The following is a 72,089-nucleotide window of genomic DNA, read 5'->3' as shown; positions in this document are numbered from 1 at the left end:
TTTTTCTGGAGCCTTTTTACTTTCAACCTGGGGTTTAGTCTGCTTGGGCTCTACTTTTGGCTTGATTGGACAAGAATTTGCCCAGTGACCTACTTTTTTGAAATGGAAGCAAGCAAAGGGGATAGATTCATATTCAATTTGCTGTTTCCATGTACCTAGCTTTGACACTAGATCTATCTGTTCTGGCATATCTGCATCCTGGGCTATCCCTACACAAAACCTAACATGAGTGAGTCTCCTTTTTGAAGCTGTGACTGGGTCTATAGAGAGGAGTTCACCAAAGGAGCTTGCAATTCTTGAGAAGATGCTTTTTGCCCAATATTCAAGAGGCAAACCTGGTAACTTAACCCATACAGGGACTTGTGCCAAGAGAGAGTCATTCATGTTCAGATTCAGATGCCATTTCCGAAGAACCAAAGCTGTCTTTCCTACCATCCAGGGACTTCCACAAAGAATCATTAATTTATCTTCTTCACATGAAAAAGTAAAATATAGGAGGCCTTAAGGCAAAGCCGAGATTTCAACATTACCCTTTAGAGCCCATTTTCGTTTGACATAAGCCCTAACAACTTCGATGTTTGGACGCGAACCCATAAATTTGCCTACCAGGGAGTTCGACATACTGTTTATATTATGATCCAGAACTAGATTAGGAATAGAGATAGTGAACTTTCCACCAGAAGGATCAGAAATATTCTTGATAGGAGGTAAAGAGGATTTACCAGATGGTTTTGTTCCAAAAAGGGATGATCATTTTCTAGGTTCTTTTCCGATCTCCAAGGTCTCTTCACGTGGGCTGGGCCCCCCGTTGGACCCCTCCCCCCAAAACTCGGAACCCTCTTTCTTCTCTGGCAGAGTACCACAAGTCTACGGAGTGTCAACAACCTTCAGAATGTCTGGAGGCTTGTCCTTCTCTCCCATGGGGCCAACTCCTTCGTTTTGGCTGCTCCCACCGTTGGAACCAGAGTTCCCGCCTTGTAGAGAATTTGAATTTTGAATTCTCCCATTGCCGCTTCCTACTCCTCCAAGCTATTCCATATTCATTGGTAGCCTGAGCTTGTTGTCGGGTTACCATTCTGGAATACTTTCTACAAATTTGATTTTTGAATGAGTAGATGTTAATTCTGCTTATGCATTGTATTTTATAAATGATGAAATTCTAATTTTATTTATGTGTTACTAACGATGGACTAACACATTTACTTCATGTGCAATTTGTACTATATATACGTCGTCATGTATGTGTGGAAAGTGTATGGGGCATGAGGAGATGATTTCGTGTCACTCACTTCAGTGAGACACATAAAGTCATGATTCTCCTTCATTGGTGTGTTTACTGTGTTTGAATATATATGTATGTGTAGTTTGGTGATACAAGAATTGTAGGTACAAGGTACTAACTTCACCTGGCTCCACAGGCCTGAGCGTACCTAATTAGCTCGATGAAAGTGGAGGAGATGGTTTTAAAGCCCTAAATGTCATCTCTAGCCTTGCTCGATTGTGAGCGTTGTCAGTTATTTGTCAATCCCGTCGGATCGTCAAGTAGGCCACCTTTCCAATGTTGGTATGTGGGTCATGTCTTTATTTTGTTTAAGTTGAGTTTTGCATGTTATGCATTTTGTGAATTTAATTATTCTCTTCTTATGTTATTTAATGAGTAATTAATTATTAATACCTTATGGTTATTAATAATTATTGTGTGTTGTGGTTATTAAATTGAATTAAGAATAAATTATTAAGAGCACTTTTGTGGTTAATTAGATAATTGATTATTCTTAATTGTTTGGTTAAGGAGATTGTTGATTTATTAGTGGAATTTATATCATGTCTTGAGTATTTGTTTTAAAGAAAAAAAAGAGAGAAAGAAAGTTAATTTTTACTTTTTAGTAATTAAAATATCTAATGGCTTTTGGTGTTTTAAAAAAATAATAGAGTTTTTAAATATAAGTCATGTAAATGTTTTAAATAAAATTAGATTTTCAATTTGTTAGTCCCAACCGGTGCCGAGAGGGGAGGGGTGAATCAACACTTTACTAATTTTACACAATTAAGACTTTTAACTCAAGTTTGCACAAACTTAATATTCATCAATACAAATAATTACTGTAGGAGAATATGCATGCATGAAAAGATACACAGTGACACCAAGATTTATCTCGTGGAAACCCAAATGGGAGAAAACCACGGTGTGAGTAGGAACTCACAAGATTTGTACTCTTATGGAGTATGCCTGGTGAAGAGCCATCCCTGTTAGGAGATTACAAAGACACTGTTAGGTGCCACCCGGTTAAGGGATTTTATTTAAGGCCCATCAGTGCCTTTACCTTGTTAAAGGACTTAGAAACATCAACTAAGATGTCACGCAGTTAAGGGATTTTACAAAGGGACATGTTAAAGTCCATCTGGTTAAGGGATTTGAGTTGCAATGGTTAGAAAGCAACAAAAGGATGATCTGCTGGAGTAGCTACTGATAGCTTGATTAGATCACAATGAAAATCATACCCTATCCAGACCGGTTGTGTCTGCTCTGCACAACACCGATTTTCTGCTTATACCTTCGGCTCTCCACTCTGCCGGTTCTCTGATCCTCGGCTCTGCACTCTGCTAGTCCTCTGACCCTTGACTTTACACTCTGCCGGTCCTCTGACCCTTAGCTCTGCACTCTGCCGGTCTACCTCATACACTCTTTGCTCTGCTAAATCTTTTAGAACTTCCTTTCACTCTACTCGTGCGCCCTGCAACAATTCCGCCAACTACTCAACTAATTCTACCACCACATCCCCCCAAAATAGTGACTTCTAGGTCGAGATCAGTCTTTTAAATGTGAACTAGAAAATCCACAAGTAATCATGGCTTAACTGCATGATGACTAAAGTTGACTTCACCAACCTTTAGTTTGGCATAGAAACAAGATCACCAACTCACCTTTTGCCACCGCAACTGTGTAACCAATCACCGCTCTGAGATTTATGGTGACCACCTATCTTCCTTCTGCTTCACTGGTGTACCGGTATACCACTTCACTCTTCATTACCGATTCATCCTTTGATGCTGGTTTGCAGTGCTTCCATTAAGCCTCTTCTCCTGTTTACCAATGAGGTTCTGGTTTGCATACAACCTCAAGCCTTCTTGCCTAAATCACCTTTTGTGACTTCATCATCATCATAATGACCGGTTTGAAGATCTAATCTCAACATCGATCTTCTTGAGTGACAGACCGGTTAGCTTAGTCTGTCTTCCCTTGAGTTGATTGAACCTTGATCATCTGTCTCTTATGCTGCTTCCATGTTGTTTATAAGTCATTACCTTTGCTACTGAGATACACATCTCCATTGGTACCACTCCATTGGTCAGTGTTAGACATCAATGAAAAATCTCAGTAAATATACCGGTTCTCCGGATTAACCGATTTTGTCAATGCCAACACAATTTTCATGAAAAAGTGAATTTGTGCCCTAAAAGAGATTTTTGGGTGGAAATTCCTTTATAATTAGAATTTTTTTCCAAAAGTGGGACTCTCTCTCTCTCTCTCTATTTGAAAAAATATTCTTTCCTCTCTGATGGTTGTGGGGTTTTTGCTAGAAGCTTTGGTGTTTTGGGAGGATTGGGTGCTCTTCTCAAAATTTTCCTCCAAGAAAGCAATGGAATGTTGGAATTTTAAAAACCTTGTTTGTTTATTTCCTTGTCAGCTATTTTTTTTGTTTTTCTCTCTATTTGGGAAGAAAGAATGGATGGAGAAATCTGGTTATCATTTCATAAGCTGTTCTTCCCTATTTGTTTGTTTTGTGTTTTGTGAAATTTGGAAATGGGGGTTTTAGCTTTCCCAATTTTGGGAGCAGAGGAAATGGGGGTTTGTTTTTATATCTAGCTTGTGTTGTGAGTCTATTTAAAAAAAAATTGATTTGAAAGGCCAGATAGAAAACAAGATTTTAAATTTTAATAATATCTAGGAAGACAATTTAAGTTTATGAAATTGTTGTTGTGGTTTTTATCCTGATATTTTATTTTAGCTGGATAGAGGATTTATCAGAAGAATTTGATGATTTTGATATTCTAATTAAGTTCTTTGTCTAATTTTATTAATGTCTGTGTTTGAAATCACAAAGAAAAGTTTTTAAATTTTTTTTTATTAAAAAATTAAATAAAATTAAAAAAAATTGTTTTGGTGAAGGGGGCTGTGGAGCCAAATCCCATGACGTGGGGAGAGGCCACCCATAGTAGTGGGCGCCCCTCTTCCCAAAGTCGTGGGGAAAGGCGACCATGTTGTGGGCGCCCCTTCCTCCCACAACCATGGGGAAGGCAACCCACATGGTGGGCGCCTCTCACCCCACGTTGTGGGTTGGGAGGTAAACACTGCCCCCCCCCCCCAACATGGGATATGGTTGCAGGCCGCCAACAAACATTCAGTTTCATTTTTTTTATATTTGATGTTCAGTTTATTTTCTGGCAATCTGTGGGTTATGTGGTATGTATGTATGTATATGTATATATAAATTTGTAATTTTAAATTGAATATGGTGTTTAGTGGGATTATGATGATTATCAGATTTTGAATTATATATATATATATATATATATATATATATATATATATATATATATATATATATATATATATATATATATATATGTATGTATGTATGTATGTATGTATGTATGTATGTATTTCTATATGTGTGTGTGTATAATATGTATTTTGGAATTAGCAATACAAATTAAATGTTAAAGATTGATTGGATATAACTGTAATTTATTTTGTGAAAATAAAAGCTATATTGATAGTCATCAATTAAATTTAGTCAATATGATTTTAATTGAAAAGATCTATTTTGACTTAAATAATGATTTTAGTTTTCAAATATATTTTATTATTATTTTCATTAATTAGAAATTTGAATGCAAATGAAAATTGCTTTTAGTCAAATTGGCTTTAATTGAAAGGATCTATATTTGTTTTAAATGATGGCCTATTTAGTCTACGAATTGCTTTTATTATTTTAAAGGGTATATGGTATTTAAATGAAAGTGAATCCTTTGTTGATCATTTTTTGGTTTGGAGATTTAATGGCTCAATTTTATTTAAAGGGAAAATTTTCTTGTGTGTGGGTATGGATTTTAAATCAAGCATTGTGCAAGTCTATTTGGGTGTATGTTGACGTAGACCCTTTTTATGCATTTATCCCTATTGTGGATTTTCTTATCATGAAGGAGTTAGTTTATTGAAAGAGCTACAATTAGATAACATTAGCTTTTAATTATATTTTGAATGATCATTATGATTCCTTAAGATGGATGTGTTTAGTGCGTAAATGTACTCTGATTGGAGGATTTTGGTGTTTGATTTGAAGAGTCATTATCGTATTCATGTTGGTGTGTTGTTGAATGCGAGTCTGTCATGCAAGATAATTGATTTAGTGTTGATTGTGGCTGCACTTAATTTTTTTTTTTTTTTGGGTTGTGGTCTTGTCTTGTGAATAGAACAGTTGCCCGTTTCACACCTCCAGTTGGTTTAACCTTGGTAGAAAGTTTGTATAACCAAGTTGTTTCTTTAGTTTTGTGTTGAACTCCTTGTGTTGGTTGGCTTTTTTGTTTGCCTTGAATTTCTTGGAGGTTGTGTATTGTCATAAGGAAGAGTGGCTTCTGAGTGGGGGTCGGGGCCCAAAGTGGCTGCCAGGATAACCTCTTGGAAGTTTGAGTAATAAGTGATAACTTAATTAATAAATTGGGGTTGGGTTCTAAAATATATAAAGATTAATTGTGCCCCGCTCATGGTTGAGTTCTAGTAGAGACCCAGGATGCAGTGGGAAGGCCTAGAATGGAAAACCAACTACCATGTCTTCATGAAAGGTTTGTTGGGTCTACATGAGTCATGGATGGGGGACGAGGGTCTAAGAGAGGCTACCAGGATAACTCAGGATGGGGGCTAGGGCCTATGGAGGCCTACCAAGATAACCCATACCGGTTATGCAATGACACTCTTCCCTTATGCTCACTAGTGTGTAGTCTTGTGTTGGCTTTACTTGGAGCACTCTTGTGGGAGTTATATTTGTATGCTTATGCCTTATGTGAGTACACGATGTACATGTTGATGGTATGATGAAAGAATAAGTATCCGGTAGAATACTAAGAGGGGGGGGGGGTGGTGAATCAGTATACTTAAAAACTGATACAAACTCCCAAACTCAAATTCAAACTCACAAAGTAAAATTTCACTTATCAAGATCAATACTCAACATCAACCAACATCAACCGGTTTGACTGTTATGATAACTTAATAGTAAACAACTTCAATCTTGTAAACATAAAAAATTCTTAATCATATGTCAACATATTCATTTCTCAACGCTTCCAATTATCATGCCTTATCATAATAGTTAAGTAGTTAATCAAATCAACAAATAAGATCATAACCACAAAAGAATTCACCACTTGACACAAATATTTATACATGGAAAACCCAAATAGGTAAAAACCACGGTGAGATGAGACTTACAAGGATAGCTATCTGAACTCTTCTGAAGTTCTCCCTGTTAGGAGCCAAGTCTGTTAAAGCCTTTACAATAAGTCTTGTTAAGAACTAATTCCAGTTAGGAATCACCCAGTTAAGGGATTTACAAATATGCCTTGATGAAAAGCACAATACCCTGTTAGGAGTAACCTCACTAGAGTATTTGAGAATCCAAACTAATGGACCACCTTGTTAGAGGATTTAGAAAGTAACCAAGCTTGTTAGAGCTTACCCAGTTAGGGGATTTCAATTTCTACTGTAATTGTTAGAAAACAACAGGTTTTCTTGATTTGTCTGAATATCACTATATCTACTTGATCAGATCCTTCTTAAGCTTCAATCTGACTTTACTCAAACTGTAGATCCATCCACCGGTTAGGCAACCACACACTCAACTGGTTTCTGCCAATCTTGTCAACTTTGCCAACACTTAACAAAACAATATCATCGACCTTAAATACAAATCAACTAGATCAGTAACACAACAAAAACCTAATTCTCATCATCGATATTACAAACAAGTCGATACAATCTTGACTATTAGAAATAATAACTATCTCTTCACATTCTTAAATAAAATTCCAAGTGCTCCATGATCACTGCTTCATCGGACTTTGTAACTCATCACGCACTATGCATTAGATGAAATCCACTTTGCTCCTTTCCAAGATAACAAGTGCGCCAAATCATTCTGAACTAATCCTCATTCAATGATCATACATGTCTCCATCATTACCGCTCAACATTAGATCTTAAACCAACAAACTTGATCAGTTAGGGTTTAACATAAAACAAATGGTAGGGTTTACCGCTTACATAACATAGAAAGGTTTAATCCTTTATACTAGTTCAACTTACAAACTACCATATACCGGTTTACAACATCTTCCTCAAGGTTTATCATACCGGTTACAAGACAATAGCAATAACAACAATAACATCAACAATATCATGAATATCATTCACCGGTTCAATTGACATCAATGACAACATATCATTAATGCAATCTATATGCAAAATGCCAACAATCTAAAAATGCCAACACATGTTAGACCATGTGATGCTTTGTTGTGGTTTGCTTGAGGGCCTTATTACTATCTCCTATCATGGAGGGGTGGTTCCTTTTTGGGCCACATGGTCGGGTGGTAGTGCCACTTTCCATCGGGTATTTTGTTTGTGCTTTCTCACGAGGGATTAGCTTCACAAGTGCTCCAGATGTTTCTCTTGTATTCATTTCATTCCATTGTACTGGTTAGATCCTATTTTCTCTTCTTGGATCTTATATGTATCTCTTGGGCCTTTTGTGGTCGGTTGTATCATATATTTATATGTATGCCTTCATGACAGTTGTATTTGATGTAATCATTATGTATTTTTATGAGACTTTGTGTATTAAGTGCAATTGTAATATTATGTTATCCTTGCAATGTAAAAACATTGTATTATGTTGAGATTTAGATGATAGGCTTTATATCTTTAATTAAATAATTGTTGTAATGTAATTGAATGTATTATCATGAGTGAAGCATAGAAATGTTAGTGTTATCTCATGCAAAGTATGAAACAGTCATTGTTTAGTGTAATTAAGTTCCTAATGGATAAATATATATCTTAAGTGGATTAATTGACCTTAAGTAAGAATTAGTTTAATTAAGTAATCCATGTTGGGAAACCTTTTAGGAGTTTGAGTTAAGTCTTCTGCTTGTGCAATTTCTATTGCAATGTTCATCTTTTACGTTATGCGTTCGGAATCGTTTAGAAAAAAAATATTTTACACTCTTTTCGAGTGTTTGTAGTTGAATCCTTTAGGGTTTCTTGGGGGGGCATTACACTTGGCCTATATTGAGATGTAGTGTCCCTCCTAGACTTACATTTTGATTCATGATTCAATAGACTTATCTAGACTTATGATCAATGGTTATGACTTTATTTTAATGCAGTGGACATTTATGATGCTATATGGACACGTGTTATATTGATGACTTTTGATGATCTATGTGATGGATGATATGTTATGATTATTAGATGGATGGTATTTCTTGATGAACTTATATGTATAAAGATTCTTATGTGATTTATATGATTTCATTCAATATACGATGATGATACTAACCCTACTTCATGATGATGATTTTATAGGATGTGTTTGTATTGGGTGATTGTCTTCGTGAAAGGGACGATGCCTTATCACTCATCGCGAGCATGATAAGGTGTTGCAATTCTCTTTCACTTGTCTGCTACTATGATGTTGTATATATATGTTCTTTTGTGTTTATCGGTGGATGCAGGATTGCAGGTACCAGACATCGACTCCACCTAGTGTCACAGGTCTGGGCATGTCCTAATCCCAATGGCAGTTGTTGGAGATGACTTGGTTTTCTCTCACCTACTCATGGTCTAGTATGTTCACCTTGTCAGTTGTGTTGGGTGTAAGTGTTGTCGAGTCTTGAGTCAATATCTCATCCTATCTTTGTGCGGTTGGTTATGTGTGTGTGTGTATAATTTATCATGGATTGGATTAATTATCCTATGGCTGGGTAATGTTTAATTAATTAATTAATTAATTAATGTTAGGTAATAGTTATTATAATTAATTAATTAATTAATGGATATTTGATTTATTGTTATTGAATTTATTAATTGGTTTTATTTTGGATTTAATTGATTGTTATTTATTTAACTAATTTATTAACTATTGTTTTATTTAATTAATTTTATCCTTTGATTTTATTTATTGATGATTGATTTATTTTAGATATAGTTGTTAAGTTAATTTTGATTAATTAATAATTATAAAAGTATAAAGCCTATTTCTATTTCTATACTCATAAAAAGTAATAATATTATTATATTGCTTTTACTATGCATGGGAGGTGTAAAAATAAAATAAAGTTGATTTTACCTACCCACCTAATTGATTGGGTGAATTTGGAATAATAGGTTAGAAATATAATAAAATTTTCTTACCTTGGAACTATACAAGATAGGTAAGAAATATTGATTTTTGGATTATTTTGATTGGTTGGGATTTTTGCATAGTTTGTTGTGTATTTTCTATTTATTTGAAATTTAAGGATGGCTGCCAGGTTACCAGTTGGCAAGATTTTTGATTAAAGCTTTGAGATTTTGGCTTGGATCTTGGTTTGCATTTGGATTTTGGAAGCTTGGATTGTGGAAGCTCTTCTTCAGTTTTCATCCTTGGATTTGCGATATCCAGGTTGGACTTCTTCAATTTTTAGATTTTCTAAATTTTGTCTTCTCTGTGTCTTCCCGTGAAAATTATTTGTTTGTGATTGTTGAATGGATGGGGAAAAGCAAGACATTATAGTTTAAATCATTTGGAATTAATTGAATGAAATGGGGAAATTGCAGATTTATTCTTATGTTTGAGTAAGATTCTTGAGTTGTTTTGTCTGTGTAAGTGAATGGTGGATAAATGCATATATGTATTTACTTTTTCTGTGTGTTTTTAGAATGTTCTTATTGTTATTGAATGTTCATTTGGGTATTGTACTCCTTGTGAACTCCTGGTTGTAATAAGGGTTGTTTTTCTATGTCTTGAGTGCTTCTGTGACCTTGTAAGAGCTCCCGAAGATCACAGAGAGTGTCCATGTCATGTTTCAGATATTTGCAGTCTTGTTGTTAGAGTATTGGAGTATTTGGTAATGTTTTGGTTCAACTCTTTTGGCCTATGCAGAGATAGGATTCTCTCCCTTGCTCTTTAGATCCAAAATGCAGTCTTAGCCAAAACGCCTATCCACTGAGTTACAAACTCATTCCCATGAGTTTCATTTGATGTGTAAACCATGTGTACCCCCTTTCTGATGCTCATCCTACGTCCTAGTCATTCCCTTGAGGTTATTTTTGTCTCCTGAGTCAACCTGGGCAGTTATCTTACCTTAAGGATCCTTCGAATTTGAGATATGGCACACTTTACCAGAAATGCCACCAAAACTACCGGAAATGCCACCATACTAACCAAAAACACCACCCTATCTACCAGTAACGCTGCTATGCATACCAAAAATGCCATTGTTTAGACCCAAAGAGATGACAAACTGACCAGGAGAGCTAACCTAAAGACTGAGAAAGCTGACATTTAAACCAAAACGTTGACCAATGGACCAAAAATGCTATGCAATGAACCAGAAATGCTAGGCAATATCCCAAAAATGCCACCCTATAAACCAGGAATCCCACTGTGCATACCAAGAGAGCTAAACTACTCAGAAAGTCCCATAAAGGTCAATTTTAGTGTTGTAAAGTCCTAGTATGGATTGTGTGAGTTCCCAAAGGCATGTGAAGTCTGTGTTGAGAAATTTTAATTGGTTCATGATGTTATATGATATTTCATGATGTATTTTGTTCTCCGGTAAGTGGGATCATGCCCTATCATTGAGGAGTTTCCTTATGCAGAAGTTGCTCCAACAAGAGGTTGTTGCCTTGTTGTTTGAGGATTGCTTCTATGGATCCAGTGGGACGTTTTGTACCTCACTGTTGAGGATTTACAATAGTTTAAGATGTTCTTATGTTTCATGTTCTTTCTTTGGTACTATGCCTATGAGGCATTGGTGAAGGCCCTATGCTTGTAATGATTCATATGTATGCTCTATGTGCAGTATGTGGTCAGTGATGTTATGTGTTCTTGAAGGCCTTTTTGTGAACATTCTTTCATGTGTTGTGATGTCATTTTATGTGTTACCCTATGGCTTGGAATATGATTAGGGGGAGTGGGCTTCCTTGTGATGACTGGGGTCACATGAGTTAGGTTGCTTGGCACCTAGATCGCCAGGGCACACTGGGAGTTTTCCTCTTTGTAATTCAATGATAACATGTAATAATTGATTGGGTTTGGGTTTCACCTAATAAGATAATTCTATTTGGCTGGACCATATGAGATGGCAAGTCAATCTCCCTTGCACTCGCATAGGTTGAGATGACTCCACATGTCTGTTAAGGGATTGTTTTCACCCTTCTTTTGTGTGTGTATCTTGTATGACTATTAGGAGTATGGATTGCTCTTATTTGTGAGGATAGCATACATGTCTACTATGGGTGCATATTTACCTTCTTTGTGAGGCTATCACGTAGGAGCGTGAATAGTAAGGATGGCCATATTCCCTTCTATATGAGGAAATCATGTGATGATACTCCATTCTTACATGTGACCATGTCCATATGCCACGATTTTATTGTACGCCTCTAGGAGAGTCTATTGTTGATGTCATCCTTGTGTTGTCATGTGATTATTGTTATGTTGAGTTCATTATGTGCTATGATGAGTCCCATGGTTGTAGGTGTCAACCTAGGTCTTGAGTGAGTGTTTGAACCCCATGTCATCTCCTAGCATGAGGGATGGTTCCTATTTGGTTCCACATGGTCGGGTGATTTGATGCCTTCTTCCATTGGGATGTTCTTCTTTGGATGATTCATGTGTGGGCTTGGATTTCTATTATCTCTTCATGTGGATGTATATTGAAACATAATCTATGTATTATGATTGTTATCATGCGGTATGTAACTCAAAAGGATGTAATTGTAAATGAATCCATGTAATCAATATCTTGGAATAGGTGTAATGAGACTTGTAGGAGATTGATTTCAAAATGAGATATATAAATAAGATTATTGTAAATGGATATTCATGATGAATGTAATTTCCAGCTAGTAGGAATTAAATGACTGCAATGATTGTGTATATCTTGTGGATGGTATTGAATATAATAATGATCAAGTATGCCTTGATTTGAAGGATGTTAATCCTTGGTGTTAGTTACTCTTGGGATATGCAAAGGAATGAGTAGTTGTAGATTTGCATGGATTCAATGATTATTATGTGTTTGAGTTATGGAGCTGATTTATATCCATTAGGGTTAATATTGTATCATGATGATTTGCTAAATGTGGATACAAAATATGTGCTCTTATGATTCGTAATATCTTGTAATATGATGTTGAAAGATTATGACTTTGGAATATATTAAGATAATGTTATTCCATGTGATCTATATCGTGGAAGTGTTCATTAGGAATGGGTTTGAGTTAGAATATTAATGTGTGAATCTTGGTGGTATTATGTGTTGAGGAGGGTTATTACTTGCTGTTATGATTTGTGTATGAGCATGTGGTTAGTAATCTTGATGTGATGACACGTGCCTTTAAGAAATGATCTAGTTTCACTTATAGAGTTGGATATGTGGTTTCACTACAAGTTATATTATTCTTGTAAGAATGTGAATGAGAAGCATTGTTATTGTCATAAATAATCTTAGAGATTGAAGTAGAATGGAAATTGTAAAAGTTTGTTGTTCACATTTCATATGGTATGTGTTAAGAGATGCTATTATGTATGGATTAGATGGAAATTATATAGGTATCTTAGGTGGCATCATGCACTTAAAATAGTTAAGCATTGATGTTATACTTCATGTACTTGTGTATGCTAGTAATCCTATTGTTAGGCATTGTGAATCTTAGATTATGATCTAGTACTATTTTATGAAGGGATATGCGTTTAGATTCATAATGAATATAATGGATGTGTAATGACGGGGATTTGAAATATTTGAATTGGTGCTCTATAATGAACTTAGTTTATAGGATGTTATTCTTAAAAGTAGTGACGTTGAGATACCCTAGGGGAAATAATGATATGATGTGTTATTACGCTTGTGTAGTTGTGTTATGATGTTCTATGCTTTGTTGTAATTATTAAACAATGTTATTTGTAATGATGACTTTAGTAGTTGATGTAATTGATATGCATCAGATGGATGTTATAAATGTATGTGTTGTTTAGTATATGAGCTTAATTTTTTTTTTTAATCTCTATTTGTAGTTAGATTAGGTGTATTTCTCTAGGGCATTTTGGCGGGCATTACATGAGACCTGTATTACACCCCAACAAGAACAACAACCATATGGTAATGTTTGGTGACCCTGACCTTATGTGGATACCTCGTAAAGAGTGTCTGTATGTTAATGTTCATTTTGTATGAATTTCATTACTAATATGAGTTTGTGGTTTAAATAGTGATTTATGTGATTTAGTGGCTATTTAGGTTTATTGAGTTTTAATAAAATATTTATTTTTTTATATAATAAAATGGAATTTTAGAAAGTGTTTTGGGTTTTGGGTTGAATTGGGGGTGAAAAGGAAGTGTTTGTTCATTTAATTACAATTTAATATGAAATTGGGAGTTTATAGTGTAAATTATTATTTAATATTTAAAAGATTTTGTTAGGACGTATTTGTAGTCATTTTAATATGCATTCCATAATTAGGATAAATTGGGTCATTTGGGAATTAAATAATCTATTTTTAATGATATATTTATTTTAATTATTTTCATAAAGTGAATAATAATGACAATTTAAAAGAGGAAAAAAGAGTTGCATTTGATACTTAGCCAATTTTTGGAGGAGAAAACCCTCTCTATGCTTGATTTTTGGAGTTTGAAGTTTCTGTAGGAAAATAAACCCGTTCAATACAAAAGATTGTGAAAATTAATCTCTATCCAGTAAACTAATGAAAAGATGATTTTCAAGGCTTGGATAACAATAACATGAAAATATGAAATTCATATGAAAAATATGAAAATTAAGTTTTCTTAATTGTGGAAAACCCATGATTAGATCCTTCTTCTTTATGATACCAAAAATCAGCCTATTAACCATGCTTAATAAATCTCTTATGTGAAATTATTGTTGAATAGTACCAAATTGTTGACAGGAAGGTGGGGGAGGGGGGGGGGGGGGGGGCGGGTTTCATCGGCATATATTAAAAACTTGATCAGATTTAACTTCTTACTTTATCATTCATTTCATCAACTTTATGTATGAAAAGAATTAACTAAAATTGCTAAACCAAGTAGACATGAACACCAAGATTTTTAAGTGGAAAACCTGAATCGGGAAAAACCATGGCGAGAATTAACCTCACTATATATATATATATATATATATATATATATATATATATATATATATAATGATTATAGTGTTTAGGCCAAACGCCAGGGAGCTCACTACTCTAAATGATGACTTGTAGGATAAGATGCACAACCTTAGGGCAAGATATAGTAATTACTTGCACATAATGAAGATCACTTCTAATACAATAATATCAATAAGATTGAATTGTAGAAAAAGAATCTATCGTAATGCTGATAATAGTCCACAATTTAGTACACATCTGAATTAGTCTTCATCTTTGCTCTGCTACACATTCAAACCTTTGAACTTTATCATAATGACTTTGCACACAATATACACATGCATAATCAAATTAATACAATAATTCTATTATTTAAATATCAACCACAACCTCAATAACATCCACTAGGCTAGCCTAATAAGGTGTAACGTGTCCATACAAAACCATCGGCCCAAAATAGTCTCCAAGAAATATGCGCAAGGCAAATGAAACATGCAAAGGAACCATAGCCTATTGCATGGAATAAAAAACACATGAGTTGGCCAAAAAGATGAAACAATTAACTTATGCCAATAAAACAAACTCAAATTTCAATCCAGACCACCAACAAGACTTGCAGATGACCAAAGAAGTAACATAATACATCAAGGAACCTTAAACAACCATTTGCAATATTTACCCAACTGCAAGTTGAGGAACAAAACACATTCATCAATGCCACTATTCTGCAACTATATCAACTAGAGATTAGACACAATTATCTTTGACTCTAGATCACTTATCCTCCTAAAAATTGAGATATAATGAGAGTGTACATCAATAAGCACTTCCCTTATACCACAAAACTATCTAATACATCTGCCATGTACCGAATCAAACTGTATGATAGACTATTCACTAGAATAGTCAGACATGACTAAAACATCATACCAATATACATAGAATACCAATAGAGATCTAGAAACATCATAAGAGAATATGTTATTCTATTTAGAAAGTTTTCAAGTGAGTTCCTTATATTCACACACTTTCAACTTCAACCAATTGTCACTAAACTATATCAGATTGTGCAAGTTATACACTCAGACTAACATGATGACATTACCGAACCACAAGAATTATCACCATAGTTTTGTAACTTTCACCAAAAATCATACTATGCATTCTAGATATTGCTTCAGTGGGTTGGATGAGCACATAGTTACAGTTAACCTTTCATCACTCTGTAGCACTGCACTATATCAAACCACATTTAGACCAACCATAATACATTCAAACCAACAATTTTGACATCAATGACAACACAAACTTATATTTGCAACAATCTCCCCCTTTTTCATCGATGGCAACACTTGTGCAGATACACAACACTTATCTCTCAAAAACACTTATCCCCCATTGACATCAAGGACAAAGGGCAAGTCTTCTCTCCTTATTATCTATATCTATAAGCTTCCCGTATCAACTACAATTTTTCAAAACTAAAATCCCAAAATAAAGAAGTCAACATGTTTAGCTAATATATCTTCATCCTTTCACGATATTACTTACCAAAAATAGTCCATCCCAATTTTTTTTGCATGTCTTAAGACATTTTAATTAGCCAAATGTTCTTATACTATCCCCTAAGATCCACAAGGGATGGATCCCATGAACATATTTTGGAGAAGAAGATTTGAATTTGACATTCTCACTAAAGATACAACTCTATTGTAGTATCAAAGCCGTCTAGATTCTTTACTTTCTTCTCTTCCTTTTTAGCAACCTCCAAAAGCTTGATAAGAGAAGACATTTGTAACTCAAATGCATATTTAAGAGAATAAAACCGTCTCTTGTATTTATCTTTTGGCTATTGCAATATGGATAGATGTGAATGGAGGTGACATATCTTAGTTCTTACAACACCATCCTTGTCCTTGTATATATATCAAATGAATTGGCTAAGTTACTAATACGTGACTCAATTGAGTCAATTTGTTACTTGAATTTATTGGTGGCATCAAGCGATCTTAAATAATAACAATACAACCAAACAACATCATCAATGCACGTCCTAAGATTATTCAAGTAGGATTTTAATATGTGAGATGCCTTTGCATATTTTGCAAGCATCTTAACATGAAAATTCTTCATTTCCTTACATTCTATAGTAAGTTCCTTTTCTTCACTCTTCTCTATATCTCCACATCTAGTATCTTTCAAAGCTGTATTCTTAGCTAGAATTTCTACCAATACTTTATGAAGCATATCAACAACATCATTAGGAATCAATTGTTTCCAGATTAGATAAGCAACGAACATTTGTTTAATGATAATCAGATCATAGGTTGGTACCACAAGGTACAAACCACCTATATCTTTAAGTCCGTTAGGGTACTCAATCATATTCAATACTTTGTGTACCTCAAGAGGATCTCCCCCAGAAGATGTAGGGGAAGACATCACAACTTATTTTTATTTATCATCTTTCTTCGGTTCATCATCTTCACTTTCCACAATTATAGCTTCTACTCTTTTCTTCCTGACAGAAGGTACTCATTCAGATTTCATCATTTCATAAGAGGAGAAAGCCTTCGTGGATGTACTAGATACCCTTCTAGTTCTCTTGATAGTTGAAATATGTCCTTTTGAGGATATTGCAAAATCACCTTCTATTCCTGTCTCTCCAAGACTTGCATAAGTTCTCATTATTTCATCAAAAGTCCCAAACCTTTCTTGACTTGGATCCTTAGGCAACTTGAGAAGAATTTCTGCAAGTGCCATGCATTTGTGTTCAAAGTCTTCATAGGGAAGTTTGGAAACCCATTAAGTGTAAGGATTTATTGCTTCCATGAAACAATTGTCCTTATCAACCATAAAAGTTATCTCACTTCTGTACATTTCTACAATCTTTGGTGGAACTCTACTTCTAATGATCACCTTCGTCTAGAGATCCTTAAAAAACTTACAATAGGCTACATTATTGTTCTTCATATTGTCTAAATGGTCTTTGATCTAAGCATCAATAGTTATATTTTTTCTCAATGCAATATTATTCTTACCAAGCAGTGCATTTAGGAAATAGAACATTGGGCAAACAATAAGAGATCCATACTAGAAGGGGTATATGGTCATGGAGGAGAAAGATTCCTACTTGTTTCTGAAGTAAATTTTCTATGATATTCCCATTGTTGCATACCTTACACTGAGATTGATAATTTTGTCAATCTAAAGGGCTCTTTTGTTAGATATTACTCTAGTCAGCATTGTGACCACTTAATTCTTTACAGATTTTAGAACTAAAACCTCTCTGGTGGACCATAGACTCGTCACATCACTTAGGGCATTCTTAGTAATCAGGTTTAGCTGATCTATCCTTATGGAATCTTCATGAATTATTCTTAGTGCAACCCTTACCACTTCATCTTTGAGAAACATAGGAAAAACGTTCGATGTATCTAACATCATATGCCCTAGACTAGAAAATTTGGATTTGAGCATTTGCATATTATCAACAAGATGGGTTCTTATGAAATTACTGATCTTTCCATGATCATATTCATTCAAAGGAATATGAATGTAACAGTGAATATCCTCCTTATGAATGATATTGGTAGGAACAAGAGAGAAATTTCCAACCATGTCTTCTTTCAAGGGTTTGAACGATCACATCTTGTAAATAGGTCATGGTTCATCCATAATATTAACAATTTTAAAATTTGTGTTAAAAACTAAATCATAAAAATACCTCTATTTGTATGCAAACAAGTTGATTAAATTTTGCACCCAAAAGCTCCGCAAATTTGTAAATGATCTCTCAAAATGTAATATATATTCGTTGCACCTACCTGCTCATGGTTTTACCAACTTAAATGCACTTTATGGCTATAACATAAAAGTTGATACTCTGCTTCGCCATTATTTACAAATAACACTTTGGACCAATGGAACCATCCGACAACCTCCAAAAATATACTCCTAACCTCTACAATACTGAAAGAAACTCAACATCCTAACTACAAGGGGGCACACAAGATTTACATTAAGTTCTCCCCCTCAACCAATGCATATCTGTTTAATTTATGGAAGAGGAATGAACACCAATAGTAGGTGCAGACCCATCCTCAGTCTTTCCTCCATATTTCCATCATATTTATTTACCCACATGTTTTTTATCTTTTCCTTTTCCACATTAACATCAATCTTCTTTATCGAACCATTCTTCCCGTTCCTTGCTCTACAAAATTTGGCAATATGTCCAAATCTGTTATAGTTGTATCATACAAAACCTTGCTATCAACCATTTCCATCTATATTCCCATTCCTTCTGAAATTAGCTCTAAACATAATAGTATCGTGCCCATACAAGTTGCAAGTATATCAGTATCCATTGAAAGATTGAGCTTTTCTACCATAATTGGCATTTCCATATTCATTCCAATTCATCCTACTTTTTCATTCATTTGCCTTATGTCCAAACTTATTGCAATTGTAACATTGACCATTAATTGATTGACATCTGATTTGACTTCTATATTCACTAGCTCTATGTCCAAACTTATTACATGAGAAATAGTTACCATTGAAACTTGATCATTACTTGGTTTGAGTAGGAGTACATTAAAAATTCTTCACGTTTTGAACTTAATTGAAACCTTATTGATTATAAAAATTATTCATCAATTGATCCCTCGAACTTTTCCTTTCCTTTTACTCCTTTTCTTGGAACTTTATAACTTTCTCCTTCATCAAAGCCAATTCTTCCTTTGTCTTTGTTCCATTTGTAAGCACTTAACATCACATCAAGCACTTCATTGTCACCTGTGAGCTTCATTCCTTTGTCCATATACTCCTTTGCTTCCTTAATTCTTTCTTGAAAATAGTCAGTTCCTTTTCAAGTCTGGTACATTCTTCAGTCTTGTCATTTAGATTTGTTTCTAGATCACCTATAGTCTTTCTTTCTTCATAAAGTAACTTTCTTAGATAGGTAATATTTTCTTCTTCTTTCTTGCATTTCTTTTTTCTTTCATCCAGATCCACCAGAGCATGTCTCAACTCTCCTTCCAAATAAACAACTTTAAAATATCACTCATTCAGATCCATATTCTTTTCCTCAAACATAGTGTTCAAATCTTAGATCTAGCTCAATGGTTAAACAACTTCTTCAGGAACTAGGCTTTGATGCCAATTGTTGAATGCTACTGGATTGCTGAGAGGGGGGGTGAATCAACATACACTAAAAACTTGATCAGATTTAACTTCCTTTATCATTCACTTCATCAACTTTATGTATGAAGACAAATAACAAAAAACACTAAACCAAGCACACATGAACACCAAGGTTTTTATGGGGAAAACCCAAACTGGGAAAAACCACAGTGAATATGTATATATATGTATGTATATGTATATATGTATATACATATACATATACATATACATATACATATGTACATACATATATATATATATCTACATACATATATGTATATATATACATATACATGTATATATATACATGTTATATATACATATATATATACATGTATATCTATCTATCTATCTATCTATCTATCTATCTATACATACATGTATATATATACATGTATATATACACATATATATGTATATATGTATGTATCTACATACATATATGTATATATATACATATACATATGTACATATATACATATACATATGTACATACATACATATACATATATATACATACATATGTATATACATGTGTATATACATATACATACATACATACATACATACATACATACATACATATATATATGTGTGTGTGTGTGTGTGTGTGTGTGTGTGTGTGTATGTATATACATATATCTATACATATATACATATATACATACATGTATACATATATATACAAATATATATACATGTATATATACATATATACATATATGTATACATGCATATATATATGTATACATGTATATGTATGTATATATATATGTATACATGTATATGTATACATATATATACATATGTATATATACATCTATATATAGATGTATATATATACATATGTATATACATATCTACATATATATATGTATGTACATGTTTATGTATATGTATATATATATACATATATACATATGTGTATACATGTACATATATACATATATGTATATATATATATGTATGTATATGTATATGTATATATGTATATATATATATAAGTATATACATATATATATACATAGACACACAGACACACACACACACATATATATACATATATGTATGTATATATATATATGTATATATATACATCTATACATATGTATATACATATATATATATATGTATATATATACATCTATACATATGTATATACATATATATATATGTATATGTATATATATATATATGTATGTATATATGTATAAACCTAAGTACAATGAGTCATAAGCATTTATTTAAAAAAAATGGAGAGCGAAAGACAAAGGTGCGAGAAGAAGAGGAGTGCACAAGAAGGGCAGTATGGAGATGATGCAGACACAGGAATGCAAAGACCTATGAAATGGAGAATATTGGAAGTAGACTGGAATAATCCCGAAACCCTTTACGAGGAACAATCGGAAGGAGGAGTAGAAAACAGTGGAGATAGTTTAATCCATCGCCCTTTCATAGAAAAGGAGAAGCCATCCGGCGACATTGAAATTGACCTAACTAAAGACATTGATAATGAAAGTTTGATCTTTGAGAGTCATGTGATCATTGCAAAAATTGTGGGACCAAAATTACCAAGGAAGGATATCCATTCCTGGACTGAGGAAAATTGGGGGAAGCACATAATGATTAAATTTCTGCCCAAAGGCTTCTTTGTAGCAGTTTTCACCGAAGAAAAAGAACGAAATCACGTTTTGTATCTCAAAAACTGGTTTTTGAACAATCACCCAGTGTATATGTAGCCTTGGTCTCCGAATTTTGATCCCACATCATTGGCTGTATATGATAAACCTGTATGGATCCGACTGTACAACATACTAATCGAATATTGGAGTGATACAAGCCTGGAAAAGATTGGAAGAACCCTTGGAACTCTACTGGAAATTGATGAAGATATAATAGAGGGAGACCTATATACTTATGCCAGACTCAAAATCGCTGCCATAAAGACAATTCCCTCTTCGGTGATACTACTTTCAGCGAATGGCGAAAGGAAACAACAAATTTAAGTGGAAAAATAAATTAGGGCTTGTTCAAGATGTGAAAGTTTATTTCACAATTTAGACAAATGCAAATTATTTGTGAGAAAGGCCTTTAGCTACCCTCCCAGAAAACAAAAACAAGTATGGAAAGAAAAAGAGAAAAAAATGGAATCAGAAACTCTTCTCTTAGAGGGACCTAAAGTTACCAATCATGAATTTAAACAAGATGCAAGCATGGCAACCACGACACAAGACAACCCAGTGGATATGAATAATGATATACAAATATTTCCAATTGAATCCCTCCCTATTGAGGTCACACTTCAGGAACCTGAATCAGAAGCATCAGAGTCAGACAATAATATAGATGAGTTGAATTTGGTAGATCCCAGATGCATCAGTCAGTCAGCCAATGAGAAGGGTATTGTAAGTATGTTAGAATTTTTGAATCTCTCCAAGGGAGGAAAGGCCCCTGACAAAAAATGCTTGGTCAAGAGAACCTTGGCCAAGATTGATGCATAAATATTCATTCTATAAGAAACAAAGCTAAGTAAGGATAAGGTGGTTGAGTTCATCAAGTACTGTTTCAAATGGGAAGACATTTTTCAGGATGCCAGAGGCGCAGCTGGGGGTTTGGGAATTTTGTGGAACCCTTCCAAAATTGATGTACATCCTATTGCTTCATTTGACCATTGGATGGTTTGCACCATTGTCTGTAAACAATCAAACCTTGTCCTACCTGTTATTCAATATTTATGGACCTATCAAGACTGAAAAAAAATTGAAAGTCTGGAATGAAATCACTAATCAAATTAAGGCATTAAGAAATGGATATGGTCATAGATGCTGGAGATTTCAACGCCCTTTTGCACATTGTTGAGAAGGTGGGAGGTCTCTGAAAACCTTCGAAAGTGATGGAGGATTTTAGAGATTTTGTAGTGAATTGCAAGCTGATCGATATTATTCCTAATAATGGTAAATTCACATGGACTAATAGGAGGCTAAACTTTGCCAATATATCTGAAAGACTTGACCGGTTTCTAGTGGGTGAGAGGTGGATTAGGTGCAATTATTCATTGGAAACTGAAATTGTCCCCCAAATTGGTTCAGATCATTTGCCAATATCCCTGTCCATTGCCCTGGACACTCGCATCAAGAAGAATCTCTTCAAAGTATTGAGCATGTGGTGGCGGGATGAGAGGTTCCTTGACAATCTAAAAGAATGGTGGAATGAAGGTAATATCTATTCTAGGTCTCCTAGCTTTAAATTTGTTAAAAGAATTTAGTTCCTGAAGAACAAAATTAAAGATTGGAACAATTGTCATTCAAAAATGTATTTGTGGAGAAAAGTAGAATTGAGGATGAGCTAGAAGAAATTGGAAATCGGGTAATACAATTCGGTATGACCAATGTTGAATTTGAATTGGAGAAAAAACTTAAAACACAGTATATGGAAATTTTAAAGCGGGAGGAACTGTATTGGAAAGTGTTAGAATATTTAATCTTTACTTAGCTTAGGTTTATTTTTTCATTTAATTTAGGATATTCCTTTGGAATTCCTACATGTAATTTGTCCTCTAGTACATGTGTGAGGACAAGTCATTTCTTTTATTTTCCTTTATTAAGGAATATTAGATTTCCTCCATAAGAGGATGTGGACACATGGCACACACATTTTATGAATGGTGGCATTCATAGATTTGGGAGTTACTTTGTAACTCCTCTCCTCATCTCTATTTAAGAGATGCCTCCTCTCTCATTTCTTCTTAATGACAATATATTGTAAAGAGCTTCTTGCTCTCTCTCTCTCTCTCTCATTTTTAGGCATTGCCTCATTCATAATATCACAAGGGGTTTTTCTTTGCTTTTCCCCTTTCAAAAGTTCTTGTGCCTCCTTCTTTACATTTGGGTGATGCTCCAAGGTCTTTGCTTTTCTCATGGTAACTATTACTTCATCATAAACTTTCTTGGATTAATTTTCCTTTCCTTGCTCTTTTATTTCCTTTCAGAAAGATAAGGCTAGGGAACTATGGATTGCTGAGGGCGATGTCAATACTTAATTCTTTCATGCTTCTTCCTAGGCCAGAAGGATCAACAACAAAATATGCTCAATCAAAGATGGGAATGGGATTTTGAAAACCGAGACCAATGACATTGAGCTAATTTCTCTCAGGTATTACATGGAGATATTAGGGGGCACTGAGCAGGAGTTGGGTTTAATACCAATGATTAAGGAAGTCATTAATCCTTAGATTTATAGCTCTGATTGTGATATGTTACTTGCTCCTTACTCTTTGGAGGAAATTAAACATGCCACATTTTCTTTGCATCCCTAAAAGGCACCCAGACCAGATGGCATAATGACAGATTTTTTTCAAAAATGCTGGGATTTCATGGGGAAGGATATTTGGAATGTGATTGAGGAATTCTAGAAAAAGCATAAATTTGTGAAAGAGATCAACCACACTATTATCACACTTATTCCCAAAAAATAGGTCTGTGAATCCATGTTTGAGTTTCGCCCAATATCATTATGCAACACTATCTACAAAATAATATCCAAGGCCATGGCTGAAAGATTGAAAAAACTGCTACCAAAGCTTGTGTTTGAAAACCAGAATGGTTTTACTTCGGGCAGAGAAATTGTGGATATCATCATTTTGGTATCCGAAGTCATACGCTCACTCCATAAAGATAATTTGAAAGGTATGGTTATCAAAGTCGATGTCACCAAAGCATATGATAAAGTGATATAGAATTTTATTATATGAGTCCTTGACAAATTTGGGTTCCCTGCTAGTTGGCTTGAATGTATAAAGTTCTGTATTAGTACTGTGAGCTTTTCCATTCTTGTTAATGGCAATCTAAATGGGTGTTTTGGTGCCACAAATGGTTTGCGACAACGTAATCCATTATCCCCTTCACTCTTCATTCTTATGGTGGAAGTCTTGGGGAGATTAATCAGGAAAAGACATAGTGAAGGCATTTGGTGAGGAATCAAAGTTCATGAGCAATTTGAGGCCATTACGCACTCCCAATTTGTAGATGATACAATAGTATTTGGAGAAGCATCCATTCGGGAAGAAATTGGTATCAAAAACACACTGGAGGAATATACAATGGCATCAGGACAAGTTATGAACAGAGAAAAGTCCCAATTACTATTCTTTAATACTTCTAAGATGGCTCAGATGAGAATTGCACAACATCTGAATATAAAAATTGCTGAGCTCCCAATCAAATATCTGGGGATTCAGATTGACAAAGGTTGCAGACAATCCCAAGTTTGAGAGGATGTTATAAATGCATGCCAGGTAAAATCAGAGAATTGGAAGAATAGGTGGCTATCCCAGGCAGACAAAATCACTATGATTAAATAAGTTTTATCTTCTATCCCTATATACAATATGTCATGCTTCAAAATGCCGGTCGCTGCAGGAAAAAATATGAACAATCTACTCAAAAAATGTGTTTGGGATGGTGCCAAAGATAATAGGAAAATACCACTAATTAACTGGGACACATTGTTCTTGATCAAGGAAGATGGGGGAGCTGGATTAAGAAAAATGGAACTTCAAAACTCTGCCCTTGGAGCTAAACTCTCATGGAAAATGTGCAAAGATCCCCAAAAAATTTGGGTTAGATTGTTTCAAAAGAAATACATGGACTCAGATGACCCTATCCGTATTCTCACAGTGGCTAACTCGGGCTGGGGCTTAGCCACATGGAACTTCCTATGGGATAGCAGACATATTATCATTGAACACTTTTCTTGGCAGATTGGGAATGGCAGATCCACATTGTTTTGGGGAGATTCATGGAATGGGTTTCCTTCTCTCTATGAAAAAATTGAAAATAAAGAGTGGATTAATCTAGTCGAGGATAGTATTGGGCAACATGTATGCAACTATATGGAAAATCATGAAGACACAAGCAATCTAAGAAATTGGAAAAGAATAGATATTGGTAATCCTGTACTATGCGTGAAACTTTGGGAAGCTTTAAAAGATAGGAAATTACCAGCCTCCTGTGAAGATGATAACATAATCTAGTGCGCCTCAAAGTCCGGGGAATACAGTGTCAAATTGGGATATGAAATACACCGACATAGGGGTACTTGTGATGCGTGGCCTCACAAACTTTGCTGGAGTAAAATAATAATACCAAAAGCGGGGGCATTTCTATGGATTTCACTACACGGTAGAATCCTTACTGGTGATAGACTTAAAACTATAGGCATCTTGGGTCCCAATCGATGTGTGATGTACAGTGTAGATGAAGAGACAACCAACCATTTACTCTTCAAGTGTCCAGTGGCTGAAATTTGTTGGAACTGGTTCCTCGCTTAGATAAATTGGTCCACGATTAAGAACAAAATGCTCTTGGACTTCCTACTATCCTAGCCAATCAGACAGAAGTCAAGGTGGAGTGACCTATGGATGGTCAGTCCATCAATGATTGTTTGGCACATCTGGAAGGAAAGGAATAAAATAATCTTCAAAGAAACATCACTATCAAATACTATGCTGATTGACAAAATAAAAGGTGCAATTGAGGAAGTGATAAATGGTAAGATACTAAAGGGTGGTCCTAAAAAATACAATAATTGGGACTACGAAATGGAAAAGCATTAGTCTCTTAGAAGATTAGATAATTTTTCCCCCTATGAAGTCAGTCAACAGAAAATCTCTCAGATAGAAGGCTCCTCCTAAAGAGTGGACAAAACTCAATTTTGATGGAGCTAGTAGAGGGAACCCAGGGGAATCCAGTATTAGTGTAATAATTAGAGATGAGCATGGTAAAATTATCAACAGACTATATGAAGGAATTGGATCTACTACCAACAATGAAGTTGAGATCCGGGCTCTGGAGGCTGGACTATGACTCTGTATTCAGCAGAAGATTACACAAGTCATCATCGAAGGGGACTCACAGCTTATAATAAATGGGGTGACCAAGTCAAAATTTCAGAACTGGAGACTCAAAAAGTGGTTGCCACTAATAAACAAACACCTCAAATCAATCAATAGCTATGAAATAACTCATGTGTATCATGAGGGCAATCAAGTTGTAGAATTTTTGGCAAACCTTGGGATCGAAAGGAAAGGAGGTCTCGTCTCTTTCAATCATGTCTCGACCACCAATGATATAATAAGACAATGTGGGAAAGACTTTTGTACTTCCCCATGGAAAGGAATTGGATAACAAATCAGTTTTAACTGGATCCGCACCCGAGTTTGGGTTATAGGTGGCAGTGACATACACCTCTGAAACGCGCAGAAGAGTACAAATCTGGGTAAAAGAGGTAGAGTGCATATGCTCTGATCATGATTTCTAAATTGATGGCAGATTGATTCATCAAATGGATATGCCTTGGCCTGCGCAATTGGGAAGTACTGGATGCAGTTTGGGACACGCCATCACTATGAGATTGCCCAAGTTCAGAGTAAGAATCTGGTGGATTTTGTGGAATGATGATAATTGGGAATCAGACCATGCTTATCTCCATAAATACTTTCCAGAAGAATGGTCTCTTAGAATTGTCTGTGTTGTGGATGTAAATGGCTCATTTTGGAGATATTAGTTGTGTTAATTGTAGCAATGCATTGGGAGCACAACTTTGAAACTTATTTATCACTGAAGACTTCGTTTATGATTCTATTCGGGGATTTATTGGCATTAGTCTCAATTTTGAACAGACTGGTGTGATGCTACAATCCCGGAGGTGGCTCTTACGCCTCTGGTTGATGTTATAGATTCAGGGGAGCGTGCGGTGGAGCTTTTGGATGGCTTTGTGAAACCATTCATCGTGAACTATGTGGCTAATGACATCCTAAGTCTTGAGGAGGGAACCAAAGTGAGCACACTAAATGTTTCTTTCCAGGTCGAGGTGTACTTGTCCTCGGAACCGGAGGATGCCCCTGAGGAAGCCGATGAGGATACAACGAAGGATAGTGAAGGTTCCATGGATAGCAAAACCGAGCAGGTGATGGCATGGCAGTAAGTGCGGCTGGAGGAACACAAGTGTCTGAAGGTATTTGGGAAGAACACATGGGAAGTGTTTTGGTGCACAATATTCAATGGGAACATGGCGCCATTCAGAAACTTGACTGAAGCTATGAAGTGGTGGCTTCCTAAGTAGTCCACCAACAATGTTATCAGTATTGGAGAATTTGCAGTAGTGATTTACCAAGCATTAAGTGGAAATATGTAATTTGGCTATGTTGTATGTGGACTTTTGCTCTCTTTTGTATGGTATGTCTGGTCAGTTGAAAGATGCATCTAGCTGAGACAATGCTGTTATGCTAGATGCTTGAAAACTTTATGTAATTTTCTTTTTAAAGTAATATAGGGCACTATCCCCATAATGATAGCACTTACCTAAAAATAAAATAAAAATGTATATATATATATATGTATATATATGTAATATGTGTATATGTGTATATGTGTATGTGTATATATATATGTATGTACATATATATGTATATATATCTATATATATATATGTATATGTATATATGTGTATATGTGTATATGTGTATATGTATATGTATATGTGTATGTATATGTATATGTATATGTGTATACATATACACATATACACATATACAGATATACAGATACACACACACACACACACACACACACACACACACACACACACACACACACACATATATATATATATAACTGATTTTAGAGTATAGAGTTTAGGCCAAAGGCCAAGAAGCTCACTACCCCGGAACATGACTTGAAAGTTAAGACATACAACCTTAGGAAAAGATACAATTTTAATTGCACATTAAAGATAACTTCTTTAGGGAAAGGTACAATTATTCTAGTATAATAATATCAACAAGATTGAACTATAGAAAAAGCATCTATCAGAATGCTGATGACAATTCACAATTTAGTACATGTCTGAAATAGTCTTAATCTTTTCTTTACTACACATGCAAACCTCTAAACTTTATCACATTGAATTTGCATACAATATCCACATGCATAATCAATATTATAATTTTGTTATTTAAATATCAATGACAACGTCAATAACATTCACTAGGTCGACCTAATAAGATGTAATTTATTCATACAAAACCATCAGCCCAAAACAGTCTCTAAGACAAATATGGAAGGCAAATGAAATGTGTGAGGAAAACACCATGTTGACACACCTTCCAAATAGTCTTAAAATACATCCCATGCAAATATATGCTACCACATGGACCAAAAACCACATGAGTCGGCCCAAAAGATGAAATGGTTAAATTATGCCAATATAGGAAACTCAAATTTCAATTTGGACAACCAACAAGACTTGCAAATGACCAAAGAAGTAACATAATACATCAAGGAACCTTAAACAACCATCCCCAACACTTTCCCAATTGCAAGTTGAGGAATGGAACACATTCCTCCACACCATTGTTCTTCAACTAATCAACCAAACCTCAGACCTAATTATCTTAAACTGTAGATGACCTATCCTCCTAAAAACTAAGATATAATGAGAATGTATATCAAAAAGCACTTCCCTAAACTTGGATAACCATCTGATGCATATCTACCATGTATTGGATCAAATTCTATGATATATTATTCACCACAATAGTTAGATATGGCTGAAACATCATATCGGTATACAAAAAATACCAATAGAAACTAGAAAACATCACAAGACAATATGTTATTTTATTTAGAAAGTCTTCAAGTCAGTTCCATGTATCCACACACTTTCAACTTGAACTAAGAGTCACTAAACTATATTAGATTGCACAAGTTATACACATGTACCAACAAGATGACATTACTGGACTGCAAGAATTATCACTATAGATATATAACCTTCAGTAGAAATCATACTATATATTCTAAAGAATCCTTTAGTGAGTCTTCACATACTTGCATGAGCACATAGTTACAATATAGTTTTCACCACTCTATAGCATTGAACAATATCAAACCACATCTGGACCAACTAGAGTACATCCAAACTAACAAGTTTGACATCAATGAAAACAAAAGCTTATATTTGCAACACTTATAGCAAAAATAAATAATGATTAACATCAACATAAGATAGTAGCAATAAGGCATAAATCAAGAACATAACATCAACACATAACACATAATTTATGTGGAGAAACCCTTGTGGGAAAAAAAATCTTTAAGAAGAGATGAAAAACTTGTATTAACAACAATAAAAGTTCTTACAATACAATCACTTCCATTCTCCTCTTTTCCTCCATAATAGCGGTACCTATGTACATGTGAACAACCTCCTTATGCCTCCCATTTGTCCTTCACTCTTGTCGATAAATGTACATTCAACTGTTCTTCTTACTTCTACACCTAAAAGCTGAATTTATAGAATGATAAGAGCTCCAAAACCACCAATAAAGGATCCCAAATAAGCCTCTTCATTTCTCATGACCACATACCTTGGAATGCCTACATGGAACTCGAAAATATATTACCTTCCTTCCAACATGAATACCTATACTTGCAAGATAATTATTACATTAAGTGTAATAAATGATCTTAAACCAAGAGACACTTGTTGCCTCTTCCATGCTCTCGGTTGGAGAAGCCCATAGGTCACTCATTTTCCACTTTCTTAAGTCATTAAATTTCTTTTTCTAGACATCCATAAGTGGGGAAAATCATATTAAATAATTGTATTCACAACCCACTTTAACCGCTACTAGTGGAACCCATCACTCCTTATGAATGCATTACTATAGTGTCGTAAATTGTAGCTGGTACAATTCACACCTAACATTTGTGCTCCTACATTAGTGTGTCCTATCTCCATTCCCCCCAAGTCCATCTTGGTCTTCTTTACTCTAACTTTGATGTCACTTATTCACATTGCTAAGTAGGCCCAATCCTGGAGCTGCCTTCTCCAATTTTTTGATTTGCTAGTCCTATTTTTGGAGGACCAAGGTGTGGGGCGCCTTGGTATTGGACCAAGGATCCCCAAACCACCCTAGTCCCCCTTAAATAGGACCAAATTTTAATTTGGGTGGGTTCTCTCCCTCCCTAATGGATTTGGAGGTCATCCTAATTGATAATTTACCTTGGGAACCCTATATGAAGACATCCTATCAATTCATATAAGACTCTAAGACTCCATACCTAGCACTAGCACATTCAAGCATTCATCATGAATCATTTTCAAATATTCAAGGAAACATTTTATCCTTCAAACATTATGGAGTAAAGTTACATTAATATTCATGCAAGCATATGTGTTTGATTCGGGTTTCCTTTCTTATGTCTATTTGTTTGTCATGATATTACATCAAATATTTGTGATTACATGTAAAGAGAATTGCATCATCAATATTTTTATCAACCATTGCAGATATGAGGTACATCTCCTAGAATTTACTTTAGTATTTAGAGTAAGTGCACAAAGTTGAGTCCCACTTTGGGGGAAGTGCGTTCATTGGAAAATATGTTGCTAGGAATGGGGCCCCATTATTTAATAAACGAGGCCCCGTTATGCTTCAGGGACCCGAGTCAAAAATAAAAAATGGGGCCCCATTGTTAATGCACCCAGACCATAACGGGGCCCTAGACCATAATGGGGCCTCATTTAGAAACATAACAGGGTTCCGTTATTTAAGTAAAAAAAATAACAGGGCCCCGTTTACAAAATGGGGATTCGTTTATTAAAATGACGCCCCGTTTCTTAAATTTTGAAAATGGAGCCTGCCATATGCATCAGGTTTTGGTTAGGGAAAGGCATGGGATGTTCAAACCTTAGCCTTGGACCTACAAGTACAAGGTTGTATCAATGACATTGTGAAATACTGAATTTTGGCATATGTTTGATGCCCATTATCATACAATTTTTCAACAAAATTAAAACCCATTTAGATCACACTATGAAAATTCCAAATATATAATTTTTAAAAAGTTTTGATTATTTTTTCTATTTTTTAATTAATTTATACTAAATTTGGTCCAGTAACTTGAATTGGAAAACAAAAATATATGCCATCAATCTATACAATTTTTTTTTTTCAAAAAATGATAAGTTTAGGTCAAATTATGTGGGTTGTAGACGACGTGTTTTTAAGACGACTTTTAGGGCCAATAAAAATTTAATAAAACAATGAAATATTCAAAAAAATAAAAATAAAAATGCTCATCAATCTTTAGTGTGTTACAAATCATTTCCCAAGAGGGTTTGATAAGAAACTTTTATTTGTGCCAAAAAGTGTGGGTCGTACACGTGCATGGTATGGTCTTGAAACAAACATTTTTAAAAAGTGGTTTTTAGAAATCCCTTTTGAAAGTCAATTTATATTATTTGGGTATTAAAATAAATTACTTATTTGGAAAATAGACTCTGAGTGCTATATTTTGTATTGCTGACTTTTTCCAAGATTCAATCTCTAAGTGCTTCAAATTTTCAGCTCAAATGTGGCAAAATCTGAAAATCAGGGAAAACACTTCTACTTTTTGGCCAAAAAGTGGACTCAACTTCTTGCACTGACCCTTTACATTATTCAATTCAAGGTTAATTTCTAAACCAAGGTTTGGTCCAAGGAAAACCCTTATCCACAATTCTTTCTCCTCTATTTTTGTGTCTAGGGAATTGACTCACGAGCTGTACTCAAAGATTTCAATAGAGTTACAATGACGAATGGGCTCAAATTTTGACAAAGTGAAAAGTGGAGGACTAGGTCAAATTCCAGCTACCTAGTTCCAAATAATTAGCCCAAACTTTTAGAAACAGGTTCTAATTGTCTTCTTCTGCTCAAATCCCTATCCGTGACTCTGTTTGATACTTGTACCAGACTATTTTTATTGTTCCTCTTCAATCATTTATTGTCTTGCCCTAACTTCATAATTTACATCCAAGTTTCTACTTAAAATGGGGAGACAATAAATTGGTAGTTCTGATAAGTATTCTCAGCCCCTTTTCCAATTAAATTGTGGCTAGATCTATTGGATTTACCCTCCTCTTTTAATGTATCTATCCCCTAAGGTAAGATAGGTGGTTTCATTATCTTAGTTGGTGAAACCCTAATTTTACCACCATTATATTTTGGTGAACTCAACGCTTCTTACATTTTGCATATTTTTGATTTGGTGTTTTGAAATCTGATTTATCATAATTTCATTGCATACATTGAGTGAACATTGCTTTATAGATTTGATAAATGGAGTTATCATCTTGGTTTGCTAATTCAATTTCAAACTTAATTCAAGATCCTCATAATGTTCCCTTTTGTGCATATGATGCTAGTTCATTTTTTTATTTCATCGATAGCTATGATTTTAGCTCTCCCAAGGACCCTCTTACTAATGAAGAGGTGGGGGAACATCAACACTTTCAACATACAAATTAATCAAATGGAACAACAAAACTGATTTATAAAGGGAGATATTTCTCCCAACTCACCTATCTAATATGTGACAACTAACCATGACTAAAAATGCACAAATTTTGTAAAGACTCAAGGCTTCAAAAAGACTTTGTTTCGCCATGTGTTGGATTTCCAAACAACACTTCCTCACCATCCTTCACAAACTCCAAGATTCTCTTCACAATGACCCTAGGCTTCATTGCCTACAAACACTAATGGATTAGTGCTTCATAGGACTCCACTGGCCATGGAAACATCTTAGAACAGGTAAACATGATATTTTCCAACCCTTAACAACCCTCAAACCCACTGGTTATTCCAACTTGTATGCTTTCCACATAAACTGTCCTGATTTCTACTAGCCTTCACAAATGACAAAACAAGGCATAACTTTTGATGTCGATAAGATCTCCGCAAATTGATTATATATTCAGATACACTTTTGGGGATTAAAAAACATATAAAAAACTTGGATATGATTGTCTTAAAACACATCAATAAAAAATGGACTGGTAATCTCCTCTTTAGGACTAATTACAACAACAAATTGGTTTTTTTTGGTATAACTTTCACTATAGGATTCATATCAGAAATTTAAAACCACTTTTAGATACCCATTTGGAATTTATACAACATATCTAAAAATATTTTAAGGTTTATTTGGAACATAACCCTAAAAAAAGGACTCCTACGTTGGAAAAACCTAGTTTCCGAATTGGGTAACTAGAAAGATTCGACCATTAGACAAATTAAACGATATTGTCATTTGACCTTGTAAGAAAAAAAAATGTTTAAAATTAAATTTTCTTTCCAACAATTTGAGTTTTAGATCCATACCATTCCGTATATGGCCGTACAACATGAAAGAAAAATAATAAATGTGTGGAAAAACAGAGAAAACGAGGTTCTTTATTCATTCCATCTTCAAAATCATCCTCACCACCTTCCTCCACACTTATCCATGTACCATTGATTCACAAGGAGTAGTTATAAATTTTTGCACCCTTTCCAACTTCTCCAACTACCCCTTTACAACTTTATCTTTTCAACTTCCCATTTTGCACTTTTGTAATTTTACATCTTTTCATGACAACATTTTTAACAATTTTGCAAAATATGATAATAAGAACTCAAACTAACTCCCTAGATGATTTCAACAATACAAATGGTTTAAAATGACCTTATTTTCTTGACAAAAGACTTACACACCAAAATTTATCAAAAGACCTTACTAGACCATGTTTGCAAAATATGATGAACTTGGTGCCCCTGCACCACTTACCCTTGAAGACACTTTAGTGCAAGAATAAATTATTAACACTTACTGATAATCTCTCTCTCCTAATGTTGAATTTTTGATGAGTTATGTTGATATTGTTGGCAACAATGCAACAAACAGAGATGGGGGTGAATCAGTTTGCCCAAAAACTTACCGCAACTTAAACCACAAATCAGATTTGATAATTAACAATTAAAGCATGAAACAACACCACATCAATAACACACATAAAACCAAGATTTTTGACGTGGAAAACCCATTTAAGGGAAAAACCATGGTGGGAACCTACCCACAATGAGATAATACCCTATTAGAAGTAAGTGAAATATTACAATGGGGAATGCACATGCATTCAGGCACATTGCCTAGAGTTCACTGCTCAAACAAGAAACCCTGAAGGGCTACAACCCTTAGGAAAGGCTCACTGCTTTATAGGAAGTCTCAATGACTTACAAAAACATTCAGATTATATCTGGAGAATCATGAACTAATGAAATAACATCTCCACATGCCTGAGTACAGTTCCGGTTAAGCTCACTGTCAAATCTTCTCTGCAACACACTTCTTCGCATAGCTTCATACAACTTCCCTGCTACTGAATGATTGATACAATATTCGTACATAGCATGATACCTCTCAATGATCATTACATTCATTTATACAAGTCGTTAACCTATGAAATAGAAGTTAGACCAACACACACTACATATTACAAAAAATATAATTACACATGCTATAAAAATGCATGTGGCCCAAAAAAATGTTGGCTAAGATTGTCTGGACCTAATCAACCACCGCAACTATGAAACACCTCCAAGAATTATGCCTCAATCATCCGCAACATGCTACCACATCAAGAAGAACATCATCAAACAAGGAAAATATTCAATAACGCCCATAATAATCAATGCAGACCGCCAATATGCATAGAACACGATCTAGAAACATTCACAAGAAACATGAATTGCACCACAACAACCGCAACAACTTGGATTACTAGAATCATCATCATCTCTCTACTGGAGCTCAAGAAAACCAACATAATTGACTGTTAACCTGAAAGATTCGCTTGTGGATTTCTGAATCATGAACTAATCAAATTGAGGTCACACATCAATGTCCAAAATACATCCCACACATTCACAACCAAAGATATTACAATTTCAGAGCAATATAGAACACAAATCAGAATACCGAATAACATGAACAACTAAATAACATCATCAATACTGGACCTCATAACTCGATCAAATCAACATGCGAACGTTTGAAACTTCTGCTGAATCAACTAAACATACATATCTCAAAACCCATCAATCCACATCAGCTCATTTGCAACACACATGCTAAACCAACTCATCCAACCAAACTGCAACATTGGAATACACAAAAGAATATGTTGACATCAATGACAACACACTATTCCAACAAAATTCCCAACAATCTCCCCCTTTGCATTGATGGAAACATATGAATGCAAAAAACTAGCAATGTAAAGAAATAAATTAACTCACAACAATATCCCTCAAAATCATAAGGATCAACTCCACCTTTTACAAACAACTCAAATCACAAATCCCAAAATGCTTTAGGTTTTTTCACATGCTCTTCTCTCCCCCTTTGACATCGATGATAAAGGCTTGGGAATCATGATTCTCTCCCCTTTTGAATTAGTTTCACAAATTTGTACATTTGAACCAGTAGACACCAACAATGACTACTCCTCCTGAGTAGCAGCCTGACTCATCAATCCAGATCACAAAATATCTTTGTGAAGTTCACCAAATTGATGCAAATCCATGCATCTTAGTTTTGATCAGGAGGGGAAATCACCCCTAACTTCTCTCTGAGATACTCAAAAGTATCTTTAGGCAAAGGCTTTGTAAAGATATCTGCAATCTGTTCCTTTGTACATACATACTCCAATCTGTATTCTTTCTCACTCACTTTCTCTCTCAAGAAATACAACTTGATTGATATATGCTTTGTTTTGCAATGCAACACCAAATTCTTTGAAATATTGATAGCACTTGAATTATCACATTATATAGCAATGGGCTCATCATAAATAACTCCTATATCCTTCAACGTCTTCTTTATCCAATTTACTTGAGAATAATTACTAGCAACAACAATGTATTTAGCCTCTACAGTAGATAAAGAAATAAAATTCTTCTTCTTACTTGCCCAAGAGACCAATTTCTTACCCAAAAAGAATGCACCACCAGTAGTATTCTTCCAGTCATCAACATCACCTGCTCAATCAACATCTATAAATAGACATAAGGTAAGGTCATAATTCTTAGGATACCACAAACCAAAATCATCTGATCCTTTCAAATATCTGAATATCCTTTTTACATTAATAACATGAGATTCCTTAGGATCAGCTTGAAATCTAGTAACATGACATACAACATTCATTATATCAGGTCTAGTCTAAGTCAAATACAACAATCCACCAATCATAGATCTATATCTAGTCTGATTAGCTTTCGAAGAATCATCATCCTTTGTCAACTTACATCCAATCACCATAGGTGTACCAACTATTTTAGAGTCCTAAAAACCAAATTTGTTCAACAATTCCTTCACACACTTGGACTGAGATATGAAAATACCTTTATCCAACTAAGTAATTTGTAATCCCAAAAAGAATTTCATTTCACCAATCATAGAGATCTCAAATTCATTCCGCATCTCTTGAACAAATTTCTTACATAGGCAATCATTTCCTCTAAAGATAATGTCATCGACAAAAACTTCAACAATCAAAATTTTATTCTGATCAATCTTGAAATAAAAATTACTGTCAGTATTACCTTTATTGAATCCAAGCTTTATCAAATACTTATCCAATCTAGCATACCAAGTTCTAGGGGCTTGCTTCAATTCATACAATGCTCTCTTCAATCGGCAAACCATGTACTTTTCATCTGTTAGCTGAAATTCATCCAATTTCTCAATGTAGACTTCTTCTCCCAACTCACCATTAAGAAAGGATGATTTGACATCCATTTGATAGACTTTGAAATCTTTGTGAGCAACATAGGCAAGAAATAATCTAACAACTTCAATCCTAGCTACTGGAGCAAAAGTCTCCTCATAATCAATTCCTTCCACCTATGAATAACCCTTACAAACAAGTCTAGATTTATTTTGAACAACTTCACTCAGTTCATTCAACTTATTTCAGGATACCCATTTAGTTCCAATTACATTTTTATCCTTAGGTCTAGGAACAAGAATCCATGTATCATTTTTCTCAATCTGATTCAATTCTTCTTCCATATCTTTAATCCAATTTTCATCTTTACATGCTTCATCAACATTTTTGGGAGGTTAAAGAGCAATTATACTTTGATCGCATCAATGGGTCAAGTTAATCTCATGACTAATTTCTGGGGAACGATTTCCAAAGATTGATTTTGGGGGCGGATCAACTGTCAGATTATGAGTGTTTTTTGGCATCATATCCAAGATCATATGTGTGCGAAAGATTATAGTAATAATAGCTGGGTTTGTGCGGCCATAAGCAACAATTTCAAAACTACGAAAGAGTCCTTACACAAGAATTCCAGAAATAACAAGTTTTCAGAGTTTTATCTACGGATTGTGAATTGCAGCAGTGGGTATCTTTACTTGGAGCTCAGAATGGGTGGTAACCCAAATAGGAATGAGCCTCCAGGATGTGAGAATTGGAAGAGTGAACAAAAGGTCTGGAGAAGGCTCCATAGACATGACTTCACTGACTATATGGAAAAGCTTCACGGAAGCAAAAATTCTGTGTCTTACGGTTTTGCTAAAAGTTGGAGTAACAACACTGGAGTCACCTTGTTTGGGGAGATTTGGCAAATCGATGAAAACATGATTGCAGAGGTCACGGGGCTCAAGATAGAGGGGACTAAATTCTACAGGGATCGGAAGTATGTAGCTGAAGCTTTCAAAAACTTCCCAAAGTCAGAGGATGAGAAGGGCAAGCTTGTGAAGAAGGACAACATCTCCTACTACACTCCCCAGCAGGTAAAGCCTTTCTGGCAAAAAGTTCTTAGGGCTTTAATGGAGTATTTGACTGTGGATGGCATATTTACAAAAAATTATAACTATCATTTCGCTATTCTAAACCATTTCCATCATGGGGCTAAAATATCCCTGCCCTTCTATTTAGCGTCCTCTCTAAACGAGAGCCTTGCAGACCATGCTAAAAAGCCTAATTCTTACCCATTAGCCCACTAGGGGCTCATTCTGCTAATATATGAACATCTTAAGGATAAGGCTAGGGCAACCAAGGATGATCCTTTGATCATTAATGCTCATATATCTGAGAGCTACAAAGACTCTGACTCGAATGGGGATCAACCCAACACCCCTACCCACAAAAAAAGGAAAGTTGAAACAGAGCATGAGGAAAAGGAGGTGCATTGTGATGAAGAAGAGGAAAAGGATAAGGACATTGATATTGAAATGGATCAAAATAAGTATGAGAACTATGGTGAAGGGGAGGAAGGGGGTAATTCTGAAAACCCTCACTCTAACCTTAAGGGTTCAGAAAATGAGAATGATGCTCTGAATCCTAAGGAGTATGACAACCCTAATTCTGAGGAGACTGAATAGGGCAAGGACTCTGCGAACACCATCATGGACACCGCCCGCAACTGCACTCTGGAATTCTTCAATTTCTAGAAATGGGTTGTCGAAAACATCACCAGTATGCAAGGTAAGCAAAGGGAGCTAGAAGATAAGATTAATAAGCTGATTAAGATGTTTGACTCTGGGAAACAGAATGAGGATACGGAAAACAGTGAAGTTGAGGAGGAAATGGAGATGGAGGACTGGTTGGAGAAAGATCTGATCAAAGGGGACCTAAAACATTTGGAGGATGTTATTAGAACTCTGAAAGAGTAGGTGGAGGAGGACAAAGACAACGTCAACACCCGGATCGCCCATAATGAGAAGGCTTTGAAAAGCCTTATGAACCACAGCCTCCAGGTCCTTAAAGTTTCTTCCCAGAATATGAACGCGTTGGTGGATCATTTGGAAAGGAAAAATCAGGATAAGAACCTGGTAATTATAGAAGATGCTCCAAATTCCAGCCCCACCCACTAGAACCCTAGGCACAGAACTAGGCAGACCACTATTGGGAAGGACACCATAATGAAAGAGAGTAAGCTTGGATAGGAAAACAATGACCTGAGGGAAGCAACCAAGGCGATGATGCTCTTGGTACAGAATGTTGAGGAAACTATGAAGAGTTTTTAATTAACTTGTAATGTTGGGCTTGGGACCAATTTCTTGCTGGCCTCTTGCTGTCCCTTTCTTTGCTACTCGTTTTTTTGCTGGTCTTTTGTAGCTATCTTGTTTTGTTTCCTTCTTGAATATCTTTCGAATGTAATCGGGTTTCAGGTCCCTTAAAACCTGTTTTTACTTAATCAAAAACATTTTTGGGTTCAATCTTAGAAATCAAACAAATTTATTCAACAAATATTCTCCTAGTCATTACACCCTTATTCTTATCACTAATAATCTGATTTTCTGAATGACTCAACCTCACATACCTGGGAGTTTTAGGATTTTCTTAAATTTCAAGCTCTTGAACTCTTTTTCTTCTGCACAAGCATTTGCACCTTTCTCTTCATTCTCTGACTTTTTTGGATTAGTCTAAACTTGACTTTAGGTTTGCATTTATTTTCCTTTATCTGAACTAACATCCTTATCATCAGAGTCCAATCTGCAAGATCTGATCTATCTTACATTACCTTCATCAACCTTCACATTAGTACTCTCAACTATCTTTCTCAATATTTTATTATAACACCGGTAGGCCTTACTTCTATTAGAATAACCAAGAAAAACTCCTTCATCACATCTGGAATCAAACTTTCCAAGATCTTCATCTCTTTTAATATAGCATCTACTTCCAAAAATTATGAAATATCTAATAGTAGGGGCATGACCAAACCATATCTCATAAGGAGTCTTACTAGTATCACCTTTGACATTTACCCGATTAAGAGTGTATACTGCAATACTCACAACTTCTCTCCAATACACATGCAAAACATTTCCTTCAATCAATATTGTTCTAACAACTTCTTGAACTATTCTATTTTTTCTCTCTACAGCACCATTCTGTTATGGTGTCCCAGGAGCACATAACTATCTCTTAAATCCACGCTCTTCACAATATGCATTAAACTCACCAGAAGTGAATTCTCCACCTCTGTCAGATCTCAAACATTTCAACTTCAATCTAGTCTCAGTTTCAACCATATCTTTAAAAATATTGAACTTCTCCAACACTTTAGACATCTCCCTTAAGAAGGTAACCCACATCATTCTTGAATAATCATCAATCAACAACATGAAATACCTGTCACCCTGCACTCTTCTCACTTGCGAAGGACCACACAAATAGATATGTACAAAGATCCAAAAATCCATTAGAACTATACTATTTTCTCTTATAATTAACTCTTGTCTACTTCCCTAATTGACATTCCTTACATATCAGATTAGAAGGCTTTATTAACTTCAGTAGATATCTCACTGCTTGAGTAGAACTTATCTTAACCATGCAATCAAAATTTCCATGACACATTCTTCTATACCATAACCAACTCTCATCAACCTAAGCAATCAAACAACTTTTAACACCAACATTCAAGTGAAAGATATTACCTTTAGTCTTTGTACCTGATGCAATCTCAGTTCCAGAGCTACTCAAGATCTCACATTTTCCATTCTTGAATTGCAAGTTATATCCCTTATCAACCATTTGACCAACACTCAAAAGATTATGCTCTAATCCTTCAATATACAACACATCATCATTATTTTTCTTACCATCAAGAGAAATAGAACCTCTACCACGGACTACACAAGCTTTGTTATCACCAAATCTTACTATACCACCATCATACTTTTCCAAATTTACAAATTTACTCTTATCACCTGTCATATGAAGAGAGAAACCACTATCAATTACCCATTCATCTTTCTCCTCAACTTTAGTAGCCAAAGCTTTCTCCTCATTAATGCAGTTTGTAAAATCTGTAGTTACAAGATCATCTTCCTTGATAGCAATGAACACAAATTCATCTCTTGAATTTCCCTTATCCGACTCATCATCTATCACACCTTCATCAACAACATAATAAAATTTCATCTGATATTTAGGCTTCTATGGCTTAAATGGCTTCTTAGGATTTCTATCTCTTTCTGGACACCTTGATGAAAAATGTCCTATCTTATTACATGAAAAACATTTAAGAGGTAACTTTCCTTCATACTTACCGACACCTTTAGGCAATCTTCTGGAAATAAGTGCTTCAAGCTCCTTAATCTCTCTTTCTCCATCTCCCTCTCTTTCATCTCTTTCTCATATCTAGATAATCTTGTAGAACTTTCTCCTAGATCATGTCTCTACTTCTTAGGAAACAGTAGCTTTGAATGTAGATTCAGTCTTAGGAAGAGAGTCTCCAAACTCACTTAGCTCAAAAGCAATAGGTTTATTAATCAACATGTCTCTTGTCACATTTGTCACAATCCGGATCTCATCAATAGAAGAAACTTTGTGTTTGTAAGCAAGAGGCAAGGATCTCAACACTTTAGCAATGATCTCAAATTATTCTAATACTCCATTGGCACATTTGATTCCACACACAAGCTGATTCAATTTCTGCATAAAAGAAGTAATGTTATCATCTTCACTCATCTTGAAGGTCTCATATTTTCCTTTCAATCTGTACAACTTAGAAATCTTCACATGATTACCACCTTCATGCAAGGTCTCCAATTTTATCCAGATTTCATGAGCAGTCTCTAAGTCCATCACATTAGTCATTTCAGGATCTATCAAGGCACTCAACAATGCTTCCTTATCTCTAATATTGCACTCTACTTCCTTTATCTCATCCGAAGAAGTAGGACCATTCTAAGGAATATTATATACATTCTTAGTAATCTTCCAGTACTCTTCTCCAATGCATCTCAAATGACTTTGTATCTAGCTTTTCCAGAGAGTGTAGTTTGTTCCATCAAATCTTGGACTATCCTTCTTGAAAGCAAAGGTTGCCATCCTGGATCTCCTCAAGCAGTCAAGCTTCTTCCAAAGGATCTAGCTCTGATACCAATTGTTGGAAACAATGCAAAAAAAAAAGAGGGGGGGTGAATCCATTTGCCCAAAAAATTATCGTAACTTAAACCACAAATCAGATTTGATAATTAACTGTGAGAGCATGAAACAACACCAAATCAATAACACACATAACACCAAGATTTTTGACGTGGAAAACCCGGTTAAGGGAAAAACCACAGTGGGAACCTACCCACAATGAGATAATACCCTATTAGGAGTAAGTGAAATATTACAATGGGGAATGCACATGCATTCAGACACACTGCCCATAGCTCATTGCTTAAACAAGAAACCCAGAAGGGCTACAACCCTTAGGAGGAGGCTCATTCCCTTACAAAAAATCTCACCAACTTACAAAAGCATTTAGATCATATCCAGAGAATCAAGAACTGATGAAATAACATCTCCACATGCCCGAGTATAGTTCTGGTTAAGATCACTATCAAATCTTCTCTGTAACGCACTTCTTCGCATAGTTTTGTACAACTTCACTGATACTGAATGATTGATACAATATTCACACATAGCATGATACCTCTCAATGAATATTACATTCATTTATACAAGTCATCAACCCATGAAATAGAGGTCAGCCCGACACACACTACACATTACAAAAATATAATTACACACGCTATAACAATGCATGCAGACCAAAACAATATCAAGTAAGACATAGTCTGGAACTAAACAACCACTGCAAATATGAAACTCCTCCAAGAATTATGCCTTGATCATCTGCAACACGCTACCACATCATCGGACAAGGAAAATCTTCAATAATGCTCACAATAATCAATGTGGACTGCCAATACGCATAGAAGACGATCTAGAAATATTCACAAGCAATGTGAATTTCACCACAACAACTGCAACAACTCAGATTACTAGAATCATTATCATCTCTCTATAGGAGCTCAAGAATACCAACATAAATGATTGTCATCCTGGGAGATTCTCTTGTGGATTTCCAAATCATGAACCAATTGAAATGAGGACACACATCAACGTCCAAAATATATCCCACACATCCATAACTAAAGATATTACAATTCCAGAGCAAAAACCAGAATACCGAATAACACGAACAACTGACTAACATCCTCAATATCGGACCTCATAACTCAATCAAATCAACATGCAGACATCTAAAACTTTTGCTGAATCAACTAAACATACATATCTCAAAACCCATTAATCCACATCAGCTCATCTGCAACACACAGGCTAAATCAACCCATCCAACCAAACTCCAACACTAGAATACACAAAATAATATGTTGACATGATCAATGACAACACACTGTTCTAGCACACTTCCCAGCAAATATTCCTCCTAAAATGTCCCTCTCTCCTAAGGATATCCTAGAGGAAGAGGGTTATATCATAAAAACCTTCCTTAATGTCACTTTACCCTCCATAGATGGTATTTCTCCTAAAGATGAAGTATTAATGAGTTCTATTACCCCTCCTAAAATACCTTTTATTCATGAGGAAAAAGTCAATACTCCTATCAATCATCTCTCTGATGGAAAGGAAGCATTGAAGAGCAACATGACACAATCCTCTTCTCATATAGATACTTTAGTGCAAGGGGGACAAGATAAGCATGTTGGTATATCAATCTCTTTATATACTCCTTGTTCTCCTAGAACTTATCTTAATCATCAAAATATTTGTAGGGAAGATGATGTTATGCATTTTATTCATGATCTATCTCTTCATATAACATTAAGAAAATATGAAGCCTTAGCTGATAAGGACCTTCCTTTCCCACCTACCAAAGAGGACATGAATGATGATGATAAAAGGGAGAATTTACCCACAAGGATATATCTTCTTCATCTAATCATCTCTTTGATTCTTCTGTGTCCTTACACTATACATTTTAAATAAATGCATAATGAAAGCCCTTACCCATCACAATTGAGAATATCTTATGAAGTTAAATATGATATGATTTCAAAACAAGGCTATAGAGGACAAGGACTTGGAAAACATGAACAAGTAATCAAGATCCCTGTAGACCCTCCCACACAATTTACTAAATAAGGCCTAGGATATCCTAATTCTCAAACATCTATGGAGGATTCCCATAAGGTTCAAATACTTTAGGAGTATTTTGCAAGACATAAAAATTATTGCCCATACAAACATGCTTCTACATCAAGTAATCCTCCTTCTTTACCAATTCCTTTACGTCAAAATAAAACTCCCTCTCCTTCTACTAGCACACCTTGTCCTACATCTGAAGAGACAAGACTTACCCATGTTGACAATCAAGAGAAACTAGCTACACAAATCTTTTGGAGATTGAAGTATGATAAGAATGTTATTTTTCCTTTCATAAAATATAATAACAAGAATAAAGAAGGTGATGAGTATTGTCTTTTTCATTTTTGTTATTCTCATTCTCTTGGAAATTATAAGGATTTTAAAGAATTTGTTCAAGACAAATATGATCGATGTTGCATTGCTCTTACAACTGATCTGGCAATTTTTCTTGGTGAAGAGGTAGTGCCTTAACACTCCATTCACTTTATTATGTTGCTCCTCACCCTATGACATTAGTAGTTTGACTTTATTGGGGGCTCTTTTTCATGTGTGGTGATGCATATTCAGTTCAAATCTTACTTGGACAACAACATAATTTTTCCCCGTCTCTTCACTTGGGGGACAAGGATAGTATATTTTAAATCATTCTCTCCTTTTCAAAGATTGCCTCTTCTTTTTAGTTGCATCTTGCATAACTTGATGTCTTTTCTAACATTAAAACTTCATGTGAGTACATGTGTGTTGGTTAGGAACTTTTCTTTGCTTGAAGTGTTACATATTTTATGTATAATCTCTCTTTAGAGTGTAGTGACGCTCCCTGATTAATCTTTTGATTTATGCATTGATAGACTTATCTAGACTCTTACATGATGTTTTGGTTGATACCTATGACTTTATCTATATATGATATTCTTATTGATGATGCTAGACATTTCCTATGGACATTGATATATGACGATTTATATTGGATGCTGATATATCTTTGGTTATTATGATGGATGGATTTACATTTGATGATTGATATGCACTCATTGTTCATGGATGAATTATATTGCTTATGAGGATAAGATGATATCTTGATTATGCTAAACCCACTTCATGATTATATTGTATGAGATGATACTATGTTGATTGCGACTGTCTTACTGCTATATTCATGATAAAGATAATGTCATTCCACTTATTATGAGAATGATATGACGTTGTGATTCTCTCTCACTTGCCTGATCATTTATGATATATGTTATTGTATATATTGTCTCATAGTTGTGGTGGTCACGGGATTGCAGGTACTAGAGATCGACTCCACCTAGTCTTACAGGTTTGAGCATGTCTTTATCCCAATGACAAGTTGATCGGAGATGGCATGGGTTCCCTCTACACATTCTAGTCTTAAGTTGATATGTAATACCCCTTCCCTAATCAGACTCTTTTTGACCTAGTTGACCATGGTTGAATTTTCAGTGGCTTACGTGGATGGTTGATACATTATGATTGTGATGTTTTATCTAGGTATTATGCTTTGGAGTGTGATTTGGTGAATATGATTATGCATTATTTATTATTAAGGAGTAGATGTTGATTAGGCACTATTTCTTTGAATGAGTAGATGTTAATTCTACTTATGCAAAGAAATGTTAATTTAATTCATGTGTTACTAACGATGGACTAACACATTTACTTCATGTGTGAGTTGCACTATGTTTCTGTCCTCATGTTTGTGTGGAGTTTGTATGGGGTGCGAGGAGATGATTTCCCGTTACTCACATCGATGAGACACAAAAAGTCATGAATCTCTTTCACCGGTGTGGTTATCGTGTTTATATATATATATATATGTGTGTGTGTGTGTACGTGTGTTTTGGTGATGTAGGAATTGCAGGTATAAGGTATCGACTCCACCTAACTCCACAGGTCTGAGCGTACCTAATTAACTTGATGGAAGTGGAGGAGATGGTTTTAAGGCCCTAAATGTCACCCCTAGCCTTGCTCGATTGTGAGCGTTGTGAGTCATTTGTCAACCTTGTTAGATCACCAAGTAGGCCACTTTTCTGACGTTGGTATGTGGGTCATGTCTTTATTTTGTTTAGTTGAGTTTTGCGTGTTATGCATTTTGTGACTTTATTAATTCTCTTCTTTTGTTAGTTAATGTGAAATTAATTATTAATACCTTATGGTTATTAATAATGAATTTGTATTGCTTTTATAAATTAAATTAAGAATAAAGTATTATAGGCACTTTTTATTGTTAAATAAATAAATCAATCATTCTTTTTTTTTTTTTAAACAAAAGTGGCAAGGCACTGATATATATATTAATAAGAAAACTGATTCAAGAGCTCAATAGGGAAATAAACAGAAAGAAAACCCTATATCCTTTCTCAGATACAATGAAGAAGAAGGAAGGAGGCTATGAGAAGAAGCCACTCGATCCAGAGAGATAAATAGGGACTTCCCATAGAATGAGTCTCTTAGGGGCCAAAAAGAGAGTAACCAGTTGGGACAAGACCGGAGGAAACCAAAAATAACCAACCCCCTTAACCGGTTACCGTGGCGGCTGAGAATCGTGAATTTGCTTGTCGGAGCACTGATGAGCTATGATAACCGGTTTCTGATTATGCTGTACTGGTGCTTTGATACTGGTATGATGTCCTTATGATCGGTTCATAAAAAGAAAAGCCTCCAATACCGGTGCAAGTTGACAAGCAAAGAAGATGACTCCTCTACCGATTTGGTTGCTGTTATATTTTCCACTCGTAAAAAAAGAGCATGTTCTGGGTAGCAAAAAACAAGGCCGAAATAACTTTACTCGTTCATGGCAATGTCTTCTTGGGTTTGAATTGCAGGGGCATCGAAAGTAGGCAGAAGGAAATCAGTCCATCCCATGACTTCATCCTGCCCCGGTACGTTGAGGTCTGGAACCCTATCTATAGTCCGACCCCTTTCCACAGGTTGCGATATTTGCAAACAGGGGTCAACATTTTCTATTTCCAGGATTTCCATTAGAGCCCCAACTTTAATTTTGACTCTGTGTACGATGTGGTCATCCAATTGTCTACCAAATTGATGCAAGTCATTCTTCACATGGCAAAAAAATTTCCGTTCAAGGGCATGCTTTATTCGATCGTAGAGTACTGAATAAATTGACGTGGAAAGTGGCCCCCAAGGAGAGCTGACCCCTGCCATAGATTATATTTTGCCAGGGCTTCATGGAATGGGGCCGAGGGACACACATCTTGTCTTACCAATTTGAAGAAAACTAATTCCAGTAGAGGAATAGATTGCAAGAGATCTAGAGCATTTGATAGAAAGGAACTGAGAAGTTGATGGGGATACAAAATCCTTTTATCTTGCGGGGATAACATCTCCTCATCGATGAAGTCTTTGACAACTCTTCTCAATTGTGGATTGTGTAACAGAAAAAGTTGGTCGGGGTCCCTGCCATTGATGTGTTCATGAAAAGCCGTTGAAGGTTCTGGAATTTGCACAGAAATCCGGTTGTTCCATGACATATACTCCCAGTGAATTTGCTTGCATCCTCCGCAAGAACCGTTTTCCATATTACAGAGCACTGTGATACTTCAAAAATTTAAATTTTTGAAAATTACGGCTAAGAAGTGTGTGTGTAAGAGCAGGCTGGTTCCATATATAAACAAAAATTACCATCTCAAAGTGCAATACATGATCAGATTTTAGGATCATGTTTGCGATCCTTGCATTAATTCTGTGACCGTAATATAGTTGAGGGGATGTGTGAGAGGCCTAAGTCTGTTTTTCTCCATCTGAAGTGATGCATTGAGAATCCCTGGGTACTTTGCACTAAAGTTCCATACATACCATCTACAAAATGCATTTAAAAGCATAAATGCAAGTGTCCTGTCAGCCTTCTTGTTCACCGAAAACGGTTATTTGCTTGCATGTGAGTATTTAATAGGAAGTAGCTTGTGATAAGAGTGTTGTACTTTCCTTTTGTACTAATTTGAGCAATTTGGGAAACGAAGATAGTTTAGTAGGAATTGCGATCGACTCCATGGAAATGCCATCTCAGCCCATGTTTGCTAACAAGTTAGCAACAAAGTTTCCCTCTCTTAGTGTGTGACTGATAGAGTTGTCCGAAAAAGTGTTGAGAAGATCCAAGGTATGCTTTAGAACATAAGATAGCTACTAGGTTTTAGATCTTTTCAAGGTAATTGAGTTGATAATAACTAAAGAATCCCCTTCTATGTGTATATTGGAGAGGCCACACTTCCTTGCTAACACCAGACCGGTAAGTAAGGCATTTGCTTCCGCCAAGCTATTCATACCTGGAGGGATGGGTGAAGCTTGGAAAGCACACATTTTGCCAAAATGGTCTGGTATGCAAACTCCAATTCCTGATTTTCCTGGATTTCCAAGAGAAGAGCCGTCAAAGTTGATCTTAAAAAAAATTGGAGCTGGGGGTGTCCATTTTATGGACGACCTATCTTTCACATGGACTAAAGACCAGTTCAGGGGAATCCCTATTGGCAAAATAATATCGTGCCAAGATTTTGCAATTGCCTTATCTCACCAGGTAAATGACTAGATGTCCTTGGAATTTGTAAGAGAAGAGTTTATGATTTCTGCAATCGAATTTTCCAATTTGATCAAAACTTGATCCAGAGAAGAGGATGTTTTTCTAAAGATTCTTTTGTTCCTCTCCCACCAGATTGCCCAAATAATGTGAGCAGGAGCACGTTTCCAAATACATGAGAAGGTTGATGTAGAGAATAAAAGAGGCCAAGAGTTAAACATATCCCACAATGATTTTGGAAAGGGCAACATGAGTTGGAGTTTATTCATGATGAAGAACCAACATTGGGAGGAAAAAGAGCAGCGTAAAAATAAATGATCAAGTTATTCTTCCTCTAAGTCACAAAATACACAATTAAAAGCTTGTGTAATGCCTAGTTTTACTAATCTCTCTACTGTTAAGATTCTTTTATTCAATGTTATCCACACAAAACAACCTGCTTTGGGTAAGACAATGTCATTCCAACAGAAGGAGTATGCTCGACTACTTGCCTTACTGCTGCAACCCTACTGCAAGGCATTGTAACCTTCTTTGATTGAATATTGCCCTGATTTCGAAGCTACCCAAAATAACACATCATCTCTGTTAGACATGATAACTGATCTATTCAACAAAATGTTGGCCAATGAGGAATCTTGTTGGAGGGATATTGGGAGAAGAGTAGGATCTTTCCAGATTATTTTCCCTGAAAATATTTCTACAGTAGACACATAGTCACTCAATTTTGTACCCCAATGGGCTATGGCTATATCCATAATGTCTTCCATGTTATCCAATTGAGCAATAGGAGGATGCCCACACCATGAGTCTATCCAAAAGTTAGCACTGAGACCATTGTTGATTTCCCATGAAACATACTTGGATATTAGATTCCTTGAATCCATCATGAAATTCCAAATAGAAAACCCCTTTGGAGGGTCTAAAAGTGTCAATACTCTTGATGGTTGAGTGTTGTCCAAATATTTAGCTTGCATAATCTGGCACCATTTGGAGACCGGGTTAGTGTACATTTTCCAAATCAGTTTCCCTCCAAAGGCCTTGTTGTGGTGCTTCAAATTGTGAAGTCCCACTCCCCCCTTGGGATTTTTGGCATGACATATTTTCCAGAGAGGTTAAGGGGATTTTCCTTTCATTTGTTATATTACTGTTCCATAGAAAATCTCTAACGATTTTCTACAATTGTTGGATGATGGATGAGGGAACCTTGAGGATAGACATGTAATATTTTGGTATTGCTGTTAGCACTGACTTGATAAGAAGGATTCTACCTGATAGTGAAAGCCACCTTACTTTCCAAGCTGAGATTTGTGCCTGAATTCTACCAATGACAACAGAACAATAGGATGATTTGTTTGATCCCATAAAAAAGGGGATGCCAAGGTAGGAGGATGTCAATTGGTCCATTGAGAAGCCCAAAATCTTGCATATTCTTAGTGATAAGATTGAAGGTGTGTTGAAAATGAAAATCTTAGACTTGGAAACATTAATTTTCTGACTTGAAGCAGAAGAATAGATATCTAGTGTTTGGTTGATGAGCTTGGATTCTTTTAGAGAAGACTTATCGAATAACAATGTGTCATCAGCGAAGAGAGAGTGAGTTACTATTATTGAAGTACCTAGAAGGGTGACCCCAAGCCAAGGCCCTTTTGAAGATTGAAAATTGATGTATTTGCTCAAGGCATCTGCCATGAGAATGAAGAGAAAAGGTGATAGAGGGCCGCCTTGTCTTATCCCCTGTGTACCCTGAAAAAACCCTTAGGGATGACCATTTATTAGAATAGAAAAATGTGCGCCTGAGATGCAATTTTTGATCCATTTGCACCATTTGTCTGAGAAACCAAATTTTGATAATACTTTAAAAAGGAACTCCCACTTAACTTGGTCATATGCTTTCATCATATCAAGTTTGATAACAAAATTTTCTTGTTGGCTCTCTTGGACAAAGTGTAAAACCTCATGCACTACAAGGGCTCCTTCAATAGTCTCCCTACTCAGGACAAAACCCCCATGTTCTTGTGAGATGATATTAGGTATGAGGAAGTGCATTCTAAGGTAAATGGCCTTAGTTACAATCTTATATATTGTGTTACAAAGAGAAATGGGTCTAAACTCTGTGAATGAAGAAGGGGAAGGGGTTTTTGGGATAAGAACAATATTTGTTGCATTAAAACATTTCAGCATAGCTCCCCTTTTCCTGGATTCTTCCATTACCTCTAAGAGGTCAAAACCAATCACATCCCAACACTTTTGAAAGAAGAGGGCGGTGAACCCATCTGAACCTGGGGCTTTATCTAGGGAAAGGGAAAAAACCACTTTGTGAACTTCCTCCAAAGTGAAGGGGGCCAGAAGGTCTCTATTATCCTAGTCGGAGATTAGAGGTGGAATAGATTGTAGTAGAAGCTCAACATTGTCCTTCCGAAAAGGATCTAAATTAGAATTTGGTGGGGCTAGGAGATTCTTAAAAAAATTTACTCCTTGATCTTGGATATTTGCTAAATTTTTAATCAATTCCCCCGAGTCCTCATGCTTGATTGAGAATATAACATTAGATGCTTTTCTTTGTTTTGTGGAAGCATGAAAGAATTTTGTGTTCTTATCTCCCTGTTGTAGCCAAAGCTCTCTTGATTTCTATCTCTAGTACTCTTCTTCTCTCTTACAGACCTCTTCCCATTCACTTTGAAGGCCCTTTTGTATAGAGTGCAGGAGTTGATCCAAACCCTTGGAAATTATGTTTTGGTTAACTTCTTCCAGTTGTTGGGCAATGATTTTTTTTTTAGCAGAAACATTCTTAAAAATCTTTCTATTCCATTCCTTAGCCTGGATCTTAATAAACTGAAGTTTCTTAAAAAATTGGAACATCTTCATTCCACTACATGTAGGGGCAGATACACACCATTGTCTTAATAAAGCCTGAAAATGTGGGTGTCTAAACCACGTGCTCAAACTTGAAGGAGGAGCCATAAACCGGCATGAGGTTCTGTTTTTGCCATTCCAGGATAATTTGGACCAGGAAGTGATCTGATTCAGAAATGGGGAGAATGTCTGAATGATAACTAACTTGATTAAGGCGCCATTCCAGAGGAATGAAAAACTTGTCGAGTCTCTCTGCAAACTAAAGGAAGCTTGATCTCCTGTTAATCCAAGTAAAGAGACCATTATTGGGGATCACATCCAATAAGTTGTTTTCAATGGTGAAATTTAGAAAATCCTGCATAGATCGTGAGGGCGGGCAGATTCCTCCTTGTTTTTCCTTATGAGACAAGATTGCATTAAAGTCTCCTCCAATGATGAAATTCTGTGCTTTCTCTTGTTGGAGTAACAAAGTCAGCTTGTCCCATAGGCCTTTCTTTTCCAGAGTGGGGATGGGGCCATAAATATTAAATACCGTAAAGGTCATGTGATAGCATACTACTTTCAACATTTGCTAGTTAAGATCTTGATCTAATAAGTGAACTTGGACTTTTTTAGGATTCCATAATGTAAGCAATCCTCCGAAGGCCCCAACACCTTGCTTGTGGGCCGATCCAAATTGTGTCCATTTAGCCACTATTTTGTGATACATTTCCTGTGATAGCTTCATTTCTTAGATTAAAAAAATGTTTGCCTTTGAAGAATCAAGGTGAGATTTGATTCTCCCTCTTTTGTCAGGGGCATTAATGCCCCTGACGTTCCAAGAAATCATTTTCATTGTGAAGAGGGAGTTCCTTTTGCACTCCTTGTAATTCTTTTTGATACTTCAAATTTTCCGTCTAAGGTACTCTGCACACCTGCCTCTATTTATTCTTGAATTTTCACAGAGTTTGGTTTTCTACCTCTCTTTTTTGGGGTTGTAAAGCCATTTGATTTCAAATTAGGGCTCTGTTCAACCGATAAGGATTGTGCATAGTCAATTTTTTTTTTCACCATCTTGTGAAGGGGTTTCCACTCCTTCCTGCCTAATTTCCGAGGGGAGTTCCCCTTTATCTGAGATGTCAGGAGATGAACAAATGCACCTTGTTTCTCGTAAGGGACACATTATGTTTGTCATACTAACACCTTCCTCTTCTGCAATTTCCTCAATCATAGTGGCAGCTAGAGTGGACAAGATATCATATGCTATTTCTTGGATATGACCCTCCTTACTTGAGACAACTATCCCTGAAACTGATAAGCTTTGCATTAAATTCTGGATATCGATTAAGTATTCGTTGAACATTAGGTCCCGAACTATAGCTTCTCTGTCATTAGATGTTTTGTCACATAATTGGGGAACCAGTGTGGGCATGGAGACAAATTTATAGCTATAAAGGATCCAATTATACGTGATAAAAAATGGGTTAGCTGATTAATCCATTGAACATAGGATGGTTCAAAGGCATCTTGAGGTTCAGGGAGATCATTACATGATTGTACATGATTGGAAGACAAAACTACCTCATGCTGGCAGGCAGGACATAAAAGAGGATCTGAGCAATGATTTTTACAGACTAAAAGCTCTGGGCGCTCATGACCACTACAGGAATTCGTGAAGTGGCCTAATTGTTGCTGATATTTGTAGATGACCTCAACATTATCCAATGCGATGTCTTGATGCCACAAACCCCATTTTGATGAAATGGTTAAAAGATTTGGCAGGGTCTTTTTTGAGGTAAGGAGAAGACAAACCCTAACATCTCTCTGGATTGTTTCAAAGGGTATAAGATCGTGAGCGACAAAGATGCCTAGTTGGTTGGCCATGGTCTCCATAATATCCGAGTCTCTGTATTCCAAAGGCAAACCTGGAAAGGAGATCCAGTGGGGATAAAATCTACAAAGATTAGCATCTGGTTTAAAGTTTGGAATCCAGGATAAGGTAAAAACACTAGCCCCTTGGCAAAACCAACCTTTGTTTTTGTGTATTGCATCTCTATCTTCATTAGTGGAATTTTTATTGTGCCTTGTCCATTTGAGAAAAGTTATTAAGAGTATTAAAAAATAATTATCTTGATGGCTTTTGTGTAAGGCAATTAATTTTAAATTAAAAATTTGAATGTTTTAAATTTGAGAAAGAAAGTCAACTTGAATTTTCATAAATAAAGTATTGTGCCCTAAAAGATATTTTTTTGGGGTGAAAGTTCCTTTATTTTTGGGGAAAATTTTCCAAAGGGGTTCTTTTTCATTCTAGAAATTTTTTTCCTCTCTCTGGTGGATGGGGGTTTTGCTGGAAGTTCTAGTATTTTGGGAGGATTGGGTGCTCTCCTCCAATTTTTCTTCCAGGAAATCATTTGAAGGTTGGATTTCTAAAACCTTTGTTTGTCTATTTTTGTTTTTCTGAGCATGTGTGACTGAAGTTATTTTCTTATTTCCCTCTCTGTTTGGGAATAAATAATTGATGGAAAAATCTGGTTACCAATTTCATTTTAGTGAGCATATATGCAACTCATTTCTTTCTTTTGTGAATTTGGTAATGGGGGTTTTAGTTTCCCCAATTTTGGGAGTAGAGGAAATGGGGGTTTGCTGTTTATATCCAGCTTTTTGTTGTGAGTTTTTTTTTAAAGAATTTCTGGTTTGAAATGCCCAGATAGATAATAAGATTTTAAATTTTACCAGTCACCAAGAAGACAATTTAATTTTATTAAATTGCTATTGGTATGTTTTTATTTGTTTCTCTGTTTGAATTTATAGAGAAAAGATTTATAAAATTAAAATTAAAAGAAAGGGGTTTTACGTTGGGGGGGGGGGGGGGGCGCGTTTGGGAGCCAAACCCCACACTATGGGGAGAGGCAACCCATAGCCATGGGCACCTCTCTTCCCACAATTGTGGGGGAGGCGACCCATGCTGTGGGCGCCCCTCCTTCCACAGCCGTGAGGGAGGCAACCCACACCATGGGGGCCTCTCACCCCACGCTGTGGGTGGGGAGTTAAACCCCCCTAGTGTGGGTGAAATAATACACAACCACCATTAATTTTTTTTGGCAACCAATTCGTTATGGTTTATATTAATTTCATATGTGTGTGTGTGTGTATTTTTAAATTGAATATCCGGATTAGTGGGATTATAATTGGGATTATGATTTTTAAAATGATTATCATTTTATTTTAAACAGAAAAATAAATATATTAGTATTGTTATATATATATATATATATATATATATATATATATATATATATATATATATATATATATATATATATGTAAATGTGAAGATTGAAATTTAGAAGGTATCAATTAAATGTTATACTAATTGGATATTTTTGTAATAACATTGAAAAATAAAAGTTCTTATTGGTAATCATGTATTAAGTTAGTCAATATGGCTTCAGTTGGATAGCTTTATATTTGGATTAAATAATGGCCTCTTTAGATGGTGATTTGCTTTTATTCTCTAAAAGATTGCTTGACATTTTTATTGCAAGTGAAACCTGTTTTTAGTCATTTATTGGATTGAAAATTTAATGGCTTAATTCTATTTGGGAAATTTTCATGTGTGTGGGTTTGGATTTTTAATAAAGGCATTGTGCAAATCAATTTGAGAATATGTTCTTTTTGCCCTTTTCTTGCGTTTTCCCTGTTGTAGATTTTCTTGTCATGGGGGGATCGATTAACTGAAAGAGCTACAATTAGATAACAATAGCTTTAAATTATATTTTTGAATTTTATTTATCATTCCTTAATATGGATATGTTTAGTGTGCAAGTGAACCTTTTTGGGTATTTACTTTGATTGGAGGATTTTGGTGTTTGATTTGAAAAGAGTCATTCTCATGTTTATGTTGGCATATTGTTCAATGCGAGTCGATCGTGCAAGTTAACTGGTTAAGTTTTGATTTTAGTTGTACTTGCTTTATTCTGGTTGTGGTCTTGTCTTGTGAATAGACCAATTGTCCATTTCACACCTCCAATTGGTTTAACCTTGGTAGAAGGTTTGTATAACCAAGTTGTTTCTTTAGTTTGTTTTGAAATCCCTGTGTAGGTTGGATTTGGCATTTTTACTTGGAGTTCTTTGGACATTGTGTAGTTTCATAAGGAAGAGTGGCTTCAGAGTGGGTGCTGGGGCCCAAAGTGGCTGCCAGGATAACCGCTTGGAAGTTTGAGTGATAAGTGATAACTTAATTAATAAACTGGGGTTGGGTTTTAAAACATTAATCAAGATTAATTGTGCCTCGCTCATGGTTGAGTGCTTGTATAGACTCAGGATGCAGTGGGAAGGCCTGGAATGGCAAAACCAACTACCTTGTCTTCACGAAGGTTTGTTGGGTCCACATGAGTCATGGATGGGGGATGAGGGTTTGGGAGAGGCTACCAGGATAACCCAGGAAGGGGGTCGGGGCTTATGGAGGCTTGCCAGGATAACCCATACCAGCTATGTGATGGCACTCTTCCCTTATGTTCACTAGTGTGTAGTCTCGTGTTGGCTTTATGTGGAGCATTCTTGTGGGAATTATATCTGTATGCTTATGCCTTATGTGAGTGCTTGATGTAAATGTTAGACCATGTGATGCTTTATTGTTTTTTTCTTGAGGGCCTTATTACTATCTCCTAGCATGGAGGGGTGGTCCCTATATGGGCCACATGGTCGGGTGGTAGTGCCACTTTCCATTGGGTATTTTGTTTGTGCCTTTCTTGCGAGAGATTAGATTCGTAGGTGCTCTAGATGTATCTCTAGAATTTATTCCATTCCTTGTACTAGTTGGATCCTCTTTGTTCTTCTTGGATCATATTTGTATCTCTTGGACCTTATGCGGTCAGGTGTATCATTTGTTCATTTATGCCTTCATGGCAAGTTGCATTTTGATGTAACCATTATGTATTTTTATGAGACTTGCAGTTTTAAGTGCAATGCAATATTATGTTATCCTTGCAATATAAAAGCAATGTATTGTGATGAGATTTAGATGGTAGGATTTTAATCTTTAATTAAAATCATTGATGTAATGTAATTGAATGTATGATCATGAATGAAGCATAGATATGTTAATGTTATCACATGCAAAGTATGAAACAATCATTGTTTAGTGTAATTAAGTTCCTAATGGATAAATATATCTTAAGTGGATTAATTGACCTTAAGTAAGGATTAGTTTAATTTAGTAATCCACGTTGGGAAACTGTTTAGGAGTTTAAGATTAAGTCTTCCGCTTGTGCAATTTTCTTATGCAATGTTTATCTTTTACGTTTATGCGTTTGGTATTGTTTAAAAATTTACAATCTTTTCAAGTGTTTGTAGTTGAATCCTTTAGGGTTTCTTGGTGGGGAATTACATGATATCCTTGTCAGTCTAGTGTCTTTTCATGAGTTGCCATGTTAGTATCTTGTGATGAGATGTTTGACCCTATGTCGGGTTGCCTTGTGGAGCTATGATTAATTGATTATTTAATTTATAATTGATTAATATAGTTAATCAATATTTAAATTAATTTAATGTATAGTTTGATATTTAATAATTAATTGGTTTGTATACTATTTATTATTTATTGCTTAATTATTTATTATTTGAGCCTTTTGGATTTATTATTAATTTATATAGTTTATGACTTTAATATTTAATTTGGGGTATTTATTTATATTTCTCTTGGTTTGTTTTATTATTGGGCTTTTATATTTTATTGTGCCCATGACTTGTTTAATTATTAGTTATTAATATTATTATTCTTTTCTCTTTTTACTATTTAGGTTAATTAAATATTATATATATTCTACCTACCCTATTATTCTATTTGTTGTAACAATTGGGTAAGTAAATAATACTATTTTATATTTCTTACCTTGAATTTGGGAAAGGGTTGGTATGAAATATTGTATTTTAGATTATTTTGATTGGCCGGATTTGGAGTATAGTTTTTGAATGAAATTTATTTATGGAGCTTTATGAGATTATGCTCGAGTTGGCCTTCAGGAGCAATTTTCTGCATATTGAGGATTTTAATTTGCTTGCTTGGGAGCTTGGTTGGATTGGTTGGACATGGGCTGGATTTGGTCTTCTTCGAATTTGCATTGCCATAACTTCTATATTCCAGGTTGGTTGATTTCCTTCCCCCTTTGCATTTTGGTTCCCAAAAAGATTGTTTTTGTTGTGTCTTATGGAAAGCTTGTTTGCGGGTGTAAGTTGGAAATAATTGTGAATATTATGATTATAAAAGTTATAATAAATTGTTTGGGGGTAATATATTTATAAGGAAATAATTTATTGAGTTTTTTCGTGAATGGATTTGGCAATCGCCTTCTGTGTTGCTGTGTATATTCTTGGTCTCCTTGGCTATGTAGTTTCAAGAGTACTGCATTTGTGTTCTGTTGGTCTTGATATGTTATCTTGTTACCCAAATGTGTGGGAAGTGTTGTTGTTTGCTGTGAATGGTTGTATCGAGTCTATTGGAGGTTTTACCTGTGGCATTTGGAGAAGTGGTCTTATGTATTGGTTTGATTATTGAAGATTTTTACTAGATCCTTGGTTTATAGTTATTATTGTGTTCCTTGCTGGGTCAAATTGATGTTGTAGTTGTAGTTTTGCTATATTCTATTCAGATCATAATGTTTCTAAGTCCGTGTTCTAAGTTTATTTGCAAATGCGTTGAATTTACTATCAAATGCACTGAAACCATGTATGTGCTATTGTATTTGTTATATGCACTAGAAGTATATGTAAATGTGCTATTGTCTTTGATGAATGCCTTGCTCTAACCTATATATGCACTAAATTACTTGATAAGGGTGCTACAGGGTAGAATGAAAGCACTAAACTATTTATTACATGTGCTATAGAGTCTTTCATATTCGCTAATTTATCTGGAAAAAGTGTTGGACTGTTAAACCGAGGTGCTAGTCTTCTTTATTTTTTGTATTTTGATGGTTTTGGCTTTCTGAGATAGATTCTCTAGGTTTTTTCTTTGTACAAGAGGCTATTTTTTATGTTCCTATGATTTCCAGTATGATATATTGTTTAGATCTGGTTGGTTGATTATGCATTATGGCTCTAAAAATTTGAATGCTCATTGCTATGGAGGATCTATATACATGTCTGAGCAAGGGATAAATTATTCTGTCTTGATATTTATTATTGTAAAAGGCTCTTGGTTACTTCATGTAATTGTTCTTGTGGCTTATGTCTATTGTTGGATTTCATACCTATTGTAGTGTCATAAAATTGTGATCCCTGCAATTTTAACCATATTTTAGGTCCTCACCTTGGCGATGACATCTTCTTCCCTAACCGAGACCTATTTCTGCATTCTCACCCCTTCACCCTTCCTCCTTTAAGACCTGTGGCTACTCTAGACCCTGTTTGGGTCCCAAAATAGGGCAAGACAAGGGCATGGCACCCGTGTCCCCCTAGGATAGGGGCATGGCACTCTTGTCCCCACCCCTTAGTGTGGCCCTAAGTTAGGTCTTCCTAGTCTCCTATGCATAATTTTCCTTCGGGGTTTGAAATTCCTCTTTGTCGGCCTTCGGTGATTGAAAATTAATCCTTGAGGCATGCATAAAAGGGGATTCAATTTCCTCATTTAGGATGAGAGGCATAAAAATTTAAGATACATGATTTCAAGGTCATCATCAAGCATTCAAGCATTCAATTCTTCTTCATTCATCCATTGGAGCAACATTACAACATTCATTTGCAAGCATGTGTGTGTGTTAGGGTTTTGTCATCTTACATGCCATTTCATACAACATTTGTGGTTACATTCAAGAAGAAAATCAATCATCATCAACAAGTTGTAGATCTACAAGGTATACATTTCCATTGTTTACTTTCAAGCATTTGCAATTACTTTCTTTCAAGGTTGATTACTCAATCGGGGTTTGAATGAGGTAAACCCCTATCCAAAACCATTCTCCCTCTCTTTTCTATGTATAGGTTGAAGGTGCACAACTATAATTGCAGGTTTGGACTTCATTTGCAGAGACAAAAGAACCCTTTTCATTTCGCGGATTTTGTGGAGGACCATGTACATTCCCACCACGGTCCTGACAAATTTTCTCCAAATTTGTAGGGAAGATCCATATCAGTCTAATTAGCTCAAATCTGAAGTTACCATGTGATCCCAAATTGGTAGCCCATCATTTCACTCATTTCCTCTCTCTTTTCCGCATAGTCAACAAGTCAACTTTCTCATTTACAAAAAGGGTAAATCACACTTCAAACCTTGCAATCCATTTCAAATTCACATCCTTATTTCCATCAGATTTGGATCTAGTGGTTTCAAGCCCCTCTTTTGAATGTAGAGTTCCTCCAAGTGAAAATCATCCTAGTGGCTTCCTTTCTCTCTCCTAGGTGGGGAGTCACTAGGATCCAATTTTCCACTTTATATTTTGGTGAACCAGACGTTTTACACATTCATTCTGATTTCTCATTATTAGATCTGATTAATTGCAATTTGAATTTTAAATTTTCATTTCCAAGTTTGATCTATTTGCAAACTTTAGAGGTTAATTGCATAAAAACCCTAATTTTTCATTTTGAGAAAATTCAGCTTGTGAGGTGTAAAATTTTAATTGCTTTTTATAGATCTGATTTATATTTTAAAATTGCAATTCAAATTTGTTTCTTTATTCTGAAAATTCAGTGGTTAAATCATAAAACCCTAATTTTTAAGATCTTTTCATTTTCGACCTTTGACTACAAATTTGATTGATCTAGACATCTCCAAATCGGCTGTTTTTTTATTCAACATTAAAATTATAATATCTATCATCCCTAAAAGTTTCAAAAAAGTTGGTCGGATCGTGTGCACTCCCACCACCGTCCTTGGCTTTTTTCTCAAAATTTCGGGAGACGAAATTGACTATATTTTTTTGCTCAAATCCAGAAGATCAACATACTTTATCAATTTTAACACTCTCTAAGGTCAAACACAAATTCAAAATTCATCAAGTTCAAATCTTAAAATTAATTTTCATAGAAGGTCCTAATTTTAGATCTGCCTTTTCACCAAATTTAGATTTCACTTAAGAGACCCTTAATGGCAATTAATAAATTGGATTTACTTGCTCTTTTGCATATGATTACATTTCTTTTCGCATATATTTAATACAATCATGTGTCAGATAAGAGTTTCTTTCATTTCCTGTTGCTTCTCTTTCTTCATATAACTTGGTCATATTGTGTTGTTAGGATTTTCAAATTATTTTCTTTTCAATTAGATCTCAAAGCCTTCATGTATCATTTATGTTGCATTATGGTGATGTTGTTAACAAAATGCATTTCCTATGTTAATCACCTTAAAGATTTTGTAGATCCTAAACCTAAAGATCCTAATCTTTGTACCTCTCCTAGGGTACCTTGTGCAGATGAAATGAGATCTAATGCTTTACCCAATGATCTTTCTACAAGAGAGCAAGCATTGGAAAGTAATATGGACCCATCTTCTTCTTCTACACATACCCTTGAGCAAGGGGGGCAATATGAAAACATCAACATTCTTACATCTTTAGATCCTCATTATTCTCCTAAGACCTATCTTCAACATCAAAGTCTATGTAGGGAGGATGATGTCATGCATTTTATTCAGGACCTTTCTCCTCGCATAGAAATCACTAAAAATGAGCTTTTAGATGATGAAGATGTTCTTCCCCAATCTTCCAAAAAGGATAATCTTGATAAAGTAAAAGAGATTGTCATTTCACATGATACTCCTCCTCCATCTACAAATCCTTTTCTACCTCCTTACACATCAGATTTCAAAGAAATTCATGATACTGTTCCTCCATCTAGTAAATTTCAACATTCTATAGTCATGGCTTTCATATAATTATAAAACAAGGTTTTAAAGGACAAGGAATTGGAAAATTTGAGCATGGAATTTGTGTACCTATAAACCCTCCTACACAAACTACTACAAGAGGCGTAGGAAGTGGTACCCCTCTTTCTATGGACGAATTCCTTAGACTTCAAAACTTTAAAGATTACCTTCAAAAACAACAAATCAAGAGAGCGCACAAGAATGCTTCTTCTTCAAAGCATCCTTTTTTGTTCATTTCATCAAACCCATGACCATAATGCTGATGATTGCCCTGATTTTCAAAAATCAATTCAAGATGGCATAGATAGTGGCAAAATTAGAATTGTGGATAATGAAACTCCTTCTTCTAACAAATCCTCTTCTTCATGGGAAGATGATATTTACCATCCTGATAGATTAGCTACAATAATCTATTGGAGATTGAAATATGACAAGAACATTTCCTTTCCTTCTAAAAATAAAAACAAAAATCTTAAGCAAGTGAAAGGTATTGAATATTGTATTTTTCATGATTTATATTCACATTCTATTGGAAAATGTTATGCATTTAAGAAATTTGTTCAACTACAATATGATCTTGCACACATTTGTCTCACAAAGGATCTAGCTGTATTTCCTGGTAAAAACATCATGCCTTAACTCTTCTTTTCCCTTCCTGTTGCTCTTCACCCTATGGCATAATTATCCCATTTAATGGGAGCTCTTTATCATTAGTGGTGGTATTGTTTCACTTTAACATACTTTGGGGCAGCAACATGAAGTCTATTTTTCTTCTTCTTTCTATACATTTATCTCTATCTTTGTGCATTATTCATTATTAGATCTTTTTTCTTTCATAGGGTTATTCTTATGTGAGCATATAATTGTTCTTTGGTTTTCATTTTTGCTTGGAGAGGGGCATCTTTAATGAGTACTGCACTCCTTCTCTTTTCTTCATTCTCTTGGAAATCTTACCTCTTCTATGGTTTCAATTATTCGCAAGTATGATATGCCCCTTAGCAGGGAAGGACTTCTTGAGAAGTATGTGTCCCTTGCTTGAAATGATTTGTTCCACTAGGATGACATATCACTTGAAACTAATCACCATCAAAAGATATGTAATATTTCTCATTGTTGTCCTCACTTGGGGGGAAAATATTTTCACTCCTTTCCCTTTATTTCTCTCTCATTTATCATTATTTCCTTTAGGGGTTTCATTTTTCATATGTGATTATCATTTCTTACAATGTCATGCTTATATGATTAATCCCCCTTAGGGAATATATGATGTTTTTTTCCTTTCGAAGATTACCACTTCTTGAGACGTGTATTTTACATTTACTAATGTCTTTTCTTGCATGTGTTCATGTAAGTTCATTCCACATTTGCTTATGTTTAATCTCTGTCTAGTAGATTTTGTAAGCTCTTCTCATTGTCCCTTATATTGCGGGGCAATGATCCTTCTCTCTCTCTCTTTCTCTAGGGATGCACTTTGCCCTATTAAGTGGATGGTGTGAGTTCCATTACTTGATGCTATTCCTTGTGTGGACTTGTTGTTGTTCTGTAATGCCTCGCTAGGAAACCCCGAAGGGATTAAGCTAAACACAAGAATAGAGTGCAAATAATTTTTTTTTTAACATTAAACACAACACGATGATACAATGAGTTATCAAAGTTCAGATTACACAACGAAAGACTTCAAATAAAACCTAAAGAGTTTCCCAACATGATTACTTAACTCAACATTAAACTCAACTGACGCTGATTAATCCAATTAAGCTGATTAACTTAATGACAAGATAATACTTAAACAAAGGATAATTTCTTTCGGTAAGTTAAAAATATAGATAATGTGATAAGGTTCATCCATTGAGGTTAAAAGTATAGATACCATGATTAAGGTTCATCCAATAAATTTTAACCATACATTACGTTCAAACTTTCATTAAAACTTAAGTCATGCATCTAATTTCATAACGTACTTAAATTTCATCATAAACTAATGAATACTTTTCATGCATACTTAATTTCATAATCATCAACTGAATATATTCCATTATTCTAATCTACATTCTTTCATGATCCAAATTGCTGCATTTAATAAGATGACTACATACATGCATTTAAGATTAACTTCATCTAATCCACGTTAAACATTCTAACATAATGCCATCCAAACATGCTAAAATAAAGAGGAACATAAGAATGTAAAACACCACATAACACCGAAATGATCTCGGAGTTCACCCCTAGTGGGCTACATCTCTGGGTCTTCTCAACTGCAAGACCCCTCTGATAATTAAAAATAGTAAAGAATACATAAGGTTCACATCATTACAATCCTGCCATCAAGGCGAACATAACCAATAATACATACGACCACATTGCTCAAATAAATACATGAATGATCCCTAAATAGGAAAGGATCCAACTGAACATAATAAGAAACAAATACATAGATCAACTGGAGCATCCATGAAACTAAATCTTCACAGCCAACGGTCTAACATGAAATCAGGTTCTCATGAGGGCATAAACATCAAGATGACTCCACAATAGTGCTCCTATCAAAACAACACAACAACCCACTAACAAACATAAGGGACAAGTGTCATCACATAAGCTGGTATGGTTACCATGGTAGGTCTTCATAGGTTCCGGCCCCATCCATTGGGTTATCCTAGCAACCTAATCCGAACCTCCAGCCCATCCAAGCCTTATGTGGACCCAACACAACCTTTTATGAAGACAAGGTTGATGGTTTGCCATTTCAGGCCTTCTCACTGCATTCTGAGTTTGTACTAGCACTCATCTCATACATGAGGCACAATTATCTTCCTTAGTGATTCATTAACTAACTCTCTAATATGCTATTAGGTTATCACTTATTTAGACACACTTTCGATGGGTTACCTAGCAACCACTTTGGGCGCGGCCCCCAATCAAAAGCCACTTTTCCATATGACACTAGACTATACTCAAACAAACTCCTAAACCAAGGAATACACAAGGTTAAGCAAATGGAGTTCAACACGGTAGGAATACCCACTTGGTCAAACAAGACTTCATACGAGGTGCACTGACTGACGATACTCTAACTAGAGACCTGACCAGCTATGGTCAACCATAAACCAACATTCAACACCCACATAAAGGACATGACCAGATACAAACCATCACAATCAAGGACTTTCCATTTCATAAGCAAATGAGAATACTTAAATTTAAACATGCATAGGCAAAAACCGGAAAAGACAATCTTTTTCCATATTGATTATACATTAAAAATCGATCCAGATTTCTAAAGGATCTAAGTTTGATTGCAGTTATCTACCTCATTTGGGTATAGGTCATTCATGGTTTTCTAACTCTCTAATTCATATACATCATAACATAACATAACTACTTCATCATGAGTTTTTAAACCAAATTCACATTAACAAAAATATTTTATACGCAGAACACCCAATGATATAAAATCAAATATTTAGATTAATCAACTAACATATGATATTTATTGTTCAAAATAAAACATCATTCTTATTCTTTTTCGAAATAAATAAACCACTCTCATATCTCCAAAACAAGCATGTACTATGCAAAAATAGAAATATGCATTTAGAAGGGAGTTAAAACAAAACAGGTAATCATTTTTCAAATTAACATAATACTTCCTTACGTATAATAAAAATAAATATACAAACCAAAATATTAATTAGTATATATATTTATATATATACATTAATTAATAAAATTAGTTATTTGAAAACTATTAATATATATTTGTTTATATATATTAATTAGTAAATTAATAATTAAAGTAAATACCCTTTTTTCTTCTTAAAGAAAACTTTAAATTAAATGGAATTGCAACTTAACAATATATATATATATATATATATTAAAACAAGCCAAAGGGCAGACCCATGTGGAGACCACGTGGGCCTCCCTTCCCCCAAGGGAAGGCTAGGGAGACCATGTCGTGGTCTCCACCTAGCCTTGGCTGAGTGGAGGCCACAACATGGCCTCACCACTAGGCCTCTCCCCATGGTATGGGGAAGCCTTGGCTCTCCCCAGCCATGGGTCGAGGGCCTCAGCTTCCATGTCGTCCCTCCCCGACAGCCAAAACAATAAGTAGATCTACTTTTTTTTTTGAGCTTTATTTTGATTTTTTTTTTTTAAATGATAAAACCAATGCCCTAGCTGCTGGGTACTCTCAGACCAACAATATATATATATATATATATATATATATATATATTGACAATACTCATAAATTTTCTGAGAACAACCTCTGGGAATATTTTTCAGAATTAACAAAAGATCAGCATATACATATTTTTAAAATGAAAACACCAGAAAGCCCCAAATACTGAGACTGGTAAAATTTCAATCATTCTTCCACCTCTAATCTACCAAGCACAACAAAGATCTCATTTAAAACTAAATTTGAATACCATATGTTTGGCATTTAAAAGAAATCTTATTGTAAACAGCCAACCCCCAAATTTTGATTTTAAAACAACCTGAGCAACCAAAATCTAAACTTGAGATGAAAAAAGAAGACAAGGAGGGTTTGGATTGGAGATATAATTACAACTCTTTCATTTTCCCCACATAGATGAGATTTTTTTCTAATCTTCACAAACAGATTTCTACAAAATCCAAAACAATTTCTTCAAAACAAAGAAGCCAATGAAATAAACTAGAGACCTACTTGATTCAATAATCCTAGAAAGATTGAAGGAGAGCTCAACCTGCAAGCTCCAGATCAATTCTTCTCTTCCAGAAATATTTTTCCCCAAAATTTCTCTAGAACCTCTTCCAAAATATCTCCCGACCATTTTTAAAAAAAAATCATTTTTTCTCCCCAAAATATTTTTCCAACCCTAGGTTAAAAATGCAAAATTTTTGACCAAAAATCTCATTTCCAAAATAAAAATACCTTTACACAATTTATTTCTAATTTAGAAAAAATCAAAATGCCTCTTCCTCATTTACTTTCTAATTTTCTCAATTTTAACAAAATTAACCTTAATATTCCAAAATATAATGAGGGTAAAATATATATTTTTTAATTAAAATAAAATCCCCAAATTAATCTTTCACACTTTATCAAATATATATTAAACTTGCTTTTCTAATTAAAATTGATTTTTCTTTAAATAATTAAAATCAACCTTTCTAATACCCTCCCTCCTGATCACCCTGGCCCGGGGTGTTGATGTATTAAAATCTGATACTTTTGTATATTGAGATAAGACTAGTTGGACTATGGTCCCGCGCAAGGCCGGAGGTTTTCTTGCCTGCACTCTTTCCTACCGGCGCTCACACGAGTGGAGTAATGTAAAATTTCATAATAATTAATAAAATTCTTGGCCTTGACCTCTTACCGATAAAAAAAAAACAAAGAAAAAAAAATCAACCTTTCTAATTTTTTTTTTTTTAAAGCAAAAAAAAAGCAAAGAGATTAAATTAATTCTATTTCAATTAAATTTAAATCTTTCCTTTCCAAAAGCAAAAGCAGAATAAATTAATCAATTAAAATTAACCATTTAATCGAACTTGCTACCAACTTGAATTGAGCAATTCTAATTAACGATTAATCGCATAAAGGGAACCTATTTAATTTAGTCCCTTAATTTCTAATGCATAAACACACATTAAATCAAATTAAACATTAAGGATTAATTACTCAATTTAACCACACACAAAAACATGCAACCCAAGAAAGTCAAGCAGACAGATGACCTGCATACCCACCCAAGGGGAATACTGATGGACGACTGACGATGTTCACTTGAGCACGACTAAGGTCAAACGAAGGTCTCATGACCACCTAATCCAATTTCTAAGGCCAATGAGGAACACTCAAACTTGCGAATCCAGGTGGAGACAAACCTCGTACCCATGCGGTACTGTACCTGCAATCTCCTACAACCATGAATCACAAATGCATACATATATGTATTTAATAAAAGTGTTAGTCCGAGATTAATAACACGAAATAGGAGAACTAATAAACTTGCGTACGAATTGATGTGAAAACCACATTAACCGGTACACACAATATTCAAAACATCTGACTATAACATTATAACATGATAAACTAAACAAGGTCAAAACAAAATTAGAATCTGATTAGGGCAGGGGTACTACATGTTCACTCAAGGATTCTCTCTTATATAAGAAGTGTTAGTCCTTGAGTATGAACTCTTTTACAATTGGTAATGTACATCTATGATAAATTCACCCATCCCTTTGGGGGCTAAAAGTGAGTCATCCCTCATCAAGAATCCCTTTCACCTAGGAATAGGAGGAAGGATTGAATTCTTGTTCTCTCCTTTGATTTGTTCTAGAAGATGCTATATTTGTCTAAGACAACTCCTCTAGGGGGTAGATGTATTTTTAACAAAGATCTCTTCTCCTCCAAGGATCACCTTTACACTTATAGTAAGATATCTCTTTTCAACTATCTTATTTTTGCTTGAAGAGTATTCCCTCTCTTGCTTGGATTTATGACATTGTTGCATAACAAATATCTTCTTTGTGATGAAGGTAGGTATCCTTGTTCTTATTTCCTTAAGATATCAACATTAACCTATGTTGACATCTTAGGGGGGGGGGGGCAGGGGGAGGAGGGGGGCGCACCCACACTGCTCCTTTGTACCATACTTCTCTTGTGCATTGTTTAGTGGGATATTATTGGAACCAGAGGGAAGCCTCTTAGAGAAAGATGTCATCACTTTTCTTGTACAGTGAGACATTCTTGGAACCAAAGGGAAGCCTTTTAGAGAAAGATGTTGTCACTTTTCTCTTGTATAGTGGGTCATTCTCGAAACCAGAACACAAACTCTTAGAGCGAGATGTCTTCACTTCTTCTTTTCTTGTACAGTGGGCCATTATTGAAATGAGAGTACGGTCTCTTAGAGAGAGATGATGCCACTTTTCTTTTTTGCGGGGTGATTATTCTTGGAACTTGAGCACACACTTAGAGTAGGATGTCACACCTTTATTGACACTTGTACTATACATTCTATATAGGTTGTAGCGTACTCGGGCATAGACTCCTATGAGGCACTTTGAACCTCACTTTCACACATATGCATGAGGTTGAGTGGAACTTGTTGGTTCCCAAGACCACAGATTGGAAATCCTAGAGCTTTGCCAAATCTCCTACTGATTTCTCAATCAACCTTGGACAACAAACAAGAATGGTCAAAGACCAAATTCCTCTGCACTTTAGGCTCCACTAGACCTAGGTGGGTATACCGTAATCGCCAAAGCACAAAGAGACTTCTTTATAATGAATTTAAACTTATCAATTTAGTAGTTTGCAAGAATGGCAAAATGTTTCATGCAACTATTCTTTATTATGTGCTTTTAACTTGCTTTAATCTGAAAACTTGAATGTAATTGACAGTGAATGAATGCTTATAAAATAATTCTGCTGGAACCTTAAGTAATTATGAAAAAACAATACTGATAGAAATAATAAGTATGTTTCCCTGATGAGGACCTTATGCACACCAAATTTATTCATAGGAAACTAACAATAGACCAGTGCCTTATCTGACAATTTTTATGTTACTTAGTGGATGAATATTTGCAATCAACTTTGGAGACAGTTTGAAAAACTTACAAATATGCAAGACTATCAATGCAATGGTTTCATTATGTGTTGCAAGAATAACAAAAAAATTATGTTTCCTACACAACAACATGTGATGGCACATTCAACAAATCTTAATTAGATTTATCCAAAGAACTTGATTCATCAACACCATGTAACATCAAATGATTTAAAGATAAAGACAACGAATCTTATATATTAATTTTGGAATAAAAAGGTATACAAAAGCTACAGACTTACAAGTACTTCATGATGTTATTGCTTGCACAAAATGACTTTTCATTTCTATAGACTTGCTTTACATAACTCTACTAGTCCCAACAAACAATCTAAAAGATGGGAGCCTTTTCCATTGTGTACCCCTATTATTACATACATTGTTGGTCCCATCTCTATTATTCCAGTTACCAGTAATTCCCCCACTGCTAGTTCTTCTTTCATCATTGTTATTATTGCATTGTCTATTATTATACTATCTTTTATTCTCATTGTAGGGTATATTTTTCCATTTATCAATTTTTTCATAATTATTATCCAAAACATGAGACAATGGATTATCATAGATCCTAAATGGTTGTTCCATGTTTCTCATGTGAGGGGGACTATACCTAGGGGTTATTAGTCTACTTCCCTCACCTCTTACCTTTTCTTCTTCAGCCCTGTTTGACTTAGGGCTTTTAACAACATCTCTTTCTAGTCCGAGCTTCTACAATACCCAATTTGGTTGTCTCTTAAGAGCCTTAGCCATTTTGGATTCATCTCCATTTAAGTCATCTATTTTAAGTATAATTGCATCCCATTGCCTCTCCTCCTATTCCGCAGCAGTCAGGGTTTCATCCTGGCCACCATTATTATCTTTTGCATTTAAGGTATAGAAAGGATTTTCCTCCAAAGTTTCAAATTTATCACCAGATGAAGAGCCATCCTCTCTACTAGGAAACTTATTATAACCCCTAAATGCCATACTTGGTGTTGATTTCTTTTCTTTTTATCTTTTCTTTGGACTCAACTGAACAATATTATCTTGTCCCTTGTGTAGAGATCTTCTCCCTTGCATTAATCTTATTGATAAATTCCTAGGGGTTTCTCTTACTTTCTCAAAATACCAAATATTATTCATGTATTAGATGTAGAGTCGCCACCTCCTAAGAGGACTAATATATATTTTTATTAATCTTCTGGGCTCCTTCCTCTAGTAGAGTCTGAAAAAAACCACCAAAGATTCTGAACACTTCCTATGACAACTCCCTAGCAGAGTCGCCAATCTGTTGGTTCCCAAAACCACAAATTGGAAATCCTAGAGCTTTGCCAAATCTCCTACTGATTTCTCAATCAGCCTTGGCCAAAGAACAGGAATGGTTAAAGACCAAATTCCTCTACACTTTAGGCTCCACTAGACCTAGGCAGGTATACCTTAATATCCAAAGCACAAAGAGACTTCTTTATAGTGAATTTAAACTTATCAATTTAGCAGTTTGTAAGAATGGCAAAATGTTTCTTGCAACTATGCTTTATTATGTACTATTAACTTGCTTTGATCTGAAAACTTGAATGTAATTTATAGTGAATGGATGCTTATAAACGAATGTTGTTGGAACCTTAAGTAATTATGAAAAAACAATACTGATAGAAATAAGAAGTATGTTTCCCTGATGAGGACCTTATGCACACCAAATTTATTCACAGGAAACTAACAATAGACTAGTGCCTTATCTGACAATTTTTATGTTACTTAGTGGATGAATATTTGCAATCAACTTTGGAGACAGTTTGAAAAACTTACAAATATGCAAGACTATCAATGCAATGGTTTCATTATGTGTTGCAAGAATAACAAAAACAATTATATTTCCTACACAACAACATGTGATGGCACACTGCAGCAAATCTTAATTAGATTTATCTAAAGAACTTGATTCATCAACACCATGTAACATAAAATGATCTAAAGATAAAGACAACAAATCTTAGATATTAATTTTGGATTAAAAAGTGTATACAAAAGCTACAGACTCACAAGTATTTCATGATGTTCTTTCTTGCACAAATGACTTTTCATTTCTACAGACTTGCTTTACATAACTCTACTAGTCCCAGCAAACAATCTAAAAGATAGGAGCCTTTTCCATTGTGTAGCCCACCTTTTTTGTATACAAAATGACTCCCTATACATATGTGACTCAAAAGACACAAATGAAAGGACACACCCTTTCATTAATACCAACTAAAAACTGACAAAAACCTAACTAATAACTCCCTAATTGCTAGAACAACTAACAATATTACCAAACATATTACAATTGACATAAATTAACTTTGGCCATCCAGGACCAAGCCACATTTATGAATATGCCGAAGGTAGGCCTCATCCTTGTAAGTGTTGGAGTTGAAGATGATATCTCACATTGCCACCTCTATACTCACAAAGCTTTCCAACTAGTCCACTGTCTCTGCCATGTCCAAGGTGTCATCCCGTGCAATACCTAGGGAAGCATTAAGTAATGATTGACATTCTGTAATCCACACATTCTTGTCCTTAATTTGCCTTGTTTCATCTATCACTTTTGGAATACCATGCTGCACAATCTCCTAGCAATCATCATATTCAACCTTCAAGGCTGCATCAAACTTCTCATGCTTTTTCATCAGTTTGGATTTTTTCAATAATTGCACTGTCTGTCTAACTAGCTTTCTTATCCTGTAGGAGCATATGTAATATGTCAGAAATTATCTTACATGACAAACTGTTATCCA

This window comes from Cryptomeria japonica, chromosome 5 (assembly GCF_030272615.1).
Source record: "Cryptomeria japonica chromosome 5, Sugi_1.0, whole genome shotgun sequence".
Taxonomy (NCBI): Eukaryota; Viridiplantae; Streptophyta; class Pinopsida; order Cupressales; family Cupressaceae; genus Cryptomeria; species Cryptomeria japonica.
This window is presented reverse-complemented; position numbering follows the sequence as displayed.